The following is a 72,089-nucleotide window of genomic DNA, read 5'->3' as shown; positions in this document are numbered from 1 at the left end:
CTTCATAATAGCTTAGTATTAAATATTTCAACTTAGGTCTGCTGGAAGAAGGAAGCGTTTCCTTGGGGTAGACGTTCAAAATTATGTCTAAACTGCTCTTCCTTTCTGTGTTATGTGGAGAAGCATTGTTCTCATTTCATTCTCTACCTAATGTTTTTTACACAACCAAGAGTGAGGGAATTACTGGTGACTACATTTTCCGGAGCAAATACATCTGCTGCTTGATGCAGCATTGTAAATAATGAATCTATTGAACATGTTTACACCTTGCCCTTCAAAGGAGAATGAAAATCATCTCTAGATTTTAACACTGAAATATCTTAGAGTGCTTCCAGTGAAATAGAAGGCCATTCTTTTTATTTAGTATAACCCCTTTACAAGTGAAATCTATCCAAGTGCTAAGTAATTTGAAATTAAATATTTCTTCATTAAAATTATCATTGCTATATATATCGCCACACATGCCGTACCCATGGTGCTGCGGTAGGACTGTTTGAGGAGGGAGTGGAAAATGCCACAAATGGGATCGATAAATTGGACCAGGATAAAAGCAAATCAGCCTGCTGAACAGACCTATATAATCCAGTGCTCCCACTGATGTCCTCATACCATGAAATCCCATCCAGTTCAGCATGCCACCTGCAGATAGTGCTTGGCATGAGCGAAGAGCTGGGGTTTGGGCCTCAAGACAAAGGAAATCAGATCCTGATTACCAGACACTTCTCCCCAAAGAATATATATCAGCCTATTCCTCAGCTTCGTGCTAGGGTTTTCGGTGCTGGTTGATGCCTTTAGCAGTGTCTTCCATTGTTTTAGCTATCATGAAACTAAAAGATATTTAATTCCCTCATTATCTAACTGAAGCAAAAAGTGGCACTTGTATCTCTCAGTTCAAGCTGATAATTATTCCCTCTCTCCATTTCTCCTTGTCCCATGGGGGTAAGCAACCCTATCATCCCCCTTTTGCTAACCTGCCCTTCTGCTCTTCTCATGCTCATCACATTTTTTCTCAAATTGTCTGACTGTTTAACATAATCAAGTGAAACTCAGAGCAGTTGTCTGCAGCAAGTATTTAGCCTGAGGTTGCTGCGTCTGTTCCAGATCTGGAGCAGGGCTTGTAAGCCTGCAAGCGCGTTTGTTTCCTACCAGCTGTATCAGCTGGTCTAATAAAGATTATTATAGTTCCCTACAAACATAGCTTCATTTATATTCTTAGGCAGTCTTGGCAACAGCACAGCCACTCGTCAATAAATATATACAAAAACATGTGGAAAATTTGATGATTCACACAATCACTTGTATATGTATCTGAAACTAGCATTTTCAACAATGGATCAAGCCAGAAAAAAATCATTAATTTGCAGTTCAAATTATTTGCTTCATTTTCTGATTGAATATAATTTATTTAAAATATTATTTTAATTTACTTTTGGTTGTTTTTACTGCTTCAAGATAAAATTAGCTAAACTCTCCAAAAAGCTTAACTGCTTTGAAGTAAAAAGTATCAATGTTTCATAATGAAATATGTCAGGCCTTCCTGAGTGTTTTGTGCCCCAAACTAGCTGATGAATGTTATCCAAATTAGCTTATTTAAACTTGGGTTTTCCAAAGAAACAAAACCTAGTTGCAATCTAACGAAGAGGTTTGGGGTACTTGTTGATGCTGAGAAAACTCAGAACTTCTTCTGCTGTGTGTATAAAAGATGTTAGAAAAAGGCAGGGAGATTGCAAAACCTTATCATCAAAACAATATCTGGTTTGCAAGATGAGATTTTCCTGCTTCAATACTCACCAGCTGAGCTTGAATTAAAGCTTTTTTTTAAGGAAATGAGACCTTGTTTTCCATTTTGTCAACACTGAGTGTGATTTTCCACCATTGATTTATAGGTGGAATTTGTCCTCATATTTTGTAACTTTTTTCTAAAATAAGCAGTTATCAAATAAGTTAATGGTAGCTTCTGGTGGCTTTATGTACAGATGCTACAAAAAACTATATTCTTCAGTCCCCACTATGAAACATTAGCTATCAATGTTGTCATCTGCATTAATAAAAGTCACATATATGGCCACAGCAAAATGCATTTAAGAAGCATGGAGTTGGACAAAAACTGAATTGTTGAGATTAGAGAAGTCTGTTGTTAGACTGAGGTTGTACTAGTGAGGATTTATCGGTGAAGAGCAGTGACATTTGGCACTAATTTTTTCAAGAAAAGGGCTTTGTTTGAGCAAGATTGCAGGCAGAGTCTCAATTAAAAATCATTGTCCTAGTTAAGTAGCAGACATGAATGACAGCCAATTCCCAAGACATACAAGACATATTCAGCAAGTTCTGTCACTGTGTTCATTCATGCCTGTTTTTCTGACCAAGCAAGGTTATAACACTTATATGGCCCTCAATTATTATACATAGTTTACTGCAGTGAGCTTGGTAACAGAACAAACAAACAATCATGAAAATAATTGATGTTTTTTAACAGCTTAGAACTCTTTGGAAGTTAGAAAATAATATGATTCATACTGTCTTTTGATCCTTGTTCTCCTTTAGTGTCTGACAAGCTATGAACAAAACAGTGACTGGATACCTGCCACTCGAAAGAAATCAAGTAGAAATATGAAGAATAACATATGTATTCAAATATTTGTATTGCATTATATTCTGCCATTTTTTGAGACAGCCCACAAAGTCAAGGATGTGTGTGTGGCTGTTCAAAATCACACAGAATTTATGGCAATTGGGCGTGTGAAGTACTCCATACTAAACACCACAATACACATTCAATAATTATTAGAATTGTCCTTCCGAGAAATAAGATATTCTGCTTTCAAAATACACTAACGGCATATGAGAGGTAGATGAATAAGGTGCTTGGCTTTTGGTACTGGAGTCATGACAGCAAGCTTGCCTGCCCTGTCCAGCCCTCAGCCCACGCCACACTTCATCCTGATCCGCAGTAGGTGGGAATGAGCAAGCAAAGATCAGCAGGTGAGACCTTCCTAAAATGGCTTCTCTACCAAACCCAGTGCCTCACACTGCATCCTTATGCACTGCTGGGATGGGGGCAGAACTGGCAGCTTATACCCCGAAGTTACTTAGTATCTTCCCCACAGGGAAACTCAGTCGGTTTTGGTTGTGAATACAGAACTGAGAGCTGAAGGTCCTAGTTGCCTAACTACAGTCTCTTTAGTCTGCTTTTGCATAAAATAGAATAGAATAGAATGGAATAGAACAGGACAGAACAGAAAAATAGAATAATTTGAGTTGGAAGAGACCTACGATGACCATCTAGTCCAACTGCCTGACCAATTCAGGGCTGACCAAAAGTCAAAGCATGTTATTGAGGGTATTGTCCAAATGCCTCTTAAACACTGAAAAGCTTGGTGCATTGAACACCTCTCTAGGAAGCCTGTTCCAGTGTTTGACCACCCTCTAGGTAAAGAAACGTTTCGTAATGTCCAGTCTAAACCTCTCCTGGCACCGCTTTGAACCATTCCCATGTGTCCTATCACTGGATACCAGAGAGAAGAGATCAGCACCTCCCTCTCCACTTCCCATCCTCCGGAAGCTGTAAAGAGCAATGAGGTCACCCCTCAGCCTCCTTTCCTCCACACTAGACAAGCCCAACATCCTTAGCTGCTCCTCACAGGACATTCCTTGCAGCCCTTTCACCAGCTTTGTTACCCTCCTCTGAACACATGCGAGTAGATAACATCCTTCTTAAGTTGTGGGGCCCAGAACTGCACACAGTACTCAAGGTGAGTCCGCACCAACACTGAATACAGCGGGACAATCACCTGTTTTGACCGGCTGGTTATACTGTGTTTGATGCACCCCAGGATGTGGGTTGCCCTCTTGGCTGCCAGAGCACACTGCTGACTCCTATTGAGCCTGCTGTCGACCAGCACCCCCAGATCCCCTTCTGCAGGGCTGCTCTCCAGCCACTCCTCTCCCAATTTATAGTTGTACCCGGCGTTACTCCATGCTAGGTGCAGAATCCAGCATTTTGACTTGTTAAATTTCATGCCATTGATGCAATTAGTTGATGCATTGTTTTCTTTTGATGTGTTGATACATTGCTTTGTTTTAATGCAAAGCACCTCAGTAACATAAAGCCTAATGTTTAGGCAGAATATTTGTGGCTGATTTGCTGATCGCTCTCCTAGCTGCAAGTGTTACATATTGCATATTGCACATTCAAACCGGCAACCTTGACCAGTAGCACATAAAATGCCCAGAGAGGCCAGTCAGAACAAAGTGGTAAACCTCTGCAAACAATGTCTGCCAAGTCTGATGCCAAATGAACACATAATGATGTGGCCCAATATGGGCCCAAAATAAACATGCCATCTGACACTGAGTCTATAGTTCCACAGTAAGCCTCAGGCTTGCAGCATGTATAAGTCTAAATCACTGCAGAAACTGTTAACCAGACCTCCACTCAGACTGACACTGCTAATTCAGCTGAGAGTTGTGTGTTATAAGAGAGGCTGTTCTTTCTCTTTGGTTGGCAAATTTTTCATGGGAGTGCTGTTACAGGGTGAATACCTAGATGTAATTTTGAAAGGATCTAAAATGACAAATGAAAAATTGGAATGAAGTCTGATGACTTGACATTAATTTCTCTAAGCATTTGAATGAGCAGACCATAGTGCAAGATAAGAAAACTTCCCAGGAAATATCATTCACAGTTTTCTCTGTTGTGCGTTGTGTATTTAGACCTTTATTTAACAGGAAAGAAAATGTTAAATTAAATTGAAAATGCTGCCCTTCCTCTTGAGAAAACAAAGTTAAATACAATTATACTAATCTTTTAAGGCCAAGAATGTACATTGCACACAATAAAGGTGATTTTTTTTGTATTACTGAAAGGTCAGGCTTAGCTTTGAAAAGCATCAGCTGCCTTTCTCTTTCATTAATATAAAATATCTTTGTTACCTTTAAAAATGTAAGATCAAATTCTCAGGCTTCTAAACCTCACCTGGGTTTTGTGCAAGTGCTTGTGCCCCAGACATACTTTTAGCAAGGTCATACTGGATTGGTAAGGAAAGCAAGAGATACCCTTTCCAGCCACATGAACAGAAATGGATTTTGGAAGGGAATACTTCAAAATATCACTGCCTTGCCGAAAAATTTTTTTTTTTCAGTCTGTCACAGCATGTCATAAAGGAACTAGTGTTTAGAGAAAAAGTATCACCTTTTTGCTGCATGTGTGGCTTCACGCTGCCATATTAGGCTGACCGCTTTTTAGCTGGATCTCTTCAGCTGCCTGCAAATCAAGATGTAGAAGTACACAGCAGTGTACTTTTTTCTTTGAAAACCTAAGGATGAAGATACTTGCACTGTGGATATTGTCCTTTCTGGAGTATTATGGGATAAGGGGGCATCAAGTTGCCATCCAAAAAAACTTAATCCATGCTTCTCTGATGTCTGCAGCCCTATCCTGATCCCCTAGATGCTGACAAGGCTTTCAGGCATGATCAGGGCTACTGGCAGGCTTGGCTTGCTGTGTGGGATCTCCACGTGTGATAGCACTGTAGTTGCCTGTGCCTTGAAACTTCTGACGCGGTATGAAAGATGGGATTGCATAGCCTATGAAGTATGACATAGGGGCAACACACACTACTTTATGATGTAGGTCACTGTATGATGTGAACTCTATGGTCCAAATCATCGAAATTGCTTATGGAAGAGGAAGAGGAAATGGGTGCTATAAGGGCCAATTGATCCTCAAATTTCCCCTCTCATGGTACTCTCAAGGCTAGGAACAGGCCTCTCCAGTATAGGGGATGCTATAGCAGTAGACAGTATTCATTGAGTTCCACCTTCTCCTGCAGGGAATGTTGGTTCTTCCATGGGCAGCATGAAATATCATAGTGCAGGTCAATTACACTGCCTTTTCAGTTAGCCCTGCTGTCCTAGAGATGAGGTTTTCAGTTTTCCAGAATTTTGTGCTTCTCATTTCTAACAAATGCAACAGAGCTGCAGCACAACATTCTGGGTGGAAGCACGCACACAGGTGCCAGTAGCTGTAGAAGGTATAAATATTCACGTTAGTCTTCTTTTAAGTGAAAAATGCTAATATACTGATTCAGCATTGCTTGCTGTGAAATACAGGTTCATCATCAAGTAGCTGAAATAGTCAAAATGATATATCAGTGGTTTTTTCTTGATTTTAAAAGATTTTGCTTTTTCAGAATATTTTTTTGGTTTTAACATTTTAAGATATTATGTTTCTTTCTGATTCAGGACAAAGTATATTTCACTTTAAGAAAAATATGAAGGAATAAAAATATGTTTCCTGTCCTCCTGTAGTTTTGATGGTTTTCTGGCATGACATTTTATTCAACACTGTATAACTACAGCTACCATGGATGTTCCTGAATTCAACTTTATGGAATTGCACAGGTATAAAACTGAATCACTGTAGTGATTAATTAAACCCACTGAATTACAATGAAAGCCAAATCTAGGACTGTGGAAAGGACTTTTGTTTAGGAATGTTGGCAGAAACACTTTTAAAGTAAAGATAGGTTCCATATTCTAAGTGCATTTTTTGAATTGATTGTGTCACATCCACAGAGGAGAAAGCACTTTACATTTCAAGTTATCAGTGGCAATGCTCATAAGTTAAAGAATGGTACACCCAGACTGAAATATACTTCTATCCCTATTCACACACGTACGCTGTTCCTTATGACATGTTATATGACAATGTTCTGAATATTACGTTCAGTGCTGCCAAGTTAGGAATAAATTTATTCAAGTTGTTAAACTTTGTTATAAGTCCTGGACAGGTTTTTGTAGGTGGGGTTTTCTTTTTGTGGGTCATTTTTACAGAGCTCTGCAATATTCTATATTTCTTTCTGCTACCAACAGGAGATAATTACCTTCTAGCATTGCTATTTTATTCACTGAAAACTGACACGTCCTTCTGTTTTAGCATCAGTTCATTGTGCAGAATTCTTTGTAGTGCTTTAATTACCTGGCATGATGATCTCAGTACAGCCCCAGATAAAATTAACATCAAACACTCATATGGAATTGTTCTATGAGATAGCTTGGGTGATGAACATATACCATATGGTAATCTTTAAAAATAAAACCTGCCAAATAGCATATTTAATGTGACTATCCTGGCATACTCATAAGGACTGTAAAAATCAAAAATAATTCTGAGCACTGCTCACTTCAAAGGATCACAAAATATTTTATATAAACTATCTATCTTTTTAAAATCAGCTCACCTACCACTTAAAGCAGCCACTTCTGCAGTGAAATGCAGCAGCTATTGCAGTAAAGCACAGCAAATTGGAACAGCAATTTTAGGGCAGGTAATGAAGACAAATGGTGTATCTTGTTTAAACTGCAGGGGCAGAAGGTAATTACCCAAATTTAGAGCTGGCTGAAATACCAGACCTAACACTTCTCTTGCAGAAAAGTGTCAGTCATGATTTTATAGCTGGGTAACATTAACCAGAACATGAGCAAAGCCTGGTGTTTAACACTGATCGGGTAAACAAGTTGGATTCTGGGGGAGAAGAGTTCCTGATTACATTTATGTGTGCAATAAAATCAGCCATGTCTTTGCTGTACCCCATTGCTAGTTAGATGAGTATTTAGAATTGATTTTATGGGTATGATCTAAAGTCCACTGAAATCAGTAGAAAAACATTGACTGGCTTTGGATCATGTCTTCTGTCAGTTCTAGCTTGTTGGAGAGAGGAATTGTACCCCGGTTTATTACTGTGTAATACATTACTAATTGTACTGTCATTTATTACCTCATAGCAGTGTATATTGTATATTGAAATATGGGAATGGTAGGTAGATTTACAAAAGCAATATATCCCATCAAGGCAGGAGCTTTTTCATTAATGATACTCGTCGTACTTTCCTAGCATCTTGCTGTGCCAGCTGCTTGTCTGGACTATTCCGAGTGTTTTTGTGGCGGCTCCTGGCTAATGCACGTAGCTCTCTGCAAACCATATACTGTTAGGCTGAGGATCCAACTTACAAGAGTTTTCACTTTTTCAAACTTCAGTAAAGATAGAGAAAAGTGATTCATCCTATGTAGTGTCTGAATTACCCTTCGGAGCTGCTCCTTTGTACTGACGAAGGAGGGAGCCACCATTGCCCGCTGTCCTAAATCAGATGCTCAGTTAACTGCCCAGTGTTTCATGGGGTAGACATAGTCCTCAGATCTCTCAGCAGTAAAAAAAGATCATTCACTTCACCTTACTTTACAATGTAAGAAACTTACATTATCTCACCACTTTTGCTTGCATTGTCATGACACAGTAGTAGTATTACAGCTACTGTTGGCAGTTTATCACCAAACATTTCACACATTTCTTCTGTTCTGATTAAAACGCAATGACAATGACTTTCTTCCTTTCTGAAAATATGCTCTCATTTTCAGCTTTTTAAAATATGCTGGCCTCTAGAAAAAAAATGTTTAGCCATTACAAAACTAGCTTTTGTAGCATGGTATAGTCCACTTTATGGAGATTCATGTTTATCTTACTGTTACATATCATTGGAGTCACCTGTCTTAGCATCCTTCCATTTACCTGAAGCAGCTGTGATATTTCAGCATATTTTTTAACAAATCTTTCTAACTGGTGCAGCTGACTTCCTGGCTGGCTTTAAATAACCAAGGCAGGAGCAAAATTTGGTGGCAATTTATGACTATTTTCCATTTTAACTCACCTCTAATTATAACTGAAGGAAAAAAAAGTTGGTAAAAAATCATCTCAACCAATTACCTTAACAATTACAATTGTCCTCCTAAAGCAGAATACCCACTCACTAGGAGGAAAAAAACCCCTTGTGTTCCCTGAGGTTAGCCTCATTAAAGTTGCTTTCCTGATTATTCAGGGTTTCTGTAAGTACTTTCAACTTCCTTAAACTATTTGAAGATCCCTGTAGCTGTCAAGAGTCTGAAAGCTTTACTGATGCTCACCCCCATGGAGAACTTAACTGTTTTCCTTCTTTTCAAATTCAAATGGTATTTCATAGCCAGACAGGATTCAACTTTAGTCATTCTCTTCTTTTATTTTAAAATCCAAGATACATAGACTGACACATGCATCTTCACAGAGCCTGACTAAAACCATGGGGCTATGCTGATGTGGAGCTTCACTTGCAAGAAAATGGATCAGAATTGATCCATTGCTGTCTTTAACTGCTCTCATTTACATGCCATAGGCAATGCTAGAGCACATAATCTCTTTTTCCCCTCTGTTCTAAGTGCCATCTATTTAAGCCTGATTACACTAAAATTTCTGGTCTGGTTCTGTCGCTAACATGAACGTAAGGGTAATGCAAAGAAGACCACCCCTCTGAAGACTGTATCTGTCTTTTACATTAATTAGGGCAGCTGACATCAGTGTTAATTCATTCCCCAATTATTTTAGCATTAGTCATTTAAACACACACACACATTTTCAAAGTATAGGGCAAGTAGCATCATCTGGCAGGAGGATATCAGTGACAGTGAACACCGCATCAAGCCACAAAAAAGTAAGGCTTTGGGTTTTAGTTTAGCTTTGTTTTAAGTAAATGACTGTATTTTCAAACCTTGCTAGTTTCCAGGATGGAGAACTGTCAACCTCTAATGTATGTTTGTGGTCACATTCTAATGAATCATGAAAGAATACCCCAAATTTTAGGGGCTGTCTAAATCTTGCCACTTCTGAGCAGTATGGCTAAAAGTTTGGATCTAAATCTCAGCCATACAGAAGTTTAAAAGTGGGCAGGTTTGAGTTATAACAAAGAGGTCTGAAATGAAAGCCTGATAGGAGCTAGGATCTGTTAGGTAGGGCCCTTCCCAGTCTGAAATTTAGCACGTCCATAGTCTTTGCCAAGTAGGACTTTAGCCTCAGCCTCTTTTGTTGAATAGAAAGAATGTCTCTATTAAGCAGCAACTTTGTTTCTTGTGTAAATTTGGGAACTTAAATATTTAGTGTTTGTGAAAGACTTGAAATGTACTTTTTCAGAATTTAGTGGTAGAGTAAGAAAGGATTGGGTGTAGTGAAGATGCCTAGGGATTATATCTCTCCTATTAATGTCATCTAACTGACACGTATTCCAGATAACATGATGTGGGCTCTGCTGTTTTGCTTTACGATTCCACAAATCAGGAAAGCAGTTGTATTGGATCCTGTAGAAGTCTATTCAACATTGATTCACCACTGCCTGTTGCTCTTGACCTAAGCAGCAAGCCCATGAGGCAATCCAGGGCTTGTCAGCATTTGGCTGACATTAATAGGTCAGATGTTTGAGCTTTGAACCTACTGTAGCTTTTCAGCTTCATATCTTTACTATGCATTCTTGTATCAGTAAGTGTAAATATTCCACTCCCAGTGTAGATAAAGTATCTTCATGCTTTCTTGTATTTCTATAGTACACAAAAGAAGAGGAAAAAAGGCCCGAATATATGGTGGCAAAGAATAGACAGTGTAGCTAAGCAGGCTTGCTAAAGAAAAATGTGAAATAAACAGCCTGAAGTACAAACACAGCCTGTATCTGAGCAGGAAAGGGACAGATATAGTCATAAAGAAAACAAAATGAAAGTCTTTTCATCCTTGTTCTTTACCTAACTATATCTAATCATGCTTTGGTTTGTTTTACAGAATGATAAATTAATTCCATATTATTTCAAGAGCTGGCTTTTTGCCATTTTTACATTTATTACATAAGAACTTGTATCTATCACTAGAAATATAGTAACCTAGTTGGGGCTTATTTTTAACTAACTTTTGAGTGATAATGAATATGCTAACATATTCTAAGATTCCCTCGTTTTGATTTTCAGCCTTAGCATATGTATAACCAGAAAAAAAACATACAAAGCTGCTTGATGTAATTCTCATAGGATTTACATGTGGCATAATAAAAATTAAAACCTGGGGCAAGATGGCTGATGATATTCAGATCAGCATATGCTGATCTAAATTAGGATTGCCATGGTCCAGCCCTGCCATTTATCGGTGGCCATCTGGTTCAGGCCACAGTGCTCCTGCAATCACACATTCAACCGCCTGAGGCAGTAGATTTGGCTAAACGCAGTCCTGCTGCAGCAGCACTGATTTAGCACCTGTGGAACTGCCATGCAAAATGGATCTTCAAAAGATCCTCCAAGAAGTGCAGTGCCCAGCCAGCACAGCTGCAAGCCACAGCGTGGCTCCTGGTGAAGAAGGCGCTGGAGTCCAAAGTGCTGATCCCTGCTCCCAGGTCTCCTTCTATGCATGGCAGTAAGGGACACTAGGAAATAAAGTTATCAATGGCTTGCTCCTGTGTGGAGGTTTTATGAGTTCTCACATAAAATCAGTCCAAAAAAAGCTGTCATCCTTGGAGAACTGTGGCAGCCTGGTCATAGGCTGTTTTTTACACAATAGAAGAACTGTGTTCATGCATTGCAAATTAAACCATGTAAACATCAACAAGCAGTATATCTGTCTTTGGGGATTTTTGACAAGTAGGTGTTTTGTAAATGCTTGTGTTTTTTCTGACTTATAATATCAAATACTTAAATTGGTTGATAACGTTTTTCGCATGTTTGCTTTTTTAGATAGCTAATAGTCATCTAAAGAAGGAAGATGGAAAAAAGAAACCTCTCTTCCCTTTCACGAGGTTTTAGAAAATTATATCCCAGTTTATACAAGACTAATGGCCTCCAGTTCTCTCAGAGGAAGGCGAAATTGCAGGTGCAGCTGCATAAATACATAATATGCATATTAATTATACTAATGTAAAAAATAATGTATCATTGCACATTTTATGTATTATGATGTTTATATGTATAAAAATAAACATACATATTTCATGTATGTTATATTATGATGTATATTATACAATTCGTGATCTAATTTTACACATAAATTAGACTTTACATTAATTATAGTATTAACAATAATATATAGTGTTAATATTAAACAAATAATATGCAGATATTCCCTGTACAAAGCAGGCAATTAGAAATGCCTCTACTCTTTTCTACCTCTTACCACAATCACTGAGCCTTGGGACCTGCTTAGAAACCCAGATTTTCTTCATAAAAATAGTTAAAAGAAAATAGTTAAGAAAAGTTCAAGTTGAGTTAAGAAAAGTTCAAGACAAAGAGATGATCCCATAGGGAACAGAGATGAAACACAGCAAAAATTCAACTCCAGTGATAAACAGCAGCAGCCCATCGGAATTGAAATATTTTCATTTTCTAACCGAACATTTTATTTAGAGAATTTTTTTACCAACTCTGTACCTCCACCCACACATACATTTTTATGGGCTAAATAGGAAACTGTTAGCACAAGTCACTTAACAGCATCCTGAACTTTCTTCTGAAAATCATGTTAAACGACAAATAGCATAGTGTTCTTGATGCATCAGGTGTTAGGGAGAAACATACGGGGTGGTGCAGGCTTACTGAGAGGGAATGAGTCTGTGGTTTTGGTCTTCCATTTTGTAGTAAGTCGTGGAAAACACAGAGACCAGGAGAAGGAGAAGGACTTACTATGTTGGACCAGGCTTCTGTAAAGCATCTTGAGGAATTTTGGTTGTGTTATGAATGGCTACCTTGCTTTTTGCAGCCTGGATGAATAATAGTTCAAAAGCCAAATATCCACCCTAACTAAGTGTGGGAGATAAGTAGTGTTAAATATCTCTTCTTTAAACTGCTGGTGATTAAACATCATCAATGACAAAGTAAGAGGCCTTTATCCTAACCAAACACAAGCGTAAGGTCTATGTTCTTTAAATAAAAAGAATATGGAAACATTAGGGCTGTTCCTCATCTGCTTGAAAAAAACCTACATGCCTTTACATGTCAGAACATCACAGAGAAGTAAAAATGCATTCCCACCACATGGGTCCTGTAAATACATTGTCAAAATTGAAAAATTAAGACAAAACAACTGACAAAAACAATGGCAAAGTTGAAATTGCTATGTAGCATTCTTGGTTTCATTTATAAGTAAACAAAACATCGTTTAGTCCAGTGACATGTATATGCACTAATTTAGAGAAAGTTTTTTTAAAAGCTTTTAATAAATTGCCAGTCAATGAAATATTGAAACCATATGGAGATCGGTGATGTATTTATATACCAATTTTTTGTGCAGCGCAACAGAAAATAAAACAAAAATGCTGAAGGAGGAAAGGAACGCCAAAGAATTTATTTAAATGTCAGTCTGCAGAAGGGCAGGGTCTTCAGTATTTATATTAAAAGTCTGTTTATTTTTAAAATTTTCATGTGTGTACGAAGGTGATTGTGGCTAAATGGACTGTAAGAAAACTGTAAATAAAATGATAATGCAGGGCTTCCACTCAACCTGCATGGGAATAAAATGTTCTATTGAAACATCTCTGAATGAAGAAGAAAATGTGTTGGAACATTATTGCCTAATAGGACAGCTACTGAAGATTTGGCTGTGTTTATATTGGTCAGATAGGCTCAGGACAGTCATAGAATCATAGAATCGTTAAGGTTGGAAAAGACCCTTAAGATCATCGAGTCCAACCGTTAACCTAACACTGCCAAGTCCACCACTAAACCATATCCTTAAGCACCACTCCTTTCTGGAGTTCCCTGATGGACCTCCATCTTTCCCAAGAAGATGATATTCCTTGGAAGAGATGGATTACCTGTGCACATGAAGAACAGTTGTGTTACTCATTCACTGTTAAGTGATAACTCCAAGCAGTTATGCTGGTTGTTTATACAGCAGGTCACCATGCAGTGCTTGCTTGCTGAATGCCCTCAGTACTCTTTGGGTCTTTAGGGCACTTTGGGGACAGTGAGGTTTTCTGGGTGTATGGCAGGTACTGATGAAATGTTTGATACTGCTGCAGAAGGTGCACAAAAATATGAAGTGGTGCTGGGATCACTACCTGAACAGACTTTCTGTGTGGGACCTATCAGAAAGAAAAGTGTGGTAGCCTTATATCAGAAAAGCTTTTTATACAGTTCCAGTGTTTCTTGGCAGCTTGGTTGTTAGAAAATATTTTCCCATCTTTTTTAATGCCTTTTTCATATGGAAAGCATTACTGAGCCCCAAGTGTGATCTTTAAATCTGCCAGTTCATAATCTTGATAATTCAGAATAACAGCTTATCACAAGTTATGAAAGAATTAAACCTAAAAATTCTGCTGCTATTACACCAACTTGTCACTGCAAATGGAATGATGGATTTCAGTGCACTTCCTTGATAGAAACTTAAATATATAAAATTGGTATCAATTATCTCTGTTTGACACCATCATATTAATCTTCTTACTGCCTACTGAAATAGGCCATCCTAGACAAGTTATACCTTCGTACTCCTTTCAAGTACATGCATTGTGCAAGAGCTTTCATTAACGTTATCATGCCCCTTCAGCCCACTTCTCAATAACTCAATACCACCCAATTACTGACATAAAAGTCAGTCACTTTATTTACAACTCAGAAGTCTCTGGAAAGGCAGTATTAGTTGTGCATAATGGAAACAATCTCAGGTCTAAATTAATAGGAATGTTGAACTGACCTTGTGGATATACAGTTCTCTCAAACTATTCATATACCTGTATTTCACTACTAAAGAGTCTAATTGCTCCTTTCTTTTTTTCTCTTTTTGAGACATAAAAATTCCCTGCTCACTGAGTATGAAAAGTAACACTTATCATTCACAGGCCTAACAATATTCTTTGTAAAGGTTTCTCTGCCCTTCCATTAATTTGAGGAGATCTGCCCCATTTCCTTTGAAATGTCAAAGGAAAATTAAATGAAAAACCTTGCAAGTTCCCATTTACAAGATGTCCACTTACTTCATCGTTTGGCTGTGGCATGCACTTGCTTGGTCTGTAAAGTCTCTCAGGGAGCACAAGCAGAAGAATGAATTGCATCTTTATCCTTTTCCGATTGATAGGTAATGTTTGGATTAAATAAGCCAATGCTGTGATATAACCATGGCATTGCCTGGAAAGGAAAAAAAAGTATAAATTGAATGTCAGTTGTGCCTCTGGGTGGTTCAGAGAGAACAACAGATAACACTGATAAATGGGAGAATATGTTAAAAAAGAAATTCTGAATGAATACAAAAATTTGGTCGAGTGCTCTTTTAAAGGTAGAAATATTCCAGCAATACTCAGGACACTGTCAGATTTTATTAGGAGTTGCTGAAAACTCTGTACAGAAAGACAATATTTCAGCTCTTGTCCTAAAAGGCCTCTATTTATCCAAGAGAACTGTTATCCTCCATAGTCACTTGTTCCTTTTCTCTCTTACCTCCAGTGGAAACTATTAAACTTCCTTTGTCTTTTCCCATATCCTGCCACCTCCAGTTCTTACTGTAACTTGTGGGGCAAAAAGAACTGATACTTCGCATGATGTAATGAGTAAACAGGCTGTAGGTTTTGGGTTGCTGCTGTGTTAGTTTTCTTATTCCCTCTCCAGGGTCATACTTCTTGTTACATCCAAAGATATAAAAATTACACAAACTCATCCATCCCAGTTGAGTCCAGGGCATGCTTAGTTCCTCTTCACTTATCACCAGATCTAACAGTGTCTCATTTCTATTTTGAGTCTTAATGTTTTATAATCCACTTTATCTTTATTAGACTGCTTGAACACCGTGATGAACATGCTCTGTTATATATGCCATCCAGCGGTCATGCATTCCTTACCCATTCCAAATAGATTTTCCTAACTTTTTCCTTCTTTTTGTGATAATGCATGTGGAAACCTTGGTATATTATCATTTGAGGTGGTGTTCCTTCTCAAGTCACAACTAAGAAATATTCTCTTTCTTTTTTTCCTCTATTGTTTTGCCCAGCATAGGGAACTGTATCCTCCAGCCTGGCTATTGCAATCAGATCCCTCCTTGTCATCACTTTTATATTTGTAAAACTCACTAAATCTTGGGTTTTGATCCAAACCTTAGTAAAGCCAATTCTTCAGTGGACTTAGGCTTATATGACCATCTCCCATTCTTCTTTCTTCTGAAGAAGGGAAAGGAAGAAAATTGGTCTTAATTAATGATGGATTAATCCATTTGCCTGACAAGTTGCAACTCAGAATATACAGTATGTGTAGTCAATATATCTAGTTAAAACCTGGATGTATCTAGACAAGGGATTATGTTTCCTCTTCAGCTCACTTTCTTTTTTTTTTTTTTTTTGTTCTCATCTGGTTTTGTGTTCTTTATGCTTCATCAGCTCTACAGTTAAGTTGATAATAACAAACATCTTCCCTTTAAATAGTGTACTAGACCATTCAGGCACTTGCAATAACAATAAAAACCCAATAAATCAAAAGGAATCACCCTGCAAAAAAAGCAGCTATAGTAAAGCCACTGCGCAAGCAGGTTGTCTGATGGCTAAAACAAAGACCGTAGACTCCAAGCATCTCTTACAGTCTGTATAAGGAAAGGCAGTTGTAGTGCAGAGTGATTAGCTATAGGATACTGATCTCTGTTCCGAAGTGACCCCTGTATTTTCAGCTCTGCTGAATTCATACTTTTATGGCACCATCTCCTTTCACAGTTTGCTCAGTGCACCAGGTAGTTAATACAGGCCAGTCAGACCTTGGAGCCCTCTCAAAGCTTCTCTGCAGCACAGGTCAACAGAATTTCGCTAGACCCTTCTCCCCCAGGGCAGGGACTGAAGGTTTCATTCCTGTTACAGAACAGGGAAAGACAGAGGAAAAACTGAAGATGCGTGATGGGGCCAGGCCAAGAGCTTGTCTTACGGAGAAGGTGGGGTCCATGACTGAGGCTGGAAGGGTCTCTCTCCACCCTCCAGGACTAGCCACCACATATCTCAAGCTGTTGTTTGGCGGTAATGCTAGCTGGGGCTCTCGTGTACAGGGGAGAGCAGATAGTACATGGTAGATGCAAGCCCACTGCCTTGCAGTGGCCCACACAACCCATGTAGGAATGCAGGTGACCTGATCACTCTCTGAGTCTGTATCCTTGTTCCACAGACCATGCAAGAATGTGCATTTCCTGGAGTTTATAGCAGAGCCATGGTCTAGTCCATAAGAACTGCTGGTGCATAGTGTAGTGCGTAGGGGCAATGTGATGTCCTATGATGTTGGTCAGATAAATGATTTAGGGGTCCTTTTGGCCTTAGACTCTATGAGCATAGTATATCACACTCTTCACCATCATAGACCTAAAATATGTGAGTGCCCTACCATTGATAGATGTACTGAATGTTTTTATAACCTTGCACAAAGCATTTTGATTGCAGACAATTTGTGATTTTATTCCCTGTTAGTTCTGTTTCCATCAAATCGACTTTAGTTTGACAAAATAGCTCTATTTATGTTGAAGGTCACCCCTTCATAAGCAGTGATTAGTGGAATTTTTTTACAGTTAATCCTTCAAAGACCTGTATTTACTATTTTCTTGACTTTGCATCTTCAAAACTATTTATGAGTTTCATCATTTAAAAGCTCAGAACCAAATCCTGCTGTCCTTAATCCAGCAAAGCTGTCTTTGAGAAGACTGAGCTCTTTTAGAACCTCAGAATTTGGTACTTAGATTTCTTCTTTCTCAGTAACCATTAAATCTGTAAACGTTTTCTTGTCAAATGGTAACTTGCATAGAAAAAAAAAAAAATCATCCTGCTCTAGCTCCTTTCAGTTCACACCTACAAAAGCTGATTGTAAAAAATGTTATTAACTTGACTGTTGACTGCTCTTGCATAACAAATATAGTTAGATTGGCTTTTATCTTTCCAGTTCATTGCAGCGTGATCGCCATGCCTGTCAATACAATAGGTTTTAATACTGGATAAACAGAGGGGTTAATCTCAGTACTTATGTAATACCTAATAGTACATTTGGCAAAGAATCCTTAGAGCAAGAAAGCTCCTTTTTGTTTACTTAATAAAAGGATGCATGACAATATGTCCTTACAGTTTTGCCCAGGTATTGACAATTCAAAGATAATGCATGATAACAAGAACATGAGCTGTGTTTACATGTGATTTGAAAGTGACTCCAATTCATTTTAAGGACTGTAAGGATTAAAATGACTCCTCTGCCCTTGCTGAATCTTGTGACTAACTGCAAACATTTTGCCTCCCTGGCCAGACCACCTACATCAAGGGTTATGTTCCTGGGGTAAAGCCAGCCAACCTCTTACATGCGACACACAGTGGGAAAGAACACCTACAGGAGCAGATAGCAGGCAGGAATAGCTTAGGAACTGTGGATAAGGACTAAATCTGTCCCCATTCCCTGTGCCCCTGCAACAAGCTCTGCCTGAGATGGAAGTACAACTTAATGAACCCCAATTAGTCGTGGCCTCTTATGGTAATGAATCGCTAAATTCATCTCCTTATGCTGGATGAGGAATTGGTTGGATGGTCACATCCAGAGGGTAGTGGTCAACGGCTCAAGGTCCACGTGGAGATCAGTGACAAGCGGTGTCCCTCAGGGGTCCATACTGGGACCAGTACTGTTCAATATCTTCATCAATGACATACTGGGATTGAGCACACCCTCAGCAAGTCTGCAGATGACATCAGGCTGAGTGGTGCAGTTGACACACCTGAGGGACGGGATGCCATCCAGAGGGACCTGGACAAGCTCAAGAAGCGGGCCCATGTCAACTTCATGAGGTTCACCAAGGCCAAGTGCAGGGTCCTGCACCTGGGTCGGGGCAACCCCCAGTATCAATACAGGCTGGGGGCTGCAGGGTTTGAGAGCATCCCTGCTGAGAAGGACTTGGGGGTACTGGTGGATGAAAAGCTGGACATGAGCTGACAATGTGCGCTCACAGCCCGGAAGGCTAACCATATCCTGGGCTGCATCAAAAGAAGCGCGGCCAGCAGGTCGAAGGAGGTGATTCTGCCCCTCTACTCTGCTCTGGTGAGACCCCACCCGGAGTACTGTGTCCAGCTCTGGGGTCCTCAGCATAGGAAAGACATGGGCCTGTTGGAGAGGGTCCAGAGGAGGGCCACAAAAATGATCAGAGGGATGGAGCACCTCCGCTATGAGGAAAAGCCGAAAGAGCTGGGGTTGTTCAGCCTGGAGAAGAGAAGGCTGTGGGGAGACCTTATTGCGGCCTTTCCGTACTTAAAGGGGGCTTGTAAGAAAGATGGGGACAAACTTTTTAGTAAGACCTGTTGCGATAGGACAAAGGGTAATGGTTTTAAACTGAAAGAGGGTAAATTTAGGCTAGATAAAAGAAAGAAATTTTTTACAATGAGGGTGTGAAACACGAGAACAGGTTGCCTAGACTGGTTGTAGATGCCCCATCCCTGGAAACATTCAAGGTCAGGCTGGACGGGGCTCTCAGCAACCTGATCTAGTTGAAGATGTCCCTGCTCATGGCAGGGGGGTTGGACTAGATGACCTTTAAAGGTCCCTTCCAACCCAAACTATTCTATGATTCTGTGCTAGGTCTGAGATAACGCCACAAGCCATCCCATAGATGTGTGACATGATTGATTGTTACCACTTAAAAAATATACATAACTCCACTTATTTCCTTACAGATCATTTAGATATTCAAATTACCAAGCTTTTAGTGCCAGAAATTCAATTAAACAAGTAAAAACTCTCTGTTGTAATAAACTTTAGTATTTGAAATAGCTTAATAAAATGAACTTCATCTCAGAAGTGTTTCTTGCACTTTAATGTGTAACTTTTAATTATTTCATTCTGAATTAGTAGAACTTGTTAAAAATGTCTAATTGTTATTTACAACAGAGCGAGGTATCAGGGTTTCTGGGTACTCTCTGCCTTTGAAAGCACATTCAGCTTGGTATTATAGAAGTTCCTTGGATGAAGTGAAGATGCTTTACAACTATTAGTCCCTTAAAGATGATTGAACACAGAAGTGAATGCTTTGCTATTCAGAACAGCAGATTTTACTTAGCCAAGAGAATTGAAAAATCACTGCAGCAGATCAAAAAAACCCAGTCCTATTGCATCTGCCTTATAAAAGCTGTTCTCCTCAGGCAGTGCAAGCAAAAGAAAAACGTGGCCTACACGGTCCCTTCACCTCTAGCAGTGTTTTAGTTTTCCTCTCTGTAAATGGAAACATAGTGAATGTTATGTAAACCAATTACTTTAAATGACTGTGTGAAAAACATGAGGTTTGTTTCTTTTTCAGCAGGTACAAAACCAGTGCTTACATCCGTGGTGTCATTCCTTTTTCTGTCCTTAACAAGTAAGGAGTGGGGTATAGGGCAGTGATGTGAAAGGTGAACTTTCCTGAAGTCCCACTGAGATACAGTCCAAGACTTTGACCACCTGCTGAAACCCAGCCCAGAGCAGGGACAGCAAAACTCAGATTGCTCAGAGCCTTCTCCATTCAAGTCCTCCCTATCTCCAAGGATCTCCTCCAAAACAGAACTGGACTGAGACCAATGTCATCACTACGGGTCTGTTTCTTAGGCTCCAAGTTTGTTTTTTTCACACACATTCACTTCAGCTCTCCTACAAATAGTCATATGAAAAGTGATAGCTAGAGCCTGGGGATTGTTGGAGCAGGATGAGATGGGCAAGACAGGTGGCTGGTATAAATGCTAGAGCTAAGATTGAGAACCTGCCTCTGGTGTGAAGGTTGTGTCTGCAGAGAGCAGCATGTGGCAGGACAGAGGTGCTCAGGGATAGCCTCCCCATTCCTCGTCTCTGAGCTCACTGCCTTCTTTCTCTGTAGTGTGCCAGTTTCTCCGTGAGCATGGAGCTTGTTTCCTTGACGCTGTTGCCTCAATGCTCTGGTGTCCTAGCCAGAAATGCAAGAGAGAGACCTTTATCTGCTGTAGCATATTGCACAAATATATATGCACATATATATCACTGCTTGCCTCTGGCTTTTTGCACAGCCATCCTCTGCTATTGAGGTGCAACGGCCTACAGAATAGATTTTGATTGCAGAGGTTGTTTCTGACTGTTTCTCTCAACAGATTCTCTCCACTCCACACCTCCCAAATGACCATTTCTGAGTTTGTGAATTTTTTTATGACTTTGAAAGTACTTGAAGACATTTTGAAATATCCAAGCTTCAAATTACTCATTTTGTGAAAAGAAAAGGTGTCATTTTGAAGATCATTTTTGTATTTTGAGTAGGAAAGAAAAACATATGTGTGGTATTACTGTTTTTATTGGTTTGGGGTTTTTTGTTTAGGGGGGGGCAGAGTTTGATTTTCTTTTGTTTTGATTTGGTTTTTTTCAGAGACTTGGCTGGGTTGGCCATGTGCCCATATTACTTTCACCGGCCAACCATACTTGGAATCTTCATGAGGGACAGAAGTAATTTGGATCCATTGCCCTCAAGTGTCTCCATGCATTGCTATCTGTAGCTTGACATTTATCACCTTTTTAATGGTCTGATCCTCAGAGACCCCAGAGAGAAGATCAGGTCATTCACTGAAGACAAGCAATAATCTGTTATCAAATTTCTTATTGAAAATCCATGTAGGGCTCAGCAGAATATTATGCTTCAGAGGATAGTTATGTCATGCTCCAGTGACTGTGGGAGAGATTCAAGGAAGCAGGCAATGAGGCTATCGAAATGGAAATCTTTCTCTATCTTCCAGTCACCTCAGGAAAGACTCAGTAAAACTGGGTTACCTCTAAAAGCAGAAGCAGGTAGTCTGTGGTAATCTGTGCATGCAAGTACTAAAAAACCATGACTGGGAACACAGGTGGGAGTTAATTCCCATGGGTTGCACCAGTGGAGGAGGTGGTGGTGCGGCCTCTGCAAGCTCGAGGATGCTCCACATTGGCTGAACACGCCGTTTATGTGGCAATCTGAAAAGAGCTTAGGCCTTTGTGTCTCTTTATCTGTTTTGTGCCTCAGACTTTGTACTAATGTAAAAATGTAAATCCCCAGCAATTAACAGCCTTTTCTACATTAGCAGAGCTCCCAAGGTTGTGCTATCTCCATTTGTCTTTAAACATTTTATTAGAAATTTGACACCAGTGATGTTCTAATTAAAGTGCATTTCCTAGCATGAAGTACTTCTATATACAGCACCATGGATTTATTCTTTTGAGACTGCCTCCAATTTCATGCTTGCTTACAGCAAGTGTTACAAATACTGTTATTTTTGTTGAGAGAATCACTATTGACATGGTGCTTAGGCTGCATTTCTGGAGCTTGTTGATTGTTCATTGTTGATTTCTCTTAAGATCTGGTAATTCTCAACGGACCTCATTTAGACACAAGTGCTAACTGCATGTCCAAATATGTTTCTGAGTTTGCATGGTGAAGTTATGTTCAGATCCAGCGGACAAGACACTGAAATCAACTGCTGGTGCTAAAAAGATAATTAGTCATAAAATGAAACAAGGAAGCAGCTTGTATCTCTTGCATAGCAACAGGAAAAAAAAAAAAAAAAGCAGCTTTCTTTAAATGAATTTGGCATTGTTCTTAGGCAGCAACAACAGAATGATGTGAGTGAAGGAAAAAGAAACATCTTGCTTTTGAAAATGTCTTGGGGGCTAAAGGAAACTTTCTGTAATCTGAACTACATTAGAAGAGAACGTGAGGCATTCTTGACTGAATTTGTAATTAAAACAATTCAGGAGCACACTTTCTGTTCATCAAACTCTGGGATGCAAACTTTCATGAGAAAAGCATTGTCTATACATTTCAGTGAATTTGAAATTATGAGCTATGTGAGAAAGGGCTTTTTTCCAAGCTTGTTAGGTGTAAATAATTTAAGACGGAAAAAAAAAAAAAAGTACTTCCTTTTAAAGAACATATAAGTAACAATGACAGCCCTTGAGATCTATAGTTCATGGTCCCTAACGCAGAACTAAAGACATTCAGTTATTCAGTAAACAAATTTGAAAGACATTATAATAACAGTCTATATCTCTTAATATATTTAGCTACAATTTACCTCAAAGCTGCTCTATAATGAGGCTGCTGTGTGCTTTTTTAGGTAAGACATTTCACAACAAAGAGGCTCAATAGTCCACCAGGCACTTTTACATGCTGCACTGAGCACTAAACGGATGCCAGATTCTGCAGAATGTCACTATGGTATAATTCCTCAAATTCTTTTTGGCTCACACACAATTTTGCCTTTTGCTAGTATCTTCATCTCTAGGAATGTCTGAGATACTGACAAAATCCTTTTGTCTGTTGTGTTCAGGAGTTTGCACTGGTTCCTTCTGGTTTGCTGTGAGAGGTCCACATTTTGGTAATGGCTGTGTTTCCCCAGCATTTTAGCAGTCAACCCGTGCTGTCTTCCCAGAAGTCAGGCTAGGAATTAAGCATACAGATAATATCATGGAAGCCCTCTGCCTGGGTATTTTACTTCCCCACTGGGATAACCAAATGAAGCATATTGGTTCAGGTCTGGTAGATATGGATCTGCATGAATTCAAGTGCTTTATAGATGTTCCTGTGCGGTGGGCTGAAGTCTCTGTGTGTATGACATTTCCAACATGTGACGCAGTCTTCCCCACGGATGAAACATTGCTAAGTGTCAGGGCAATCTTCCATGGTCCTTACAGGAGGAGTTCATTTTACGTATATTGCAAAACAATACATATGGTGGTATTGGAGAATTTTTCTGGCTCTGCCCTTCAGTATTGTAATCATTTCAATTGTGGGACCTTCCTTGATCCCAGCCTCGCCACTCTAATGTGTTATCTACTTCTGGACTTTTTCATGTGTGAAGAGTTGTTTTTCTTTTCAGTTTGCTGTGATTTTGAGAACTGTGAGAAAGCTATGAGGTTTTCAGTCTTCTCCTGCACACAGGTCTTAGTTCAGAGCATCCTGCCTTGAGGGATGGAGTTCTTCTAAGTTAGTCGGAATAAGTAATCTAACTCAAGTTAATTAAAATATTTTATGTTTAATTTTAGATACAAATATCAATGAAGTCTTTTTACCAGTTCTTAGAAATGTGAATGGCTTTTTCTCTTTTTTTTTTCCCCCTGTTTAAATCTGAACACTGAATAATAAAATACTGTTGAACAAGTTCTTATTTAATGTAACCTACCCCTGCATATGGACTGTGTCACTGCTTTAAGCATTGTTTCTGGTTCTGGTGTACTACCAAATTTAGGGGATTCTCTTTGTTTATATCTTCATGGGACTTTTATAGTCTGGTTTCAACAGAAAGGTGGACTTTTGAGCTCCCGAATGAAGCTCCTCTGGGATGTAAAACACATCATGTGTGAATTTGGTGTAACTTATAATATATGATTTGAAAAAAAAAAATTGCTAAAATTTTCTGTAGATAAATCTTGAGCAGATAAAAAATTGCTGTATTATTTCTTGTTGAGCATTTTTTCTTTACTCGCATCCATTTTCTTCATGCATAGCTGAGCTTCTGCAAATATATTTTCTTTCAGGTTAGTTATTATTACTTAGCACATTGATTTTTTTAAGATGAATGTTGGTTTCAGTACACAGATTTCTACACTTGGTGCTTTCTGTAACATCATCTGTAACGCTAAATGATGAATGACATTTCATTATATCAGTATTCTATTTTACCACATGTTTGTTTGTCCAAAGGAGTTGAAATATTGGGCAACTGAAATGCTGCTATGTGTGGAGAACCTCTAAATATGTCTATTGTGTGCTCTACCACCGTGATGTTAATGATGTATTCTCCCTCAGAAAAATCAAAATGTTGATGTGACTTTTTTTTTTCAGAACTTTAAAGCAAAGGATAAGATGTTGGCTCTACTGCATTCAACATGAGCTTTGATGTCGCCTAAAACAGCTCTGGGATTTCAACCCAAAGGAAGGAAAGGGGGAGAGTGGATGGGTTGGTCGGTAACAGAACGCAGAGACTTGCTGTAAGTCCTTGCTGTGATTCAGAGCCTTCTGCCTGCTGCAGAACAGCTGACTCTGAGGCACAATATAATCCACAGTGCCTAGCATTGCAGCGACTGATTAAATATTTAATGTGCTAGGGAGAGAAAACAAGCAAGAGGAAGCATGCATTATAGACAAGTCCCTAATCACCTGGCCTGAGAGCCAAGCATCCCTTTGCTCCCTTTTTCTTTTCCTAGGGAGCAAGTGAGCTGCTGAGCTTCAGTTTGTCAGTCATTACATTATAGTGCCTTGGAGCTGGTGAGCTGCTTTGAGATGCAACAGTGGAAGACACCAACCTTCTCATTTTGATTACAATTCATTTGCCAACTTTTTTTTAAATTCTACATGAATTTTTCCAACTTTAATCCTAAAAATTATTTCTCTCAGAAATACGAAATTATGAAAATTAAGAAGTAGAAGTTTAAAATTCTCTGTATTAAGTTTTTTTTAGGAGGGGAAGGTTTGATTACCTACCAAATTTAAGTGTTTGTGGTCGAAAGCCTGGATAGCATTATAGGAGGGCAAAGAACAATTATTTCGTGGGTGATGTAAGGGTTTCTTGCCATAACTGTTGCCTGTGCTTTATGCTTTGCAAAGTGCCGATAAGCCTGGAAGTGTTCCCTTATTAGATATTTTTGGTTATCTGTCTTCTCAATTGGGAAGCTTTAACATGCTCAGAATTCATCCTTATGCAATTTATTTTATTTTAAATTGTTATCTGAGTACAGCAAATATGAAGCTCTCCACACACCTGGCCTAGGCTATTTTAATTTAGAGGGTTACTTCTCATTGTAGTGACTGTGGATACATTCAGACAACGCAGAAAGCTCCATATTCTTATTTGCATGTTAATTCCTAGACTGTTCTTCTCCTCACATTTATTTCTTACTTGTGTTGAAAATTAATATTAGATGAATGAGACAAATGACTGGTGGGGGGTTTTGTTTGTTTTGTTTTGATGGACAGTATTTCTTTTATTCCACACTAATGCAGTTCTCAAAGAAAGGTTTTTCACTGGCCTTGATTGCTTTGAACTTTTAAGCTTTATTTTTATATGAGTTTTGTCTGAATATGATTTGTAGATGTTGTTGCAAAAGTTTACGTAAAACACCACTGAAACTAATACCTGTAACTATCCAGTACACATTGTATGTAAAAGAGTCAGGTCTGTTATGATATCAGTCATCAAAACAATAGCAGCTTTCCCCCAAAACACATATTACTACAAAAAACGTACAAGGCAGTAGATTTTGCTTGGCTGAGAAAGGAGTAACAGACTGTTCCAATGTACTGGGTGGCATCAAAACTAGCTTTCTAGTATGTAGTCATAACATTATGCTCTTTTGCTCCATAAGTCAAAGCATTCTAGTACACTTCAGCTGTTATAATAGAAAAAAGAAAATACAGGCACAAAAAAATAATGCACCCTAAATTTCCATGCTAAAGACACGCAGGCTGAGAAGAACAAGGAAGTCAGACCAGACACAATATTTTCTTTAGATTTTTTGACCAAAAATTAAATTTCTTGGAGTTAACATGATGCCCTAGCAGTAACCCCTCCACTGCATGGTCTCTGATGCTGAACATGCAAGGGAGACCTTAGACCCCTGCAGGTATCCTCTTGCTCTGCAGGTCTTCGTCCCTGAAGTTTCCCTGTTGCAGATAAAAACTCTGGCATAATGTTGGCCAGTTCTCTTCTAGCATGTGAAAGCCTTCCCATGGGAAGAAATGCCTGTCACCAAGATCTGACCAGCCAGCTGTGTCTGGTCCAGAGTAAGAGAGGTAATAGTGTGTCTCTTTGGTGGAGGAGGACAGCATCCTACTACATGAAATCCCATCTCAGGGCGTGAGTTGTTAGAGATCTGACATTTCTAAATGTGCAGTCAGCAGCATAAAAATTCTGAGTCCTAGACCCTGACAGTCATTTGGCCGGAAGATTTTCATAAAAAATTTACACTGATATCAACATTCCCCCTTGAAAAGTTTTAACTTGTTCATATTACAACATACTGAAAAACATGGAATTATTTCATTGTAAAATTTTGAACTACTTTAATATAAATTGGTCATTCTCATCCAGATTTAACTCACTAGAAAACACATTTTCCTGCCATTTAGACACGTTATTAAAAAATGTGCCTGAGGAATGTCCTCATACTCATAAGAAAAGTCACAAACATACCTATTAAAAAATAATATTGACAGTTCGTAAAGCACTGTTTAGAAATAATATGCAATTAAAAGTGGACATCTTAATATTTTTTCCTTCCTTTTCTCTTCCTACACAAGTTTATTTAGTAAATGATAGATGTGGAGGTAATAATAGCACACACAGCTAGTATCATGGTTGTCTGCCTGCCCAGTCCCTCTTGTGAACTTGTTCTACCCATCCTAGCAGCCATCACGCCAGGCTGATGGCCACTACTTACCTCCCTTCACCTAGAACAGATAAGGACATTTGGTTCTTGTTTACATGCAAGGTTTATAGAATACATTTCTGTAAATTATTACATTTTGTGTGGCTTTGACTCTGCAGCCCAAATGTATTCAGTTTTCTTTCTAGAAGAAAGAAAATTAGAACAAATCAGAAAGAACATGCTGGTTTCCTGACATACTGAAAATGTTACTGAAAAACCACATTATAAATCTATTACAACTCAGAATCAAATTGATCTTTATCAGGACTACTCTAAAGTCAGGAGTCACAGAAAATAGTCAGTTCTGCTGGAAAGAAAAGATTTTGTATACAGGGAAACAGGCAGCTTTTGTACTATCTGTCAATAATGATCATAGCAAAAGCAGTGCTTAAACATAGTAAATGCAGTGTTGCTGCACTAAGTGGCAGTTGTAACACAAGCAGTTTGATTGTGCATATATGGTCGCACAGTGCCAGCCATTACAGCTGCCATCTCAGTATTACTGTGATTATACATGAAAGTTCATAATTAGAACTGAAGAAGTAGTGGGGGAAAATTCCATGTATTTGATTTGATCGTTTGTGGTCTTATCAAGTCTTTTTTTCATGAATATTGACGTGTTTGAGCTAGTATTAATACTCAGAACAGGCAAATGTTACAGCCCAATATTCTCTTGTAGCACATTTTTGAATAGTTCTTTTAAGAAAACAGTTTGTAATTTAATTCATTGTCCTTTCTTATACAGGTTACCCACTACCAAAGGTATGCTTACTATAACTGATGCAGTGTAACAGTATACCCCACAGTGCAAATCTTCATAGTTCTCTCTTTCCACGGTCTTCAGACCAAGGGTTATTCAAAACTGACTTAAAATAAAGTATGGATCTCAGAATGGCATAATCTGCTCAAGCAAGCCAGATTTCAGATAAATTCCTAATTATGAACCATTAAGTTTTTCTATGCCACTACTGCCATCAGATATTATTTCCCCATTCCTCTTCTGCTTCAAAGGTTTTTATGAACTGAAGCTATGGACAAAAGCAAAGCTTACTTATCTGTATGCAGTGACTACAGTGTGAATTGCTCTGACTTCATGCCTTGAATTTAATCTCTCCATCCATGAGTCTGTACCTTGGTGTTTGGATCCTCATGGATGGCACCCTCAGACTCCTTTTTCCACACATTAATACAGCAGCAGGGTAAAGGCCTAGAGTATTTCATTTCTTGTTACTGCTGTTTATTTTTATTACACTAAGCACAGAAGCCTCAGATGCACAAAGGCATCTGTATCTTGTTGTATGACCATATGTGAAAGATAATCTCTGTGTCAAAGAACTTGTCCTATAAGGTAAGATGGAAACAGCAAGTAAAATGGAAATATAAGCAAATCGACATACCCAAGGTCAAAAATGGTTCTGTAGACCTCACTGCCTCTCTTCTTCAGTCTTATTGAAGGCAATTACTATATAAAACCTGGAATATTGTGTGCTGCACATTACAGTTGCTATATTACAATTACTTCGGAAACAGAGGATGTTTCCACCCACACAGTAATGAAACATTCTTTCAGAGACTAATGAGATTTTGTATGAACCATCTGCTGCTTGCCTTCCATTAGATCAAACACCTTTGAAAATGGGGAAATCCCTTTCAGTAAAAGTAAAATAGAATTATAGTAACAATGATCATCTGTGAACTAGAAGCCAAAAACTAGTGTGGTAGAAAAGTCCAATGTCACTTTAAACATTAACCACTGAAAAGACACAGAAAAACCTGTTATACTGAGCAAAGGTCAAAGGAAGCTGTCTATAATAAAAGATGGATTTGAGACAAGGTTGATTTCCATTGTCAAGAGTTATGGGATGTGTTCTACCCTTCTTATTGAAGACAACTTTGCTGAAGCTTCATACAGTATCTCCCAAAAGCTCACTGAAACTAATTGTGTAGATTATAATGTTAGACAGTGCCCACTGAAAACTCAGGAAGAAAACTTAATTGCTGAATGAAAGTGAAGTCAAATACCTGCCCCTGTCCATCAGGCCCATGGGGCTATCGTGGTTTGAGTAGTGCCTGTGGCCAGCAATGTGCAAAGAAGGGACATAACTAGCGTTCTGGGCAGCTTTGATGAGCAGGCACCCCTTAGCAGAGGCACTGAATAGGTAATGCCTTTGGCATGAGCTTGGCCCAGGGCTTGAATTCATGTCCTGAATCTATCACAGGATCTGGTAACCATATCAGTTCTGCTCCTAATTAAATACATCATTGTTTCGTTGAAGTTTATTTTCTCCTAAATGCTTCCTCTCACTTTTCTCCTAGAAGAAAGGTAGGAATGTTGTTGCTGAAATAGCCTGTGAAATTAAATGATATTAATGAGATTTCATATTAGCTAACTGGTTCTCACATAAGAGTTTATACCTCTGACATATTTTGGAAAAAGACTGGAACCCTAATTTAGCAATGCTTTTTTATAAATATCCAAGCAGCATATTTAATTTTTATGAAATTCACCCACTTGGAATATGTCTTTAATTTGCACTTAAACTCTCCTTATAAAATAATGCTAACATTGAAACTGTCTTTGAGCAGCTTTCTGAATAGATCCCTAGTTTGCTCAACAGTTATTGCTGAAATGATTGTGATCTTAGGAACCCTTTTTCCTGTCTGACATTCTTTCCCTGTGACTAATTATTTTACAGACTATGCTTTAATTGCAGGGTGTAGGAGGTACTTTCTATAACTGCTAAGTATTAGAAAGGGACATGCTCTGCAGATCATTAAATGTGCTACCAGGAATAAGCACACTTCTGAGACCAATGACATTTGTCAAAATTAGTCAACGTGTTTGTTGAGAGCAAGAGGTCATCTCCAGGAGGTGTCTCCTAATACTTGCTGGCGTGGTGAGTGCTGTTAATTATTCAACATGATATGGAGGACATAGGCCTTCTCAGGAGAAATGGCTTCCTTTTTTCTTTTATTTACAAACAGGATGCATTAAAAACCCTGAGTGAATTAAATCTGTTTTTTAAACAAATCCAGACTGACAATTTTCTTGGTAGCCTGCAAGCATTGCTAAAGAGGAGACAAGTTGCAGACATCAAAATATTATGCATATTTCATGGTTTCCTATCAGAACACACAGTGATGTAAAATAAAACTGTTAACAGATTTGAGCATATATGCTCAACTTAAACTAGGCCAACATCACTCTGTACTTTCAAAGTCATCCGCTAATGAGAGTATGTATAAAACTTAGGTCAGAGGTACTGCTTTGCAATGCTGTCTCATACAGTGCTATTATTTACTTTTGTTTTCATTCTGTCTGATTTTGGCAAAGCAAGGGCTCATTTTCTCCACATGAGTACCTTAAGCTCCAGTTGACAAGAGCACGTGAGGAGTGAACAGACATCTAAAAACCTATGACTAAAGATTGAAGGAATTGGGACTTTTAGCCTAAAGAGAAGAAGATTGAAGAACAGACATGGCAGCAACTTTGCATAGGTAAAAGATAGTCCCCAAGAAAGCTACTTCTCTATGTCCAGGGCAGATAGGACAAGAAATAATGTGATTATGTTGCAAAAAACAAGGTTTTGTTCAGAAATAAGGAAAAGATTTCTAAAAAATAACAAAGCAATGCACTGGATTGAAGGCTGTCTAGTGTAATTTGGACTATCACTTCTCAGAGGTGATTTAGACATAATGGTTCTTGCCTTGGGGGACTTGGCTTCATCAAGCTCTTTTCTAGACCTTTTTTGCTAGAGGTTTATCCAGGAAATCCACCTGGGAACCAAAAAAAAAAAACAAAACAACCCTTCCCAATGAAAGTTTAATCACAACAGGTCTGATTCTTGCAGAAAGTTTCATTTTTGTCACGTTTTGGATCTTTTTTTTTTCTTCAGAAAAATCCTCATAACCAACTGAAGACTCTTGTTGCTGGAAGGTTCCAAGCCATTTGCTTTAATCATCAGTAAGGGGTTTGGCATTATAGATCATGCATTAGATTAGCAGTGACATCCTTGAGTGTATTATAGAGGAGTTTTGATTTTGTTGGTTTGGGGGATTTTCTCCCTCTGTGTATCTTTGTATACACACAGCTCAATTGGAGAGGTAAGGGCTTTCATTTTCTCAGGCACTGAAACCCCAACTCTGAACACTTTGCAACAAGACTTTCACTATGTATACAAGCATTTAAAGTTATTTTATCTTGTTTTCCAGGACTTATTTTGTCACTGTTGGATAGTTTCTTTCATTCTCCTGGACAAATGCAGTTCTAATTTTGAAGGAGCAGAAGAGATCTTTCCTTTTCTTCTTTTTTTGTGTGCAGTTGTGCAGAAAGTCATTTTGAACTGTGTTAGTGTTCAGTTGTTATTCATCTGCTTAAAGAACACTCAAAAGAAGTTACTGTACATCAGTGTTACTACCTAAAAAACTTCTTCTGTTGTAACAGTTCTAAAAACCGTGCTGTCTTAGCCACAGGTTGGTGTCTAGCCCAGAGCTTGAATATGTGTAACTGGAAGGAAATGTCCCACACATCATCACTGGCTAATGCCTGCTTCAGAGAAATAGTGGTAAAAATAGGCGATGCAGAGCTATACATAACAGTAAGATTTTATAAAGCTGCTTTGCACTAGAAGACATCCAGTGAAAGAATGAGCTTAGTGCAATTCACATAAAGATGATCCAGTTTTAAGGCTGACCCTCTCTTCTACATTTATTACCAGATAAGAGGACCTTGCATGGCATCATATCAGCACATACCTAACAAATGCGTGTAGGTATCAGCAAAAGATGAGTCATAGTCCATATACAAACAGTTCTGGAGATAGCGCTTGCCAGGCACCCTGTGGTGCAGTTTGCAAGCATTACGTACTTAGGAAATCCTATCTTGACTTGTCCCAGTATTCTTAGATATTATTTCGTATTAAAGGATATTATTTGGCAACATCTACGACTATATTTGGGGAAATTAAAAGCGATAGTCTAGATCTCTGCTTAAAGGCATATGCATAAGGGGAAGCGGGTGATGACGTGCAGTATCTTGGGGGATTGCTAGGTGGTGCTAAAGCACATACAGAAGTGTATCACATGTAACTGCTGCATTGGCTGTTTTGGTTATGAGTTAGTGTGGAAGAGGGAAAAACTGAAGATGTTTTCTGTCTGTCCTATTTTCTACATCACCTCCAATGGAAAGAACACCTCGGCTTCCTTGGTTTCTCAAAGAATGTTTTATTCAGATTTGTCCCAAATTACTAAGCTCACATTTTTACCTACTTTTACAGTATTTTCTATTTACAGCAAGACTGACTAAATATGTTTTGATGAGGAGACAATTTACCAAAAGCTAGCATTTTGGGAAGACTGACATTAGTCGGGGGAAAAAAGAGAACTGTTAAAATACTTTACTTCAACATTTCCAGAAGGATACACATTGACTTTTGTTTTTCAAAGAGCATATTCACTTAGAAATTTCTACTTGCTCAATTTTTGTAAATGTTTACTTAAGTGGAGGAGGGAGAAATAAAGTGAATAATATCTAAAAAAGTAAAGTGAGTGTTGCACCAAAAATGGAATGGAATGTTTCAGGTAAAATGAAAAAGAGTTGTTTTATACTTTTCCTGGTTTCACAAAGCAAATATAACTAAGATAACATATATTATGTTGAGTAGATTATATATCAAAACTCGCTTTCCTTTGTTTTTGGTTTCACCCAATGTACTTCTTCCTTATTGGCACAGTTACAGTAACTACAATTTCCAACACGTTTTGATGTGATTTAAATTCATCCTGTGGTGTCAGCTGAGGGTTTTTTTTAAGAGACCAATGTAAGCTTTAAGTCATATTGAAGATAAAATCTTTTCTCAAGGGAATATATTAAAAAGTCACACAAAGCCTATTAAAAATTAAAAGGTAAAATATATTGCATTTCCTATGGGAAAAGCTGTAGTGTCGTATAATAGGTAGGAGTACACAAGGGATAAAAATTATTCTTAGGTGAATAATTTAAGTCGTTATGCTAAGAATATGAGAATTATTCTCAGAGTGATTAGCTGTTGTTTGTATATGATGTCATTTTGAAAACTACTTAAAATTAGAAAAAACTGAAATCTAATTTGTTTTGATGCCAATAAATGCTGACAATGACAACATTTGTCTGAGTAGTTTGAGGGAATTTAACATTAATCAGGGTTTTAATTAGGAAAACAAGATTGGCTATAATTCTGTGGAGAAAAGCTGTAACAAACTTCCTTGTAGGTTAGATTCAATTAAGTTACAGCCAAAAGAGCATGAAACCACACTGTGATTTAACAAGCCCAAAGTCTGCCCAAGTTTCATTCATAAAACAATTTGATCACATAGCTTCCATAATCAGCGTTATTAGATAGATCAATGGTGTTCTCAATGCTTTATTGATTAGTTACTTCCTTTTCCAGGCATATAAGTAGATGGTCATTTTCATCATGTCTGAACGTCTCATGCACCACTGAAATTATCATACCTGTCCCACTATGATACGGAAGTATGTGTCAAAGATGGGACAATCTAAATCACAAGAAGAAAATTGCTGAGAGAAATCCCTATGATGAATGAACACTTACTGGTATGAGGCTTTATCTTGGCCTGGTGCTTCCTATCAGCATGACATCTGAAAGAAGGAAGAGATAAACTTGCTTTGCCCATGATCAGAACTGACCAAACATCAGCTATTATTGGTTAGCATGGCTAACAGGGCTAACAAGGTCACATTGATTTTAGGTTGGAATTGAATTACATGCTAGCAGCAAACTTTGCCTGAAACGCACGCTGCAGATGTGTCCTTTAAAAAATGAAGATTTTTATTTGAAGATTTTAATTAATTGAAGATTTTTAGTTATTAATGGACCCATATTAGGCTGTCTTCATCTATGGTCATATTTTGTTTGTTGTGGCATGAAACATCACTGCTCACAAAAGAGCGAATTAGATTCAAGTAGGGTCAATGAAAAATTTTCCTTACCTTTTTGATCCATGCTTAGGTCAAAAGACTGTTCTCAGACCAGTAAAGAGGACTTTAAAATGAGTCTTGATTAATTTAAAAATTCTATAACAAGAATTTCTCATTTACTGCTGGCAAGCTTACTACTGCTAGATGAAGAGCATAGTTCTCATTTAAATATTAAATTTCTATGCCAAACAGACACTTCAGCAGAAGGAGCCAAGAGCTGTGTTCCTCTCTTTCCTATTCCACCCAAGCAGTGGCTAGCTGCTGTATTAGGATGCTTCCTCAGGTGTCTGGGTGTGAAGTGAAGCATGTTCTTGAGAGACACAGCTCAGAAGCAGAGGAAGAGATTACACCCAGGTCTGTCTCTTCCTGCATGACTGTACCGACTCCAGAGCAAATAGCCATCACAATCATAGAGGGACTGCCAGCAGTAGAGGCTGGTGTGCTCCTGCATGGGCAGCCCTGAGCCACCAGCAGCCCAGCAGAGCTTTAGCAAGAGCTAGATGCCAAATGCTCGTCATGGGGAGATAAACGTGCTCCTGAGCACCTTCACAGGCTGGTACTTTATTAATAGTGAGGTGTTAGGCAGAGGTGGCTGTGGGCTTTGGCTCTTTCACAGTCAGTGCGGTAGCTAAGTTGGCATTCTGAGGACCACAGTTTTTGACTGAAGAACTTAAGCTGTGGGTGGGTTGGCATGTACCACCTGAGCCCACGAATCTAGTCAAATGATAATTCCACAACGCAAGGAAAAAAACTTACTTGCTAAAGATGATCTAGACCTTTCTTAAGAAAGGTTTTCACTGACCTTGGAAAAGGTTAGTGTTTACAGACTTTCTACTCAGCTGAGAAATTTTCTGTAATGGCATTTAAGGGTATGTGTTTATCAGTCACTCTTTTGTTAGGTGCAAATGTGAGCCTTTGTGAAAAGGCCACATAATGACTCTTGATATTTACTGTTTCACAAAGGTTTCTATGAAGTACCTGTAATGAACTCTGTATCTATTTGAAAAGTAAGAGTGTTCATGATAACAATTGTTATAAAAGTATCTGTGTTCAGAGTAATGTGCCCATGAAGAAAGGAGATAAATTCTCTTTTTAGCATCCATAAAAATTCAGAATATGTCAAGTGATAAAATATGCCATGGATTAATAGAAGTCTAAAATTAAGCAGAAATTCCCAGGTAAATGTATACATGCCAGAAGTCAGGCTGGGCTACATATGACCCCCTTAAAAAAGTTTTACACTGACGGTGTACTACATAGACTGTGAGAAATCTTCTCTTTTGTTTTGGGGTTTTTTTTGTGTGCCATTTCCACTACTGGTGCACTGCAGATGTGTAAGTAATAATCAAGACCTCTAGGAGTTTAACTTTAATTACACAAGTTGATGCCTGGAGCACACACGGACACATCTTTCCTGAAAAAAGATCACACAGGATTGAAATCTACTCATCTCATGCCTGTTCCAACATGTTTTTTAGTCCCACACTAAACTTGAAACCTTTAAAAGGACAGGATTACTTGATACAGTTTTAGATGCATTCTGTAGCAGGAAATAATAGTGCTTTTAAAATGCAGTGAGCTCTCTGCAGAGTACACAAACAGTCTACCCAAAGAGCATAATATTAGAGCAGTACCATGCCTCATTTAAAAGCTAAATCTATCAAGGTCTGCAGAAATAGTGCTAAAAAATCCTTCACTGGTGGGAAATGTAATCACCTCCAAAAGTGTGAGCCCCCAGAGCTGCTGAGACAAGGGAATTTCAGACCTCGATTGTAATCTCATTACGAACAAGACACATTATCTTTGGTATTTGGAAAGTGAGCCCAGTGCCTTGCATTTGGTTGCAAGATTACCACTTGCATCCTGTCAGAACAAGAGGAATCAACAGAGGCACATGAGAGTTAAGCTCTGAGCTGTACCAGAGAAAGTGTAAAAACTCACAGCTTATTTATATTAAAATATTTTTTGAGTAAGTAATGCAAACAATGAGGTAAAATGTGAAGAAAGTAAACGGTGAGCAGTTTGTGTATGTTTGGGAGCTGTGAAGGAACTGAAGGAATGCCAGAATTGAGTTAATTTCCTATTCACTACATTCCCTAGCCTAAGAATAGAATAAAAGTACAAAACACATACATCTCTTTAAAAAGTAGACCTTGGAATGTAAAACAAAAGCAATCAGTTTGAGCAGGAAACACTAACGTCTGGGAAATAGTAAGAGGAACTATTCCACAGAAGAAGGAAAGCATCCTGCAGATGACCTTATACTTGCTTGTGCAGGCCAGAATAGGGTGTGGGAAGGGGAAGGAGAGAGAGCGTTGGAAAGAAGGAGGAATGATTACTGTTCTCCTACTGTTTATTCAGCATAAAGCATAATGCTGCTTTAGAGACAGCACATGCAAAGTGCTGGCTTCAAAGGGCTAGTTACCAGCAAGGCCAAATCTTGGAAGATGCTAAGCCTCTTGCAGCTTCTGTTGGCTGCACAGTAGTTGGCATGGTGCAGCCCTTTTTGCAGCAGATCTCAGGAGAACTATGAAAAAAAAAAAAAAAACCACTAAACAATATCATAAGATTGTAACAAAAACAGGACAAAACTCTCAGCAGACACTGCATATCCCTTTCACAACTAGACATGCCATCTGCTCCCAATCTGTCCTTAAGAAATCAAGCTCATCAATTAAGCAGAGAGCTCCTCAAAGACAGGAGTACTTGAATTTGACTCACAGCCATAAAAACTCAAGTCAAATTTTCTGTGTACTAGAGTTTGTGTTAGAGCTCCGTTAGGAAGAAAGGAAGAAAACTCCTCACCACATTAATCATTTTAGTAAACTCCTGGTCTGTAAGGACTTTCTTGTAAAACATGTTGTTGAACTGAGAAGTTCATAATCCAGTGAGCAGTTTTAGTGAAATCAGCATGACTATTTGTACAAATGCTTAGCAACAGGAGCAAGGGAAAGTCTTGCCAAAAATAAATGGATATTTTTCAGAAAACTGGTGGCCTTTCTATACTTAAGGACCATAGGGTTCTTAAGCAGAGATACAGAGGGATGCAAAGGCCTATGAGCATTTTTGCAAATACACACACATTTTATAAATAACTTTTTGTCCGGGTACTGCCCGGATGGATGAGTAGTTTAACTGTGCCAGCACTCATGATGCCCACAAGGAAGCAGGGAAAAGAGTGTGCCTTCTCAAGGAGTGCTAGTCACAATGGTGGTCCAAGTGGCACTCTGCATGCCAGGTCGGGCCTATAAGGACATTTCTTCCTGTGTGTGATTTCCACATTCAGCTCTCACCAGTAAATTAGTTTCCAGTTTATACCTAGAGAGTTCTGGTGCCAGCAGTTTGGATAACTGAATTAAACGTATAAGAAACCAACTGCACTGTTCATTTGTGGTTCCCCCAAAACTGCCAAGAACTCATGACATCCACAATGAATAATTGAACAACAGTTCTGGGCAGCAACATCTGATATTTCAGATCTGGGTTCTTGCTTTGTGTTGGCCTGAAAAGCAATACTATAAAAATGTTTTCACAAAAGCAGAAGTGAGTTGATATGTCTGATGTGAGGGTTCCTCATTTCTGTACATGCCATTGTACAAGGCACAGAGCTGTGTGAGGGAGAACTAATTCATTCCTGGTATGGAGCGCTCTCGTTTGAGGTAACTGAGCACAAATGCCCAAAATAAAACCCAGGATTCATACACAACTTTATGTGGACTGTCCCTGGCCAAGGCCATGCCAGCAAGAATGCATGCAGGCTTCTTCTGCAATTTGAAAAAAGATTAGATAGAAAAAAATTGGGTCTTGAATTTGATGAAAGTTTTTCAAGCCAAAATGCCTCATATGAAACATTTCAAAACAAGGGATGCCCTTATCTCTTGCAATTTTGCTTCACTGGAAGTATTCTTATCTCATCCCTGGTGAAAGAATTAAACCTTTTCTGTCTATGTACAGGAACAGAGCTAATACACAGGATGGCCTCTCCCAGGCTTTTTCTCTTCTATGGTTTCTCCCTTAGTACTTGGCTAACTGGAAGATCTCCAGTTTCAGATTTAGCAAAAACATGCTGTCAGTCAAATGAATTTCATCTAAAACAACATAGTCAGCTTTAACAGCCATGAAATTTCTTTAACATCTCCACTGTGCATTATTGTTTGTAAGAAATATAGCTATTCTTCAGCATATTTTAACTACACTTTTCAATATATAATTATTTTAGTCTGAAGTATGTAAAATCAATGGCAGTGCTGAAAACAATTCTCATTGATTTGAAGGTAATAGGTAGTACCTGATCATTAAAATGTGAGCAGTAGCTAAACAGAGTACCTACAAGATGAAATGGGGAACAAAACATGGGTTTTATTTCTGAGTAAACTCATGGCTTTAATTATTATTGTTATAGAAGTCTTTTCTAGTAGGAAACTTGTTATGATATGATCATCTCATATTAATTTACTTTAAAAAAAGGAAAAACATTAGTGCAGTGTTTCCACGTCATGTATTAGTATGTCACAAATTACATCATCAGGAAATAGCACTTGATTTGCTTGCGCTTCATATCCTGCTTTACTGACTTCTACTTTACTCTAGCAATGTCTTATAGCCAATTTTTTTTTTCAACTCCCTTATAAATAGATAAGGAACTATATTTACATTTTGAACTTCCTGGCAATAAGTATTGTAACAAAATCAAGTTTGATGGCAAGCTCCCTTTCAGGAATGCATTATAAATTAATTAATCTTTCTTGGTTCCATGTACAGGTTAGGGCTTTTGTCTAAAATGTATTATTCGTTGCACAAGACAATTGTAGGCAGCTGACAGAAAAGGCTTTGGAGTTTATCTGGAGTTCAAGTTTTTGTTTACAGATTTAACTTTGGAAGTCAAGGATCCTGGCTGGGAAAGTCATTGAAATTCAGAGGACTGAAAAAAAAAATCTTTGAGCTCTATGAAACAGTCCTCTGTTTTCCCAGCCATAACAGCATGACACTATTAAGCAGTGTCTTTGATCTGCAATAAGCATACCTAATTTGAATTCACTTGATATTACTGTGAGTATCAGCTAAGCCTTTGTGCATCTTCGAGATTGCAGGAATATTATATAAGGAATATCTTCATCCCAAGCAGGAACATTTGAATCATATCCTTTTCCTCTTCAGCATATGTCACATGCTACAAACCACAGCACTTCAGTCACTTAGTTAGAGGACTATTACAAACCAAGAAGGAGATCTGTCATTCACTCGCCTGTTTAGAGGGAAAAAAAAGCAGTTTTAAGGATGCTATCTCCTGTGGTAAGAAATTTGCACAAAGCAAAATATTGTATCTTAAAAATTTCCTCTGGAGGAAATGACTGAAATTTTGTATTTTTCCCTGCACATTTGCCTTTCCTTAGCATATAGATATTACTGCATAATGAATATTACCTTACCCAACACACCCAGATTATCAGGATTACTTCAAGATAGTCAGGCATCTTAGTAAGTAGCATGGAAGAAAAGGAAGTAACTGATAGAAATCTCCATACCCTTCTACTATTTTATCATACAATCTTTATAAAGTCCTTTAGGTATGTGCCACAGTTTTCTGTCACAAGAAATAATTCTTAAATATTAACAGGCAAGGCTTTTTTTTCTCCCCCAGCTCTCTTCTCTTTCCAGTAAGGAGATTCTTACTGAGAACTTTGCTTCTTGATCTTGCTGTGACCTGCCATAATCATGTCAGTCTTCTATTTTCAAAGCAATTCACTTCCATCAGTTACTGCATTAATAACCTCTTTCAAGCTTATCTTTGAAAACAGTGATAAATGTTTGGGGCCCGTATGTAAGAGATACACATTGTAATGTGGGGCCTGATCCAGAGTCTATCACTTGTCCACCAAGGCCTTCTCAAGCTCTTCAAAAGATTTGGATTGGGTCCCAGACCTTTTGTCTCTGTAAAAGTCTGTGCAGCACCAATGAAAACACAGTAGCTCCTGTTAATATAACTAGTACACTCGTTACAATACAGCAAGCAATGCCAGAGAGGTGACTATGATGGAACAACTTATGTTCATGAATGGAGAGGACTATTTGTGTGTGCACGTCCTTTACTTTTTTAAGAAAATAAAGTATGAATCTTTAACTCTTCAAAGCTTTGGCCATGATCTTTGGACTTGACTGGGAGACCAGCATGCAAACAACTCATGCAAATGCATGAGGTCAAATAGCACTGCAGAATCTTCTTAAAAGTGAGTACTTCCAGTTATTTATAATGCAGCAGCTCCATGTCACAGAGGATCTCCTTGTTTGGTGGCTTCTTTGGGGAGCAGAAGACCCCTGGATTCACACCATCTGACATGGAAGCAGAGGGAGTCTTCCCAAGATCAATCACTGTTCCTATTCTGAAATCTACCTTGGGAACATGCAATCTTTCCTTACATGGCAGAATAATATGTCATAAAGGTATTACATGTCCAGTGTTGACAGACATTCCAGATGGATGTGAAAATTTGCCTGAAACATACCCGGTAAACAGTACAAAATCATAAGAATGTTTTTGAAGATCAATATTGTCCTGGCTAGAAGTGGGGGATCCTGGTTGTTGAAAAGCTTTTCCACTCTGATGGAAGAAGAAATCTTAGATCTTATCAGTTTCCTAAATATAATTTCATAAGAAAGATAAAAGAGGTCTTTTCTGTGCAACCAATTTTTATCTATATACACCCATTTTGCAGGTCATTAGTTGGCTAACTGAGCATCAAGCAGCAGCATCCCATACCCTATATTATTCAGAATGGGATATACCAGAATTGGGAGTTTCATTTAAAACACAGACAGAGCAAGGGAAGCTGGCAAGAAGCAATGTCAAAGAATTGTCTGCTGTGGCTTCAGGCAGGGCTGGAGGCTATATAGAGGCATTGAAAAAGCACTGTTAGCTGACTAACAAGGCATGGGTCTTCAGAAGGACACAGGAGGACTCAAGATTTCAGTACCCTAGAGAGGATGCTTAGTGGTGGTAAATTTTTACAGTATCCATGAGAGAAAAAGAGAATAGGCTCTTTTCTAAAGAAAATTGGTAATCATTCTCCCCTCTCTTCTGTTCTTTTATTATGTTTTTTTTTTCAAGTAGATTTTTTTCCCCTTGAATTCTGCATACAAAGATGTTACGTGCTAATTCTGCAAGGGCTGCAGGGAGCAGGGGAAAGAGGTAGACTAATTTTTGGTACCTAAGTTCTGGATGTGGTTCAGGCACCACCTGATTTAACATTGCATACTTATGAATAATAGCATTTCCAATTTACTTACTGAGGGAATCCATGCTCAGACATTTTATACACTTAATTCCCAAAAGGCTCCGCTCCTTTCCTTTCCTTTCCTTTCCTTTCCTTTCCTTTCCTTTCCTTTCCTTTCCTTTCCTTTCTCTTTTCTTTGCTTTCCTTTCTCTTTTCTTTGCTTTCCTTTCTCTTTTCTTTTCCTTTTCTTTCTCTTTTCTTTTCCTTTTCTTTTCATTTTTTATTTTTTTTAAATTTTTTTGATTATTTTTCTTTCACTGTGGCAAGCCGTGCCATCCTTTAGAAACGATGGTAACACTCTCCCCTCTCTAGACCTGACCAAAGACCTTCCTATAGAGGTTGCTGTATTTGAACACAGAAGTGGTTTTTGGCTACTCTTTCAATGCTATTCCTCTTCTAAGCCCCCATGGAAACAGGTTCCTTCTATCTGGTGACTATCCAGCTGGAGGGTAGGAAAAGGAGAGAAAAATACTGGGGTGATGTATAATGCCCTTTCCTTTCCCTGTCAAGATTCCCCAGGAAAAACAAATTCCAAGCAGTATATTCCACATGCAGTATGGTGTAGCTCACCAGAGACTGGAGCTAAGAAAATTGTCGGTGGATTTATCTTACTATGGTGGTGGCAGGATTTTGGGGACAAGCTCATTGCTCCTCTTTGTCCCGGTTTTGGCTGGGATAGAGTTAATTTTCTTCGTAGTAGCTGGCATAGTGCTGTGTTTTGGATTTAGGATGAGAATAATGTTGATAACACACTGATGTCTTAGCTGTTGCTAAGTAGTGCTTACACTAGTCAAGGACTTTTCAGCTGGCCATGCTCTGCCAGGTGCACAAGAAACTGGGAGGGGGCACAGCCAGGACAGCTGACCCAGACTGGCCAGAGGGTTATTCCACACCATACGGCATCATGCTCAGTAGATAAACTGGGGGAGTTGGCTGGGGGGCAGCGATTGCTGCTCAGAGACGGGCTGGGCGTCAGTCAGTGGGTGGTGAGCAGTTGCATTGTGCGTCACTTGTTTTGTACATTCTTTTATCATTATTATTATTATTATTATCATCATTATCATTATTATTATTATTTTCTCTTCCTCTGCTGTCCTATTAAACTGTCTTTATCTTAACCCATGGGTTTTACTTTTTTTTTTTTTGATTCTCTCCACCATCCCATCAGGGAGGGGAGGGTGAGCAAGCAGCTGTGTGGTGCTTAGTTGCCCACTGGGGTTAAACCGTGACATTCTTCAGTGCAGTGAAAATGTGCCTTCACAGCAAGATCTGTCCTTCCCTACACAGTCACCAACAGATGTTTCCAAGAGAAAATCCTTCGATTTGCTCAGAAGATTTGTTTCATGTTTGAAATATGGTCAACATCAAGGTGGAAACCATGGAATATCACTACCAGTAATGAAGCATGTAAGTTAATAGAAAGAAGTGTGAATGACATGGGTTTTTTTCTAGATATCAGTCTTGTTAAAGTGTTGGTTTTTTTTTTGGTTTTTTTTTGACACAAGATATAATGAGAAATACAAAATAGATTCTGTTGCCCATTTGGTGTTTTAGAAATGCAGCAAGAAGTGAGTAAATTCAGTACCGGAGATGAGCACATTTAGTTCAGACTGGAGACAGGCATACCCTACTCACCTGTTAACTACAGTGCTTCTCCCACAGTGAGGCCTCAGACTGGCAGAAATCATAGGAAAGAATAAAAAGGGTCTATGAGTAGGTGTGTTGTAAAGTCAAAGGTCTCTTCCTGGTTAAATACAGAGCCAGAGACACAATTTGGCACAAACTCATCTTATGGCAACTTAATTCAACATCTGACTTTGCTCCTCTGTACTTAGAAGATGATCAAAGCTTTCCACTGTCAGACAGAGCTGCAGCAGAGGAATGCAGATTGAGACATCTCAGGGTCTTGAGTTGGATGAAGAGTGGACAAGTGCCAGATCTGTGGTAGGGTCAGTGGTGTGGGACCCGCCACCAGCTCTCTGCTGTCTCCATTCCCCCATGTTGCTGCCCGGCATCCCTGGAGAGGATCCCTGACCCCATTCAGTCACTCTTTCCCATCATCTGCCTGCAGGCTCCAATTTCATCACAGCAGTGCCACTGCTGCTGCACCCACCTTGCTGGCTGCAGCAGCTCCCCTTGGCAGGGATCAGCCCAGCCACTGCTGCCAGCCTCGTCTTTCCTTGCAGCAGTGTGGGGACTGGCAGCAAACACAACCCATCACAAGTGCTGCAAGGAATTTATCAAGGAACCACATCCCACCACCTATAACTGCCCATTATAAGCAAGGATATATGGACAGAAAAATACAGATTTTTTTTTTAGCTCCGTTGAAACGAACAGAAGGAATAAATGTTTTGCCAAAACTCTTTCTCAAAAAATACAGAGGACAAAGGAGGAAGAGAAATCAAGGACCTTAGGAGACCTGGGTAGAGGGAAGGTGCATACATTTGTTTGTCTTCACCACTCCTATGAAGAATAATTAAATCTGCAACTAACATATTTCTGCAGCATTATGAACTGAAAAAGAGGAGGTGAATCCCCAACTGATGTTGTCAGCAAGACCAATCTTCCTGTAAAATCAGAGACCTCTGTCATTCTTGCTTAAAAAGAACTGCAGTGTGTGCTAGATATAGATATGGCTTGTGATACATGGAGCTATACTAAAAAAGTCCTCCATTGCATGTAGGGTTCTGATATTTGTTTGAATTTTGTGACGTTGCAATTTCAGATGAAAACCCAGGCACTGACAGCAGACTCCAAAGTAGCTGAGAATTTCCAGCCAGCTTTAATAACACATAATGAAACCATTCTCAAGCTACACAGCAGAGAGCGAGCATATTATGCACTGTACAAGATCTTCTTTGGTTAGTAACAGTCTTTATAGAAAGATTTAAAATCCAATCAATTCCCTCTGCTTAGAGTGTAGAACCTCTGCAAACATTGCAGGGATCTCTTCTTCATCGAGGTGAAGTTGAACTTAAGGAATCAAATGACGTGTGACATTTTCACCAAAGAGAGAAAATGACTTTGGAGTGCAGAGGCTTCCTATATTCAAAACAGGAAGCAAAACCTTGTGCCCCCACAACTTTTACTTCCTATGTCTGTACCTAAGTAACGATGCAATGACATTCCTGAAGAAGCGGGCACTGAAAGAAGAGATCTCTGAGGCAAGAAGGAAGCAGTGCAATGAAGCTCCCACTTAATTATCCTCTCTGCTGGAGTTCCCCACAAAACTTAGCCAACAAATTTCCTCCACCTTGAATGACTTTCCTCTGACAGCAACACCAAAAATTGCCAGTAGGCAGAAAAGCAAAAAATATAAAATTTAGTGGAGAAAGGCCCTGAATGTTATCATAAGTGAGATTGTTGCCAACAAGAAATTTGCAGAAATATCAAAATAAGAAATAAAGAGGCAATTTCTAGAAGGATCTTGATTCCTCCAAAAAAAATGGTGACATTTGGTTTCTAAATATTATTTCTTCACTCTCTTTCATATCCTCACTTCTAGTTCTTTTGTCCAGTGCTGAATGTAAGACAACTACAGATCATAGAAAGTGTGACTTATTACAGGACCTACTTGTTAGAAACATTATTTGTGCTTTTAAGTCAGGGACACAATTCCCTTTTTTCTTATGCAGATGGGATTTACTTCAGCAAAGAAATGTATATATAGTGGTCCAACAGCTTTAACAGAAGAGAGAGGTTATTTATAAATGAGCCAATTTTGTTAGAATGGAGTTCTTTCATCTGTAGGGAAATGCTTTCCTCTAGTATCTATCTGAAAAATAAATTTAGAGATATCTTGCTCCTCAGATCTTCATGGATATGCCTTCATATGCCAGCTGAAAGCATGAAAGCACTTTTGGCTGTTATGAACACTGTTGTAAGTAACCTAAGTGGGATCCTAAGGGTTCTCTTTGTGGCATTAACATCTCTTTGTCCTGTGTGCGTACAAGGGACCCCAAAGGGCTCAGAACTGGGTCCTGAACCACTGCCTTCCCTTCCAGCTATGAAATTGCATGAGGGCCTCCACTTCAGCCCCTGTTATTAGGTGCGTGTCGGAGAACTGCCAGAAGCAAACTGCAGCAGGGTTGTTCTCTGTTTGCAGGTTCAACAGGAGCCCAGCACCAACCGCATGAACCAAAAGAAGTGATGAGCTCAGGAGTGGGAGCCTGAGCCCTGCAGCAATCATCTCCAGCTGCTGTTATTCCTATGGCCCTAGGACTAAAGGCTGTGTTTCTTTATGCAGGTAAGTTTCTTTTTGCCTCTTCAATCTGAAGAGACGTTTCCAATCCAGGAATATATTGGTGCTTAATAATCACAGCAGTGAAGGAAGAAATTAGAAAGAGATTTGAAACTGGGTATTACACATGCCAGATGAGCACTCTGAGAAGGATAAAAACCATGGTGGTGTGGTTTAACCCCAGCCAGCAACTCAGCTCCACACAGCCACTTGCTCACTCCTCCCTGGTGGGAGCGGGGAGAGAATTGGAAGAGTAAAAGTGAGAAAACTCATGGGTTGACATAAAGACAGTTTAATAGGAAAAGCAAAAGTCGCACACACAAGCAAAGCAAAACAAGGAATTCATTCACTACTTCCCATTGGCAGACAGGTGTTTGGCCATCTCTGGGAAAGCAGGGCTCCATCACGCGTAACGGTTACTTGGGAAGACAAACGCCATCGCTCCCAACGTCCTCCCCTTCCTTCTTCTTCCCCCAGCTTTATATTCTGAGCGTGACGTCACATGGTATGGAACAGCCCTTTGGTCAGTTGGGGTCAGCTGTCCCAGCTGTGTCCCCTCCCAGCTTCTTACGCACCTCCAGCTGGTGGGGTGGCGTGAGAAGCAGAACTCTGTGTAACCACTGCTCAGTAATAACAAAAGCATCTCTGTATTATCAAAACTGTTTTCAGCACAAATCCAAAACATAGCCCCATACTAGCTACTGTGAAGAAAATGAACTCTACCTCAGACAAAACCAGCACACATGGGCACAAATGTGACTTTTTCTTATGTGTGGGACAAATGAGTCTTGAGAATACTTAATGAGTTAATGCTTGTGGGACATATCAAGAGTATCTGTCCCAATTGATAAGTGTATGCAAGGTGTAAAGTGCTTTCGATGCCAAGTCTTTTGCTGTTTCACATGCACCCTGGAGCAAAAACGCAGATACAAAAAGCCATTGGGCAGTTTCAAGTTTAAGTTGGAAATAAACAAGATTTTTAAAGATCTCACCTGCACCTAAAATCAGATTTAAATGTCCTAAGTGGGAATTAGGCAAGTGAAGCACTGTGCAGACCTACTTCTAAATAGTGAAAGCAGAAGAACCCCTCCTCTCAATATAGCACATGCTTGATGAAGTTGCCAAAACGAGATTTTGCATAATTCCTTTAAAATGTTGCTAACGGGAGGCACCAAGAGTCCTGAGAGCACAGCTAGTGATAATGCAAACCCTCCTGGGATGTCCTGCTAACGTGGCGCAGTTTGTTCTGGAGGCACTGGCAGGAGGGTAAGGGACACAAACCCTCACAGTGAAATAGGTGAGGATGTGAACGCACGGTCAGCCTGTCCCGCTGTGACAACTGTGTCTGGGTTCTGCAGAAGCAATGCCAAGCAGCTGACTCCCCACGAGCAGGCACCCCACCTCACCTTTAGCGTATGGGGTAGCTGCAAGCTTTTCTTAGGCTTTCCCCAGCTTAGGTCCTGCAGTGTTACCTGGCTTTCCGGGAGGGACATCGGTTGACACCACCCTCACTGTGCAGCGGGGATATAAGTCTACATGGAGAAAAGATAGAGGGCACAGGGCTTTATTGTTTCCAATCACGTCTCTGATATTACTCTGTCTGTCATGTTTTCTGATCTCTGAGTGACATCCAGCAGCTTGGACTAGATTTACTCCTAATCATACCTTCCGAGTAACAGTGAAATCATTTCTATAGTGCTACCGTGTATTTGCACTGATGCTAGTAGCTGAAAATCAGGGTCTAGGGCTCAAGCATGTGTTTACTTCCATGTCTCAGTAATACCTGGTAGTCTTCTTGAATAGCTGCAGGTTGCAGGAACGCCACAAGGGTTCTGTTCTTCTGAATGGGCAATCCATTAAAAACGCTGTCAAGACACAATCACAGCCTGATGGTAGTGAAAGGGCTAAGGAATGGTAGCCACAACCATGTGCTTTATATTTATGAACGTGAAGCTTAGTAAAGAAAAAAAATGTGAGTTTGTAAGATTAATGAAGTTCCCAAGTTCCCATGAGCTCCACAGGTAGGATAAATCTTGCTATTGAATCACAGTAAAGTTTTAATTGACTAAATTTACTGGTACATTTTATTGAAAATGCCAATAACTTTGGAACAAAGTGCTACATGGAACAGGCTGGGGAGGAAGATAAGCCTTTGCCGCCTATTCATTATTTATCTTTTTTATTATTTCTAAACTAAATATAGTGCTATAATAGATCTTGATTATCATCATGCATTCCATATTCTCTTTACATTAAAAATTAAAAAAGAAATCAATATAAAAGAATTTCAAATACAGTGCACTGGAAGAAAAAATAAAAATCCCTTTGTGAAGAAATTATGTTCTTCCTGCAGAAGAAGTGACTTTGCATGCTATGAATAGCAGTCTTTCAGTAAGCCACCTAACAGACTTTGATAGAATTATAATTTATGATGTATTTGTTGGACAAAGCAATACTAATATTTTATCCCAGGAAAGGTTACATCAAGATTAGCAAGGTAGCATATTTCAACATTTATTTTCCTCGATTTTTAGTGCCAGGAAAAGAAGTCTTGTTTATATTGTCAGTTGGAGAACAGCTCCTACCTAGTGAGTTTTCATAGTACACTTCATTTCTTGGGAGAATTTAAACTGATCCACTTCAAAACATATTTGTTAACTATGCTTTCTTAGAGAGAATATTTACTATTACATAATTATCTGAAATACCATTTCAATTTGTATAATGCAAGGATTCTGCTTATAACCACAAGGATTCTGCTTACAACCTTCTAGCAGTTTTACAAGAGGTAATTTTTGAAAGTGTATTTAAGATTTTTAGTAATTTTCCACTTACGATAGTTGACTGACAAAAAAATAACCATACCATTACTAATATTTATTTAACAATTCATACACCACATTAAATGTCACTTTTTAAGTTCCAAAATATTGATCATACAGATTATCAGATTTACATCACAACTTTTTTGCCCAGTATTGGAAAATTTTGGAAATTACTTTCCTCTTGGTTTAAAAACAACTCAGCCTATATTTCTTTTCCTTTAAATCACCAAAATCCATCAATTTCAGCATACCATTAATTAAAAAAAAAAAAAAAAACAGATTTCTTTATACGTACATAGCTCCGATAAAACAGGTAAGGAAAACTATGCAAAGTGTCTAACAATACTTTAGAATAGATTGCCATTATTCTTAAGTCCTGATAATGAAATAAGCATCATTCAAGTCAGTCTCTCTACAATCTCTAAGAACCTGTTTATATTCTCGAAATAGCCTGTGAAAAGCTTGTTTGTGATTAGGTGCATTGATGGTGTTCATAGGACACAAGCCTTTTTCAAAGGGAATATATCCCAGGTATAGACGTATTTTTCTTTTGCTATGGCTGTAAATGGGACGTAAGTATTCAGCCTTACCTACCTGGAGTACTCAAAAATATAGAGCTAGACTCTGTGAGTATCATAAGGAAGGACTAAAAATATGTTTCAAAGACCCACACACATTTTAAGATTTTGCATTTGCCTTTTGTTTTGACCTTTTAGAATTCACAAAGTTTTCACTGTACTGCTGAGGAGAGAACTTGCTAAAGCTAAAAAGAAGGAGTTATAATCACATGACTTCAGGAGCTTTGAATTTTAGAAATACACCAAATGTCTTTACCTTACAATAGAATTGGATTGATGGCAATACCATCAGGACAGCAGAGAATATCAATAGAGATATAAATACAGGTAATGACCTGACTTCTTTTTTAGCTCTTTTCTATTTTAAAGCCCTAATATATTAAATCAGAGAGCTACTAAACCTGGGTGGATCTTCATGCCCTGCCATGGATACATTTGTTTTCACTGAGTCTTACTTCAGTTATGTCCTAAAAATTTAAGGTCATACAGTACTGGCACAATAATAAAATCTTAATTATACTGTTAGCAGTTTGGCTGCATTATTTGTTTCTCCTTCCACTAAAACCTGAAACAGAGCAACTAATCAATCAAAACCAAAAAAAATCACATATGAGTAAAGCCAGCTGTCTTCAATTTGCCCATTGCAGTGTGAAATTGAGCAAATTCAGCTTTTTGAGGGGGAGCTGTGTTCTGTGGCAAAAACATTGTATTAACATGTTAAGCGTTTAGGAGTTGCACAAAGAGAGTCTGTCTTTTTCTCCTGTAGTATCAAAGGTGTCCATCATATTTACAAACACCAACTCTGCACAGCCACTTTCTATAACTGAGGAATTGATGAAAACACCTGACAGCATTTAAGGTCCAGGGCATGATTTTCTTTAAAGTGCATCATGAAGGTATTCAATTTCTTTTGTGGTTTGTCACCCATTGAGTTTTAAAAGGGCATGGGTTGTTGTTCCTTTAATGTAGTTCCCTCATGATGTAAGGCTTTTGCCTCTGGAAATTTACCTGCCTTCTGATGGCTGATTTTTCTTTCACATCTGTAGGAATCAATTAACCCCCACAGATTTTACATCAGTGTTTGCAGGGTGGATGAGAAGGAGCAGTCAAGTGCTAGGTTTTACATTCCCTGTGTGTCACTCATTCTCTAATCTAGTTCAGACAAATGAACTGAGATCATTTAACTAGGAGTTACTGCTGCTGCATGAAAAAAAAATCTCTTCCCCCACTTCTGCTTTTCCTTCTCTTAAACAGCCATACGTTATATATACTTTTTTGGAGTATACAGTGTAAAATCAACACGAATGTTCAAACAATTTCAGTTCTTCTCAACCCACTTGTTAACATGTCCTGCCCTGCTCTGCCTAGGGTAAGGAAAGTTTCCCTAGGACAAGTAAAGAAAGTTACAGTCTCCCTACATAAGCTGTAGTAGGAGCAGGAGATGGAAAAAAGAGTGAAGGCATGCCTAGCCAAGCTCCTGGCCTCATTTCCAGGATGACCTGACTCCAATGCTTTGCTTCTTTCTAGCTCAACGTAGGAGAAATCAGCCTATTCTATGCATTTATGTATTTGTATTCTTCAGTCAATGGGGTGGAAGATAGAGGTAGACAGGGGACTTATGCTTCATTCAAACATTGCCTTTATCCTTTGGTTTGCAGACAGCTGAAAGTCTAGGAAAATGACCAGTTCATTGATCAGACATTAGTGGGAAAGAAAGGCCATATTTACCTAATAAACAGCATTGAGGAGAAATGAATAGGGACTTCTCCAAACCCTCAATTTATATATTTCATGTGGAGGAAATATTATGTCCCTTTGAATGTATTTAACTAGAGACAGCTAAATATCTTTTATATGCTGTTGCTTTCTTCTATTTTGCACAATAACTTCATTCAATTCTTTGTAGTCTAAACTAATTTCCTCCACCACAACATTTTATTATTTGCTGATTGTCCCTAGGTAGCTTAATTACTGGCAAGAGGATAATGAAGTAAACCTGGAGCCAATATTTAAGTAGAGTGGAGGTACTCAAGTGTAATGAGCATTTTAAATCTGCCTTTTAGTACTTTATAAAGACTTATAACAAAATACCACCTTCCCTCCTGCCTTGCCTATTAAAAGGCTATCAGGAGTTGGTACACTGCAATCAACACTGAGGGGCAATGTGCCTGCTAGGAAGGGGGTGCTCTCTGCCGGGCAGGCTCTTCTGAGGCTCCATTTGCTCTCATAGCATCTTCACTAAAGCAGAAAAACAAGAACACTGGGGTCTTAAAAGGTCTCCTGGTGTTTCTTCTTTACCTCAAGGAGACCATTATGAGTTAGTGTTGATGTCCTCACACATTCTAGCAAAGTTCATTATTCCATTTACTTAAATACTTTCTATAATTTCCATTTCATCAGCTAGGCTTCAGTCTTAAATGTCTTCCTTTTCCTGCTTCTTTTGCAGCAGGCTTCAAACCAGAGATGACCTCATTTCTAGTGACAAGAAAACTCCCTGTACTCTCTTACACATGGTCCATGTGAAGTCCACCCAAGTAAGCAGGAATGGCTCTGGCACTGGCACGCTCTTGCTAATGGCTGGATTGAGGGTGCCTCTTTGGTGTGCACCCTGGGTACTCCTAGGCAGTGCCTGCGCTGGCGTGAGGGAGGACTATATCTCCCCTGTTTGGGCATAAGGGAAAGGGAGGAGAGGATTTGGCTCTGTGCATTTAGCCATGCTTTGCCTCTTACCCTCTGACTCAGAAAACGAGTGCTGCTCTGTTTCATTGACTGGTATAGATGTAGCCCAAAGGACTAAGCTGAAACTTGAGTGATAGCTTCTCTTCTGCAATTTCTTTTCTTCGTGATTTGCATGGAGTGACTTAATCAGCTAGGGCCCAGTAGGTGACAGCAAATGGTGCTTCATTTCCAGCTGATCACATGCTATATAATATACATAACAAAGGCTGAAGCCTCAAACCATACTTATTGGTCTGAGCCTCACGGACCCCTCATGGGGCCTATAAAGCTGTGACACCCTCAGCCACATTTCTTGAGTGTTTAAAGTATTATCATTTTATAGCTAGGGGACTTGAAATGTGAAAGGTGCTCTATAAGCTATTACTGATGGGCAGTCTTGTATGAACTAAATTTGCAATCTGTTCTTTTAAACCATCAAATTCATTTTGATGCAATTTAGAAAAAAGGTAGTATTTCAGTCACGAAGGATTTTATTTTAATAAAAGTAATAAGGGAGCTTGAAGAGTTGTGATTATTACTGGATAACCACATCCTTGGGGAATTAGAACCATTTAGATACTCTTTCTGTCCAACTAAAATATGACACCATGGGATTAAATGTTAGGACATATAGCATGAGTAATGATTTCATGCTTTATTAGGTGCAAATAAATGTTAACAGGACAAGAAAGATAACAGGCCAAATTAACTCTCGGGGCAAGCGGGACAAGGCTCTGTTGAATTCTGCACGTTTTCTGTGCCTGGTACACCATGACTGGATTCAGCCAAGTGTGCTTTTATGGCTGTGATATTTATGGTGCATACTGACTCTGTTGGAGACGTATATTGCATCATAATTCAAGAAGACTCAGTTCACAGACTGAAGATCCATCCGATGCCGACAACAGTGGTCTTGCTCAGGCTTGTTTTTACAGGAGTTGGCTGAGCAACATAGACAGGGCTAATGGTCCCTTGTCTGTGGGTATGAAGCTTAGCATCAGGGATATCTAGTGCACGTGTCTCTTAATGGCCCAGTGGCAATGGGTTAAATCCACTATGATTAGCACTGTAGCGTTTCATTTTAGTCACCTTGCTTTCCAGTGGCACTCAGTCTTCAGTCAGACTCCTTTCTGAGGAAAGGAAAGAACTAAAACTGCACCAAGTGTCACTGAGCGACAAACCATGTAAATTACCTGGTAGTAAAGGCTGAGGAGAGGAACTGGGAGTCATTCTGACCCTGCTGAGGGGTTTCAGCTCCAAAGTCTGCTCTGGGGAGACACAATGAGCCATCAGCAGTTAGGGACTCGCCCTTAAAATCTGCAGTTGCCTGAACCTCACAAGAATGGCAATGGCTGCAGGGCTGCACTCTTCCCCCTTCAACCAGTAGCACAGTGAATATCCCTATATGGGAAGAGTAACAGAGATTTTCGTCTTCTGTCCAGAAGGATTTAAACTCACAAAGGACCCCCAATGTTTATTAGTCTATTCTGTGAATGAGTTTATTTCAACCCCTTCTGTTGACACTGTTATATTTTACATGGAAGAAGTAAATAACTGCTGATGAAGAACACAGAAAGACCAGCTCTGTAGCCCGGGACACGCTCGCTTGTGTAGGAGGGGAAGATCAGCCTGCAGTGAAATTTTGGAGCACAGACTGGAATTCAGTCTCCCTTCAGAAGACACATGGCTTGACAGGCTGTAGCACCAGTCTCCCTACTTCTCTTTGGACATGTTAATACTTCTTGCATCTTTCACAGATTTCTCAGATCCCCTTGAGCTCAATAGAATTAGGTGTATGCTTAAAGGCAAGCATATAATTAAGCTGATAACTTCATTTAGAGACAGATTTATATAACTGTCCTTTATCTGAACTAAGTTTTGCACACCTTTGAATAAGAAACTATTATCACGGTCTTCATATCACCTTTCCCTAAAGTAGGATCATTTCTAAAGTTTGGAATTGATATGTCATGTTACATATGCTAAAAATGTTTAATGCTACTCCCTAGGTTATATAAGCATGACAAATCAGCTGGAGGCAATTTGCTAAGCAGCTTTGCTTTCCTTCAAACCTACTCAAACCTTTTGGCCCTTCTCAAAGAAGGTGAAAACGGTGACCAATCCACATTATTTTTCAAAATTGGTGCAGCTAGGAAAAGAGAGGATAAGTAAAAGCTAGCAATCAAATCTGTCAAATGTAGCCCACAGTGTATCTACTGGACAACAGTCCTTGGTTATGTCAAAAAGATACTGAATTCAAAATATACATCTCTGTAAATGAGAAAAAGTTACCATTTAAAAATAAAATAACCTTCTTGATTCTGCTATTTAATGAAAGAAGGTGCTTTATGATTTATGTCTCACTCTGGTGACATTTCTAACTCTTCATTTTTATTAAGTAGTTTTGAATTTTGCTATATACCAACTCAAAGGGCATACTTCTGCTTATCATATTGGGCAAAATCCTGTAGATTTTCTTGAAGTGACTGTTCGACACTTTGTAGTGCAGATGGATCACATCTGTGGGTTCAAAGCAAGCTGTGAAAGACTTGAAGTAGTTTTCACTGGTTCACAAATCAATGCTGTCAAGAGCAAATCTTGACCTTTTTGCAGTTGTAATTAATTTGATAAAAACCTTTGACATGGTGAGGTAATTTAGGGAAGTATGGAAAAGACTTGGCTGTCTAAGTAGTTTCTGTCAATTTTGACAAGCACCACGATGGAAAGCAAGTAAAGGTCCATGAGAGTCTATCAGACTTCCCTGTATCAGTCAGAAGGGTCTTACATCCTACCCTGTTTATTATGTTTTACACACCAAAGGCAGGCAAGGTGAGCTTCAACCTAAAGACTAGCATCACAATTTGCTTTCAAACTGCATGAAGAAGGTTTAACTTTAGCAGACGACTTACAAGGTCTAAGGTTAATGGATAGATTTGCAGGAACTCTGCTGTGCTAGCAACTTTGTACTAGTAGTGTGCTAGAGTAAGAATTTTTGGTTCTTGGAGGACTCATCTTCTGCTTCTGCAAACCTGCTTGGACTGACTTGAAACCTAAGAAAATAAAAAAATTGTGACAAGCAACTCCTTTCAAGATATAGTTATCCATAGAAATGAACTTCTAGCATAAATTTGCATAACTTCAAAGTGTTTTGAATAATATGTTAACATTTCCAGTAAGCTTTCATACCTATAAAGTTAGCATGGTCTCCAGCTGATTTATGAAGTGCATCAGTGAGATACCCTGGTCAGATCACCCGATCAAGTGTCATGTTTCACTTTCATATCACACACTGACTGAAGTTGTATAACCAGCTCACAAGTGCTAAAATCTTATAGCATGCTGACTGTCTGTCCTGTGTCATTAATAATAGTGACGGAGGTGTGATGGGCCTGCTCTGTGATTTGGACACAAAAGATATGAATATTGGCTTCATGTATTATGGCTAAAATTTCTGTGCTCTAAAGCCATATTTGTTCTGCTTTAAAAATATCCTTAATTTGGATATGACTAAGGGGAATTCAGAATAGAAATGTTGTTTTGTGTATTGCTGGTATGCATCATCTTTACAATGGGCATGATACAGATGGATAAAAGTATTGTCTGCAAAGAACGCAGAGCTAAATGAAAGAGAAAGCATCGCTACCCACATATAGAACAGGACACACTTAAGTTCCAGCTGGGAAAGTTAATAATGATTTAATGTTGTTACCTGCTCAAGTTTAACAGAGGGATTTATAAGGAGTAGGATCTTAGCTAGCATTTGACAACTAATAATCCAAATTCCAGACCAACGAACACAGATCATGCCATCACATTTGTTAAGAAGGAAGTGAATGCCTGGGGAGACATGGACTTAATTCCTAGTGCAAAGGCATGTCTGAGCATAGGATTATTCAGAATATCTATTCCACTTTAAATTTGCATTTCACCATCCTGAAATGTCAGGTGTTGACATGCTCTAATTTAAGGAATGACAAGTAAAGACTGGTGTTCTTTATAATGGGACCATTCAGTGAACAAAATCAAAAAACTGAAGGTCCAGGACACTTAATTTGGCACAGATTTTGAGACCTGAGTTTCACTTAGAAACTTACAGAGGAGCTATTTTACTGATAAAAATGATCCTAATCACAATGCAGGTTTTGGGGGCTTTTTTTTTATTACACTGTGGAATCTCCGAGATCTCCTTGGCTGCGTATAGCAATATAACTGTTGTGGTTTAACCCCAGTCGGCAACGAAGCACCACACAGCCACTCACTCACCCTCCCCCCCAGTGGGATGAGGGAGAGAATCGGAAGAGCAAAAGTAAGAAAACTCATGGGTTGAGATAAGAACAGTTTAATAACTGAGTAATAATAATAATAATAATAATTGTAATGAAAAGGAAAACAACAAGAGAGAGAAACAAAACTCAGGAAAAACAAGTGATGCAACTGCTCACCACCCGCTGACCGACATCCAGCCCATCTCCGAGCAGCGGTCACTGCCCCCCAGCCAAGTCCCCCCAGTTTATAGACTGAGCATGACACCATATGGTATGGAATAGCCCTTTGGCCAGTTTGGATCGACTGTCCTGGTTGTGCCCCTTCCCAGTTTCTTGTGCACCTGGCAGAGCATGGCCAGCTGAGAAGTCCTTGACTAGTGTAAGCACTACTTAGCAACAACTAAGACATCAGTGTGTTATCAACATTATTCTCATCCTAAATCAAAAACACAGCACTATACCAGCTACTAGGAAGAAAATTAACACTGTCCCAGCTGAAACCAGGACAATAACCATCTAATAAAAACAAAGTTAGATTTTAGTGTGAGATTGCATATCTCCAGATCAAGAGGTCCTGAGCGCAGTACTTTGAGAAGTTTGATTGCATGTTATTTGGTACTAGGCTCATAGATACACACTGCAGCAGCTGTGGTGGCGCTGGTCATGTGCACAGGCTGTGGCTTCTGCCACTCATCTGAGAGCTCTGTGCTCCATGTATACAGAAGCAGAAGCCATTCTCCAATTTAGAAAGCTTTTATCTGACATCTTCAGGCAATGAAAGAGGCCACCTGGGTGGGTATTTTTTAGGTTCTTTAGCCAGAGAAAGGAGTTTCTATGTAGAAATCTGTTCAAAATAATCTTCAAAGCTACTTAGAAACTGTTGTTTAAATTAAACCCTCAAATTTTAAAGTACCAAGGGCCATGGCTATTAAGAACTTTAAGGAAAGAAAATTTGCTTTCCTGTGTTCCCTGGCACATCTCTGACTTGCATAGGAGTGTGTATGTGTGCTCATCTAGGAGCTAAATCCAGTGTGAAAACTGGCAGTCTCAGAAAAGTCTAGAACATCTCCTGGAAGAAGCTTTTGAACCTAATGTAGCTGCCCTGAAAGGAAGAAATCCAACATGTCATTTTAAAAAGAATTTTACTTTATAGCTTGAGCCTTAAACTCAATTGCAGAATCAAAACAGGAGAAAGGCACTGATTCTGTGCTAATATATAGCTATATAAGGCTGCCATGATCCTACTGCAGTCTGTGGAGTGACATTTGTAAGATTAATAAGCCACGTGAAAGTGTAATACCTGTCAGAATGCAGTCTTCACTGAGGCTTCTTGACACTACCACAATACTAATATAAAGTAAGGACATAATTGACTCTTTAGGAATGCATGTGAAAGACAGAATTGGATGTATTGGATAATACCCTGGCTCAGCTCAAGTCAATGAGAACTTCTCTCTTAAACTTCAGTGGGTCTAGGATTTCATCCATTATATTCATCAACAACACAATGCAATTATCTCTTTCTGATTTACATTCTGTTGCGTTAAAACTCCTCATCTATAACAGCATTTTATAGATGACTTAGAAATTTTGCAACATGATTTTTCGACAATGGACTACTCATAAATGAGTACTGCTACTTTAAAGCATGGAGGCATTTTAATTGGATTGCGTAAATAGAGTACACAGCACAGCTTCCAAGTAAGATGAGAAGAATGAATACAGAATGGTAATCCTTTATGTAATCATACACATGATAGATTATATCTGGGTTTCTGGGAAGACAAAGGCTGTCGTATACAGGTACTGGAGCTGAACAAGACATACCTTTCCCAGCCCTGCAATTTTTTCGATTTTTAGAAAAACACGGTGCAAATTGAGAGAGTAAAAATCTCAACAATTCTCATGAATAAAGAATTAGAAAAAAAAAAATACTTGGTCCTGCCAAAACATTTTTTTTTAAACATTAATTCAAAATTCTTATAACTGACAAACTAGCTGAAATGTTGAAATTAAAGAGCATGTTGATCTAAGCACACCATATTTCTCTAAATGTCAAACTTTAAAATGTCATAAGTTTCCTTAAAATAAGGAAGAAATTCAGCAAACTCCTCAAAAATATGCTCTTTGAAAAACTATGCAATAAGAAGAAGTGACCAAAAACTTCATGAATATGTCTGAGGCACTCCCTGGAAAGACTACTTAAAAATGAAATAAAATGCAAGACTTTTGACACTTTCTCATGTAATATCCTCATTGAAAAGCTGATGAAGTACAAACTAGGTAAATGAAGTACAAACTAGGTAAGTGGACAGTGAGGTGGATTGAAAACTGACTGAACAGCCAGCCCAGAGGGTTGTGATCAGCAGCGTGACATCCAGCTGGAGGCCAGCCACTAACAGTGAGCTCCAGGGGTCAGTACTGGGGCTAATACTGTTTAGCATCTTCATTAATGACGAGGACACTGGGACAGAGTGCACCATCAGCAAGTTTGCTAATGATACAAAACAGGGAGGAGTAGCTGATACACTACTTGGGCAGAGAAGGACCTGGGTGTCCTGGTGGGCAAAAAGTTGCCTATGAGCCAGCAACACGCCTTTGCAGCAAGAGGCAATGGGCACAAACTGAAATACAGGAAATTCTGTTTAAACATAAGAAAGCACCTTTTTACTATAAGGGTGGCTGAACAGGCTGCCCAGAGACGTTGTGGAGTATCTGTCCTTGGAGATATTCAAAACACTACTGGACATGGCTCTGAGCAACCAGCTCTCGCTGACCCTGTTTTGAGCTACAGGTTGGACCAGAGGATCCCCAGAGGTTCCCTCCCTCCTCAGCTGTTCTGTGATGTTGTTCAGTGGTTTGTTTTCAGAGCATAAGCACTACTCTTAAGAAAAATGATTGTCCCATGACTGAGGTCCAAATTCATCAGCTCTCCTGGGTAAGGTAACAGATATAATTTCTGAATGCACAGTGCCAGGACAGTGACAGTCAGCTGTGTAGGAAGAAGATCTGTTTTCTGTACATCTGAAACTGAGGCATTTTTTCTTTCAACAACTTGAGAGCAGAGTGTTGAGACAAGCAAATACAAGGGAACACCTGCAAACACCATTGCTTATCAACAACATGGTCAGGGTGGGGTGCAACCAAAGGGTTTATCAAGTGTTTTCTAAACCAGTCTCAGGTAATGAAATACAGCCAAAGGATATTAATGAGAACTAGAATGGCCACATTTTTCTGTAGCAGAAACATTGTTTTCTTCTGATGCTTTTGTGGGAGGCTGATGAATTTCAACAATAATGTTATCCTTGGACTGGTTATCCCTGATTTTTTTTACCAGAAATTGAGATTTAAACTTAATTCATTTGTCACAACTATATTTTATATCTTTAAGTTTGCTCCTGGTACTATGTGATGTTTTAATGAAGTCTTACTTAGACAGCCATGTCAATGAGCAAACCATGACATTACACATCTGTATTCCTCTCTCTTATAGACCTTCATGGTCTGTATCTACGCTAAATGCCAAACCTGTGTGAAACGTGTACTCTGAGACACAGAGCTGTTACTTTTTCCAAATTTCTATTCAGAAATTTGGACTAGTTTTCAGCAAAATTGTTTTGTTTTTTTTTGTAGGAACAATTTTCAAGTTTGATTTTTAGGCAGAACAATACAAATCTCCATAGCTCCGTGCAGTTGTGTTTCCAAGCAACATAAAAGGAGCCTCTGGGGATTTGTCTGTACATACACTCCAGTCAAAAGTCACGAAATAGAGCCGTGCATGAGCTACAGTAAAACTTAAAGACTCCTGGAAAACTTCATGACTACAAGGAGAAAAAAGTTTTGTACATATATGCTAACCTGACCATTTTGATACATTTTTATTGATATTTTGTAAACAAAAAGGAAAAATAAAATATGTCTGCTAGAGTATTTTCAGTGAAAGGTCAGAACATCTGATGTCTCTGTTCCTTCAGTGTTATTCGCTAGGAGTAGCAGGTACCTAGGAAGCTGAACATACAGTAAAATTCTTTATTAAAGAACTCCATTATGAATACCACAATTGTTCATAGTTCATAATACCACAATTGTTCATAAGATTAACTTATTCAAAGGTTTTTGTATTTGACAAGAGACAAAAGAGAGACCACTTCAGTTGGTGCCATCCTGTCTGCACAAAGCTCCTTTCACTGTCAAAGATTTCTAGAGCTATTTTTTCCAATACTGGGCATAAACTGTGACCAGAAACATTAGTTCATGTTTATAGGCAGTTTACATTTGTGTACATCATAATCTTGAACTATAAATGTTGGATTTACTGTAAAGAAATGGATGTTGCAATCAAAGGAGCATGTCTTAGCTTGAAGGAAAAAAAAAACTAACAAATTAATACAGCCTGAGGGAAATAAAAAGCAAAAGGAACTATGCCTATCCCAAAGTCAAGAGTAGTTCAAAAAGGAGAGAAAATACTAGAAGACTGAACATTTGTAATGGGATCTTTTTTGCTTCTGGCTTCCTGCAGCACTCCCTGTGCTGCTTAGATGTCAATGGCAATGCTAGACTTTGGCCTCTGCATTCAAGAGAAATCCAAACGTATTTAGCCAAGCATATTTAGAATGATTTAGCTACAGTTATGAAGTTAAATTAAGAATAATAGGATATGTTGCAGAGAATAACTCTTCAGTATAATTAAGATCATGCCATCAAGGGGTAAAACAGATTTAAAAAACCTGAGACCATTACTGCTCCAAATTTCAATATAAATCACCACAGTATGAGATGTGCACTGTGATCTCATGCTAAACGCTCTTAGCAGGGCCAAGGCCACTGTTCTGCTGACCAAAGTACCAAACCAAGCTATGGATAGGCTTCAAAGGTTAACCTTCCCACTGGCCAAAGTATCAAACCAATCCAGTGGTAGCCTTTAAAGGTTTCCAGTGGTAGCCTTTAAAGGTTAACCTTTAATTTCTTTAGTGTATTGTTCAGATATATTTTATTTAAACCTGTCTTTTCTGATGAGGACCTCACACCCTCCTGAATCTGATTTTGACTAAACAAAATTAACAGCAAAAGGCATTACTAGCACTTCTTTCTGGAAACAAATAATAATAAAAAAACCCCACATGAGGAGAGAAAGAGATTTTTATATTTGTATTTGTGTCATGTATGAAATTCTGTATGCAGCTCTGTGGGAAACTGCCTCTGAGGAGTCACAAACTATTTATCCTATAGAGCAAAAAGATGTCCTGACAGCGAACTTCAAGCAAGGAAAGCCAGGTTGCATGTTGGTAGCAAGCGGCGGTGGCTTCCTGCGACTCTTATACACTCTTGGGTTTCACCAGGTGTTCGAGGGGGACCTGTCCCTGGGGCTGTCTGTGGGAGAGGAGGCGGACCAGAAGCAGTTTGTGTGAGTAGAGCCATCAAGACCTGGCCTGGACTGGGAAGCACCGCAGGGAGGGCAGTGTGCTTGCTTCCGCTGAACGGGCTTGCCCTGCTAGTGGCATCATGACCTGTATTTGAACCTCTCAGAAACAGCAGCATTTGTCTTCCTCTAAATCCTCTCAGGGATGAAACATAAGAAACATTTCACTTGTCAGGACTGTTTACTACTTGTTAAAGTAAATGTAAATCTGATATTTCTCCAAGCAGGAGCTGACGGCTTTATTTTGCAATGACGTATCCATAGATTTCTTGTCATTTCTTTTTACTATTTTGGCACTAGAAGCTCTTTCCTGTGATTTAGTGTCAAAGCAGTAAGGTCATCTTGAGCTGTTTAGACACTTTCTAAATAGCAGACTTAAAAATAAGAAGCAATAACACTATAAGAAATAACTGAAGTGTTTAGATATATCTCACCACAGGTAACCTGTGACTACTTCTCTGTATCTACAGTACCTCCAAATTATTATTTATTAAATAAATATGTTGCTAGTGATCCAATGAGGATCCTATAGCCAAACTGTATGTTGTTAAGCAACAGCTGCTGCCTCTAATGAATTTACAATTTGAATAGGTCAAATATGTAAAATCAAAGAACACAAAGCAACAGAGAATGCAGAATGGCAATTACTGATCCTTCCTCGAGCAGTCTCTGTAGTGTTTTAATTTCAACAAAGTGACCCCTTACTTCTCCTTTTTGTGACTTGAGTCATTGCCCTTTGGACTCCGACAGCTCCGTATGGAAAGATGCTGACCAGCCCGAAAAGACCAGAAGGCTTCCACAGTCCAAAACAGTCCTGCCACTTGAAGGACTTTCTTAGTCACCCTACATAACCCTCCTGCATCTGCTGGTTGAACACTGAATTCTATTTAATAATTCTGCTTGTTTTTTTGAATGATAGTGAACTGATTTGGTTTAATTACATGGTCAATTAGCTATTAACATTTTAATTATAATAGCATTATTATAATAGCATTTAATTATTTATTTATTATTATTTATTATTATTTTTATAAATAATAATAATTATTATTTAATTATAATAGCATTATTATAATAGCATAACTTCCTTAAGAAGTTATGCCCCTGTGAAGACAATTATGCTTTAAGAGACATTTCACCACCACATTTGCTGAGGAAAGAAACAGGAAAATAAAATCTGTAATGAGGACTGCATTGCCTAAAAGAAAAAAAAGATACCATAAGATCATGGGTTTTCTTTCTGATTCTGACAAATTCTCCCATCATTGTGCTTTCCAAAGGTTAAGGCTGATTTGGGCACATTGAACCTCTGGGACAATCAAGAGTAACTTCAGAGCAGCTCTGATCTGTATTTGGCTGTGGAAAGGTTTGTTGTAGTTCAGCTACAGTGTTCAAGTCAATATATGTCAAAGCTGTGGGACTCCTGTTGAAAGCACAAAAGTTGTCATAGATGTTCATGTTCTGACTGATTTGAGATGCAGAGCTATTTTGAAATGATTCAGTGTCACAAGGACATCAGTATAGGCACTTTTTTGTTGCTGAGAGTTTATATAATTTTATTCTTAATGGACTCTGTATAGTCTCTACAGTATCTCGTTTACATCTGGTTTGCCTTAAATGGCTGTCACATTAACTGGAAAAGCAATGTAAAAAAATCAATAATTGCTACAAGCCTTTATCACCACCACAAACTTTTAATGTTTACTCTCAAAACTTTCTTTCTGTGTGCAGTTTTATCCATCAGTTGATATGGATTTTACTTTAAATCCTGTAACATATATCACAAGGCCTTCAGCTGAAGTGCACATTTAAGGAATAATTACAGCATACAAATGAATTTTATGACATCAGGATGTGCCAGTCCCATATTTATGTGTGCGCATGTGTCTTTTGTATTCTTTGCTATTGATATTTAGCCTTTACATTCATCGGCTAATCCATTTACTTCTACAGTGGCACATTTCTGTAACCTGCAGCTTCTAGTCCTCTTTTTCTGCATCCCATTTGACAAGTGCTTTCACTGTCTGCACATCTCTGTGCACTTTTTTCCATTCCCACTGTTCTGCTCATGATAAGGATTGTGGTTTTACATTAAACAGCTTCTGTTGGCCACTACAGCTGTTGCATTAACGTGAGAAGGAAACTCCTTCCGGGTGTGGCATTCTGGACAAACAGCTCTACACTGGTGGCATGACCAGTAGCAGGACATTGCTAGTGTAGTTGTAGAAACATGCAGTGTTCAGCCTCTGTAAATATTTAAGATGATAATATTGTAAGGTATATTTTGCACACTTACAAAACCTTCTGTCCTTTCCTGCAAAAAAAAAGAAACTGCCTCAGTAGTGTTTGGAGATTCAGGGATATGTGAGCAGGTTGCTTAGGTTTAGCAGACTAGAAATTCTCATATTTGCCAAATGAAGTGGAAAACTCTAAGTTTTCCAAGCTAATGAATGCTGCAATGCCCCAAATCTTTGCACAAGTATCAAAAGCCTGTGCGTAAAGTATGACTGAGCTCCTCTTTTGGTCTGTTTGAAAATGTCCTTGTCCTTCTCCACAGTTGTAGTGATTTATTCCAAAGTGTTTTTACTAATAGTTAGATGGTTGATTGTTATAATTTCTGATGAATAAAAGTTCTTAGCTATAAAATATAGTAAATAAAAAAGGGGCTTGCTATTAATGCGGCAGAGATTGGTTGCTAGTTACATGGTACGTTACGAATGTCCTTCATATTCTGTCAAGATCTCTGCCCTGCACATGACGTGTTCTGAAAGTGTCTCTGAAAGCATCTACCATATGAACAGCTGACACCATATCAAGCCTTAACACATTTTTAACTATATGCTGATGTGGAGGATAATCTTGTTTGATGCATAATCTCTGAAAGTCATATTGATGTCTGAGCATAAAGTACTGATATCCATCAAGAACTGCAATAGGAATATCGGGAAGATCACACCATGAGGCAAAGTTCACTTTATTTCCAAGGTATTTTATCAGGGTGGTTATCTTGCCTGATGATAGCTTGTTATTTTTAGAGAGAGATGGAGGATAACATTGGTTTTTGTGGTGAAAGAACTCTTGTAAGTCACCTTCTTTCTTCTGACAGGCAATGAATAATTATGGAAATAAAAGATTACAATTTTTAGAAGGATTACTTGCCGGATATTTCATGACACATTCCTGAAGGAATCATATATGAAAAAATATTTTGGGGTATAAGCTCAGATCATGTTTATCTTCACAAGTTTTTTTGTCACAAAATCATTATATAGTGCAAGGTCAGCATATTGGATGATCTTTAGGTTTTCTGCAAACATGCAAGGGTAACTTGTTAAGAATTCCCAAAGAACCCACTGGATGTATTTTAAACACAGCCCTGTGTTTTCTCATCATTTATTTACCTTACAAACGTGTCCACAGAACAACTTCTGGACCATCACAATGTACGACCTGAAGCACGTGCTAACCAGACATGGTTTCCTCATCCCAATCACATTAGTCTCTGTCCCAAAACTATGTCTCTGCTTTGGCAGAGACACGGTGGTGGAAGGAAAAAAATTCTGAATCACTTTCATTATCCTTATTAGCTACACTAGATCACATCCACTTTCTTTCCCCTTTCTCTGTGCGCTTCCATGACTTCTTCCCTGCTGTCTGATTATCCTCTGCTCCCCAAGCATCATCGTAATCCTGTGACCAAGCAGCTGTGGGCCATGTGTGCAGAGCTATAAGAGTTGTTGCAGATATATTAGTAGAAACTATTATATGCTTATTATTCTAATTTTAGGATGGATGGGGGGAACATTCATTACAACAAAAGTCTGCAGCATAATTAAAAATGCCTTATTACATGTTTTCTTTATATTTTTCTCATTTCATTTTTTTACTGATATTAATTCATCTTAATCTTATGGATGAAGAATGCATACAGAAGAATTAGAGGACAGATTTCATTCAACATAAGTTTGTTCCTGTACAAGTTTTCCCAAATTGATCCAGTTCTACAGATGACAGCCAGTGTTATTCACGTCAAAACTTGTTCTTTCTATTTAGAAATTCAGCACCCTTTTGTTACAGGATAGTGGTAATTTTTACTAAGCTTGTCTTTTTCTCATGGTGACATTTTGTTTAAATAAGAAAATCTGTGTAAAGTGGCTTTGTGCCTATGGGTGAATTTATTTGAAGTGTAAAATGTCAAACTGGCAATGGTAATAATCCTGTAAATTAGGTATGTCAAATAATGTACATGTAGACTTTTGATTCATCTAAGAGTGGAAGGATTTCTCTAACTCTATTTCGAGAAACCTGAGTCATGAGCTCCCATTTATTAATTGGTACTCTTGACAAAAGTGAGGAATACGCCAACATAAAAAATTTATAAATCAGAAAATATTGAGTCTAGGGTAAAACTAACACCATCTCCCAGTTCAGCATTTCTCAGAAAGAGAAAAGATATCTCTACACATGGAACAGAGGTCATCACCAGAACATTATTTTTGAATTGGCAAACTGGATTCATTGTGGATGTGCTGCAAAACAATGTCCAGACAGTTGCATAGTGCATATATGCATATACATGCTGTATACTCGGATTGTACAGTATGAGCCAATCTAGAAAGGCCACAGTCGCTGAGATGACCTCATCACACACCCTCACCTTGGAGACCAGGCACATTCTCAGTAACACAACTGAAAATGCATGGGGAGATCCTAGAGCAGCAGGAAAATAGGGTGGAGCATGTATGGCGAAAACACACATTGCCATTTGGCTGCAGTTGCTATAGCTGAAAAACCACCAGCTCATGCAAGCTGGTCCCTTCTCTCTAATCTTTCCTGCCCCCTTTGCTGAGTAGCACTGCCCCCTCAGGTTTTCCGAGTTCACTGCTTGGGTGGGCACTTTCTGCTCCCGTTTGGTGAAAATGAGCTAGAATACCAAATAACTATTTGAACAATTTAAGTCTGGTTTGAAGGAACTGAGTTACAAAGCGCTCACCCAAGCAGTTTCCCAGCAAATCTGAAGGGCAATAAGGAGTATTAGTAAGCACCGGGGAGCATGATCTTTTCCAACTCTACGACTTCAGCTAGAACATTTTAGAATTAGAGATTTTCTCTATGAAAGGAGAAGTAATTTCGTCTAAGCAATGAATTTAATTGCAGCTATTTGCTCTAAGTACAGTGCCAACACTTTTCCTTGTTCAGAGACCTGCAATGCTAAAATGGACTGGGGCACAGTTCTGTTCCTATTGAAGCTTTGCCACTTCTTACTCTTTAGTTCGTAGAGTCTTCTCCTTGGTGTAACAGTGTCAACATGCATTTAGACATCTACTATGCACTGTATTATTTGCATATGTAGCATGTAGAATACTATTGTATTGTATTGCTGTATTATTGTAATATGTATGTACTATTACATTGTACTATGCAACATTTTTTGCAGTGGTTTACCTGCCATTCTTGCTGCACTGAAGTGGGATAATCAGCAGCAATTATTCTCTCTTACAGAGAAAGCAACAGTTTTGTTGGATTTATAGGGCACAAGGTAGATTAAAAATGCTCCCATCCAAAAAGGAAGGAAAAAAAGGTAAATAAATTATTATTTATTATATGCATACCATGTTGATCCTATGGTACACACAGTAAATGGGAGTTATCTCCACCTTCCTGCATGGGGAGTTACAAATCCTTGTGCCTCTTGAGAGATAACAGCACTCTCAGACATCACTAAGCAGCTATTGCACAGTGAATTCTTGCCATTGCTTCTCTATGGACTTTGTCACAGACTTACATCATTATTCTCATTCTCTGCATTTGAGAAGACAGACTAATTATAGAAGGTGTGTACACCTAAACTAATTGGGAATTAGCTACACTTAGCTACACTGGTACCACCTGGTAATGTCACATCACGTGGTAACACGACATCACATGGTAATGTCACATCATGTGGTAATGTCACTTCACATAGGTTAAAAGAGACTATGGAGGAAGGTTTATTCCTGAACTGAGGGCTGGCTGTACGCTAGGTCTCTGGCCTCAAAATAGCTCAGTGATCCTTTAAAGGGTGGGGCAGAGAGGATGGAGAATCAGCCCCCAAAACACCAGCACTAGAAATCCATAACTGAACTTTTTCAATCAATTTTCTCTTTCATCCATCATTTCCTGATGGAAATGTTAGAGATGGAACCAGTCTGTAGCTAGTACATGCCAGAAGAGAATTATAGAAAGGAGACCTGAAAGAATTTTCTGGCATCCCCAACCACCAGCACCTAAACAAGGACATGCAGGCACCAAAAGGATCTGTCAAAGGAATCAGCATGTAGGTACTGTACCTTGCTGCTTGTGGGGCACGATGCAAATAATGCTGCAAGTATTTTTCTTACTAACTTACTAACCTGTTCTTTCTAATGGGCCTTGTAAATATTGAGTAATTGCTTTATCATATAATTTTTAATCATAAAACAAATTTAAAGAAAGTACAAGGAAAAAACCCAAGACCGTGATGTCTGCAAAACCTTCCAAGTAAGTTTTGGTGGTAAAGAAAGCTACCCAAATGTGTTTGTCCTCTTACCTTATAATGAATTAATTGCTTTGCATGGGCTTGTTTCTCTTTATTTTCAGTGCCAGTGTAAGTTCTCCAAATGCTGTTAAAACTGAAATATTGTCAACAGCAGAGCTAGAGACTAAGTATATCTTTAAGTCACCCTGGTTGCCTACACTCTTTCTTATGTGTTAGGAAGCTGAAGCATTATTCAGAGTTGGCTATTAGCCACACTGCCTTCATAAACCACTCAGAATTTATTTGTCAGATATTTCTCAGTGTTAAATGGTATAAAGTACATCATATTGTTTGTGAAGAAATCTCACCTTTATGAACCCTTTCATTTCTGCCTAATTGTCTAAGATAAGAATAGCTTGCTGTGCCTGAGGGGGAAATTTTCCATTACCACTGAAAAGATAAATGGTAGAAAGCAAAATGAACCTGGCTCATTACAACCTTCTGAAAAAAAGGCAAATTGGTCTTCAGAAATGATATAATAGAGCTGACACTTTTAATAGTCTAGAGTTCAAATGTGGCATTTTATATATTTTTTTCATAAAGTATAATACAAACAATTACAGATGCTGGCAATAATGAATGGTACTTAGTTTCTTTTACTAGGTTTACTCTGTAAGTTCCAGGGGGAGGAAAATGGTTTTACCAATACCCATTTTAATGAGGAGAGAAAGGTTACATTTAAAGAAATGTAACATTCATTTCAGTGTGTTTCTGGTCTTAATCTTTGTAATAATTGCACTAATGCCTTTTGATCTACTACGAAAGTGCATAAATTGCTTAGAATGGTGAAAGCCAGACGGCTCATTTGATGCTTTAAATATCTGATGAGCGTTGGAGGACAGGGCTGAAAAAGATTGATTTCTCAGTACAGAAGACAGTTCATAGTAATGGCCAGTTTCTTACTTGGGATTCATTTAGATCAGTTACTTCTAAACATATTTTCATTAAATGCATTGTGTATTATTAATGCTTAACAGGTAGGCATTGATTTGCTGGAGTACTGATTAATACCACACATTTATGTCTGAGAGTGGAGGGTTTTGAGTATCCATACAGCAGAACTATGGATCATTTAATTGAGGTAATGTATGTGTTAATCTCAAATACTGTATATCCATACTGAAAAAAAGGGAAAGCCTATTTTCTGTGTCACATAAGTTTACTTTGGTATATTGTTCCAGACTAATGGAGAAGAACTTGCAAATATATTAAAAAACATGTATATTGCTGTTAATCTATGCACCATTTCAGGAAAGCCCCTAACTAACTATTTGCATAAACTGTCTTGACTCAGTGGGATTTAAAGTCTGTTTTGGGCAGGTTTTTAAAGCAATGATGAACAGAGGGCATGACTTAAGGACATAAGATTAAGATGTTTTTTCTGACAGTTTAATTCCATTTGCTCACAGGTCTCCATCTGACAGTCATTTTTATCAACCTCACTTTGCAAAAAAATGAAAAAATCTGGAAAGCACTGTTTGCACGTGATGCTTATTTGCATACAGTCAAACTTTTTGTATTTTCAGTAAGGATCAGGTTCATAGACTGACATCGGCCATGAACATTTTGATCATACTGATTAGCACATTTTCAACTCTGGGAAACACCTGCATTTGTATGGACGCTGAGGAGAGCTTAATACATTGCAGGTGCTACCTAAACAGAATGCAGTAGAATGAAAACAATAGTAATAATTCACAGATATTCAATTATTGCCTAACACGACATTACACACATTTTTATAGATACTTATAACTAGAACAACACAGGCTCATTAGCAATGGGAGCGGTATTTTAAATTATTTTTTCAAAATGATTAATGCTACTTTTATGATCTTATTGAGGTCAAATGTGTGCATGTATGTATGTGAATAAAAAAATAGATGATTTATGTACAAATAAACTTGTGTATGTCACCTCGCTTATTCAATTCTCCCTCTTCCCTACAAGAAACCTCTGTGGTGTAGGAGGAACAAGGTCATACCCACTGAGTCGTAAAAACACAATTTGCAATCCTCTGTGTACATAGCTCTAATGGGAAGAGGAAGGAGGTCCTGGGGACTGTGGAGTCTATTTCTGGTTTTGTGTCATGCCAGGTCTCCAAACAAAGCAGCCCTGGTGCTACCCAGTGGCTCCCAAGATGCTGGGTGCTCTTTTCCTTTCTCTCATTCCTAATTTCTAGTCTTTGACCTAAGTCTTCTTTCTTTTCAATCTACCTACCTTCTTTCTCTCTCCCTTTCTCCCTTTCTCCCTGTCTCCCTTTCTCCCTTTCTCCTTTCCCTCTTTCCTTCTTTCTCTTTCTTTTCAATTTTTCAATTTTTTTCTGCACCAGAATTGCATTTAATTTTTCCAGTTTCTGTGTCTTTTCTACTTTGAGGCAGATTTTCATTTTTTCAAGGTGAGCTTTAAGATTGTCCTACAGGTAGAGACTGAGAGACACAGGAGCCAGGAGGAGAAAAACAAACACAACAAGAAACAGTATCTATCTCCTATGTATATTAAAGGAGGGGTTGTACATGCTCCACTCTGAAGGTGATGTCAGCACAGCCCAAATGCAATTTCCTCAAACACTTCTTGAATTCTTACCCCCTTCAGCAGCAGTGGTTCAGAGTTATTTAACATCTACCACAGTAAGTCAGCAATCCTGGCCACAGCCCCTGACTGATACTGCAGCACAACCGCTCAGTAAATAACTGTAGACATTGCTTAGCACATTGGTCTAGGCATGTTAATGTCTGGAGGTTTTCTTTCAATAACCATATTTCTTGCATTTAATTGACCTACCTAATTGACATAGATTTTTCCCCCCACCATTACCAGTCTTCTGGAACTCCAAAAGGGTGTGTTTCTTTTCAGTCATAACTCAGCTTCTCAGTATTTATGTGCAAAATAAATGTCCACACTGCAGTGAGATGTGTGACTGCAGCCAGCTTACGTGTCCCCAAGTTAGCTTTCAGCAAACCGGTTTGAATGCGAGCAGCCATGTAGCTGCAGAATGGTCTCAACAGTGTGCCTGGCTAGATATCTCAGGACAGGTCTGCACATCTGCATGCACCTCTGAACTCCCCCTCTCATTCTCGTGACTGGCTGGACACCAGCCGGCTCTGAGCTGGATAATATAGCACTGTTAGCACTGTATTGTGCTTAAATCCTAAATTGTCCTGAGAGGCACTGTGTAATTAGTGCAGGATCAATGCTGTGCTAATACAGCTATCCAGTTTTCAGTTCAAAGCTTGCTCCTTACAGCCAGAGGAGTTGAACGTATCTCAACATTTCCATCTGTACCTGCCCTAAATGTTTACTCAATGTTGCTGGCAGGTTTTGCACGCTACATGTTGAACCCCATACTGCCAGCAGCTGCACTGGTATCAGACCTAACTAGTTTACAGCTACCCAGGGTATAACTGCAGGATGGCAGTCACACCTTTGGATTTCAGTGTAAACATGCCCTGTGCTGACAGCAGTGAGAGAGGAGGTGGCATATGGCAAAGGCCAAGAGTATTACCTCCTCCAAACCAGCTTTTACAGTGTGTGAAACTGGCCTAAAATAAAGTTTATTTTTCAAGGTGAAAGGTATATAAAGTGAACTTTTATGCTGATTCTACAATACCTCCAGTCTTCCTTAAGGCATAGACTTCAGTTCAAATGGTTTAGTGATACTATCCATCAGAGGGTTCAGCCTTTGCAATATATTTCATAGTAGTCCCTAGGTTGGACTCAGGCACAATATATCATTTTGATATTGCTTTATAGCCTGTTGCCAGCTGTATATTTATCTTATTTATTTATTTATTGGGAGAGAATGTGTGAAATTTCTATTAATGAATAATATATGGAATGTAGCAAATTGAAATGAAGGGAAACAGGCATATCAGTGAAAGGAATATCATCACAGTAGTCATTGAGAAGTGCCAAAATTAGCTGTCAATCTTAACTCCAAATAACTTCAGGCTAAATGCCAAAGTTAGAAATTGCTTATACACTTACTGGTATTCCTAAGGTTGGAATCATTACCAACATTCGGGGCAGGGAAACTGCCCAC

This window comes from Platalea leucorodia (genome assembly GCF_965183815.1).
Source record: "Platalea leucorodia genome assembly, chromosome: 6".
In the NCBI taxonomy this organism is placed as follows: Eukaryota; Metazoa; Chordata; class Aves; order Pelecaniformes; family Threskiornithidae; genus Platalea; species Platalea leucorodia.
This window is presented reverse-complemented; position numbering follows the sequence as displayed.